The 72,089-nt window shown below is 43.2% G+C and overlaps 1 protein-coding gene across 2 annotated transcripts; it reads left to right on the forward strand.

Annotated features, from left to right (window-relative positions):
* Nucleotides 1-14,074: 14,074 nt before the first annotated feature.
* SH3BGRL2 (SH3 domain binding glutamate rich protein like 2) lies at nt 14,075-48,203 on the forward strand. Of its 2 annotated transcripts, none has more exons than XM_066609741.1 (4): nt 14,075-14,235; nt 28,365-28,550; nt 45,709-45,789; nt 47,830-48,203. In XM_066609741.1, the coding sequence occupies exons 1-4, from the start codon at nt 14,191-14,193 to the stop codon at nt 47,842-47,844; spliced, it is 327 nt and encodes a 108-aa protein (XP_066465838.1). In that variant the 5' UTR covers nt 14,075-14,190; the 3' UTR covers nt 47,845-48,203. The 2 variants fall into 2 exon arrangements, with proteins under 2 accessions (XP_066465838.1, XP_066465829.1); XM_066609732.1 differs by lacking the exon at nt 14,075-14,235 and adding an exon at nt 16,346-16,408.
* Nucleotides 48,204-72,089: the final 23,886 nt, after the last annotated feature.

Below are 72,089 nucleotides of genomic sequence, written 5' to 3' on the forward strand. Positions count from 1 at the left end.
CATGATATCCATGTGCCATGGTGGTAAAATTGTTGGTTCATCTGTTTAACCTCTGATTGCTGTGAAGTCAGCATGCCATCTGTGTGACATTCATGTGCCCTCAGTGTGATGTCCAAGGAGCCAGTCGCTACATCCAATCACCCCCAACATTAATAGTCAGAAATGCCAGGGTAAGCTGACAAGGGGAGGGTGCAGGTCAATGAGTGGCCAATGCTGGGAGAAGGGAAGCCAGCCACTAGAAACCCAGCAACTGACACCACCCCCACCCATAGGAAGATGCCCCGAGAACACTGCACGTGCGCACACACAACACAAGGATGCCACAGCACCCCTACCTTCTACAGGAGTCACTGTGGCATTAGCAGCAAAGAGACAAAAGCAAAGGACTGCCAGAAATCCCTGCACTCAGGATACAAGACCCCTTATCACAAACATGCAGATCCAAGGAGTTTATTTTGTGAGCAAAGCAAAGGTAGAAAGACAGTTCCTTTCAGTCATGTGAAACAAACACACAAGTCTCTCAATGGCAAGGGTTTGAGTCCCTGTGGGGCATTCACCAACTGGAAGGTGTCTTTATGCCAGGGGAGGTGGAATGAGTCACACTAGGAGCTTCAACTGCCTTCAGGTAAAGCAGGGTACAGGTAGCTCACTGCCTGAAAACATAGGCTGGGAGCCAGGCAAGACATTTTTGAGTCCCTTACTGGTTAGAGTAGGCTTTGCTGGTTAACCCTGCTGGTTAACCCAAGCCAAGAGATTTGCTCTAACCAGCAAGGCACTCACCTTTTGCATGACTGGTCAGAAACACCAATGGCAGGATCAATAGAAAAGGAAGAGGCAGGACTTGAACCCACATCAGCTACTCCACAAAGCTGCTCTCTCACCACCCAGCCACAGCAGGAGACAGGCAAAGAACACCTCATCTGGCGTTTAACAACTTGCATCACTGCAATCAGGCACACCTGGCTGGACGCTATAGCACACGGATCTATCAGAGGGAACACAGCAGAGGCCAATCTGCCAGTGGCTTGCATACGACACAGGGCACCTACTACAGTGGGCCATTCAGCCAGCCACACTCAGACACAGCCCATGTCCTTTGCTTCCTTGCTGCCATCTGCCAAGGCTATCAGTATGCAGCCATCCATGTACTATGGCATCAGAGGGCTCACAATCACTGAGGAGCACTCCTCCCTTGGAGTCAAGACATCAAGGAGTGAGGATGCTGCTGACTCTAGGAGCAGAGAGGCCCCTCCCCTGCAGAGTCCCACCCAGAAGCCAGCTTCGGTAACAAATAACTAAGGGCGCAATCCTACCCTGAGTTGGAACAGGCAAGCCAAAAGGCTTGCACTGTACCCACTGCGGAATAGGGCCCAAAGTGGCTCAGCCTGCGGTAAGGGGAAACTTTTCTTCTTCTCTCTGGGTAAGGTACCCTGGCCCCAATGGGTCTCCTTGGACTTGCACCACTTCCTGAGGTGGCACAAGTCAGAGGAGAGCAGAGTGGCTTGAAGCCACTCCATACTCCCCAGGAACGGGGGTTGGGATCCGGCATAACCGCTAGGTCCCAGCCCCACCTCCTGCTCCCCACCCGCCCGCCCCCGGGGCCGCCCATCACCCTCCCTCCCCCCATCTTGGAATGCCTCCCTCCTGCCTCCTCCCCGCCCACCCCAGAGCCCTGCCTTGGCCCAGTTGGGCTGACGCAAGGTTCGGTGCCTCCATTGGCGTGGAGGCTTGTGTCAGCCTGAACAGGCCAGTGCGCCTCTGCGTGCCAGCCTTGCCAACTCCCAAGGAGGCACAAACTTGCCTTATGGCACATTTGTGATTCTCCTGGGCCAGCACAAGAGAGTTGCGCCAGCCCAAGTGCGCCTCTGGATTGTGCCCTAAGACGAATAGAAGGGATTTCTGTCTCAGCAGTTCGCAAACATTTTGAGTTTTCAGGAGAGAAATTTGTCATGGAGCACTATCATCGCCCTTACGCCAAAGGCACATATCGGCATTTTGGGCTGTTTTTGTCACATTTATTTATTTTCTTTCCAAATTCATTGAGCACTTGGAGATGCTTCGCAGAGCACCAAGTGCTCCACAGAGTAACGTTTGGGAACAGCTGCTCTACCTACCAACAAAGCAACAACAGGAATTCTGGAAAGACAAGAGTTAACATAATATCTTGCCATACATGTTTAGAAGGACAAAATGTTGTTTATGCAAAGTGCTCCCTTTTATGTGCTGAAATTCTAAAACTTCCCTTTGAAAGATGGGAGAGATATAGCCCTGTGCTGACCATCTGCAACATACAGCGCAATTCTAACTTTCGATGGAACAGGCAGGCTGGTGGGCCTGCACTGTATCCAGTGCAAGTTTGGGACAAACTGTGGCTCAGCCAGGAGCAAGGGGAAACTTTTCCCCTTATCCCAGGGAGAGCCACAACAGCCCCAATGGGTCTACTCAAATCTTTGCCACCTGATGAGGAGCAGTCAGGAGCCACTCCACACTGCCTGGTAATGGGGGCTAGGATCCGGCATAACTGTTGGGTCCTCTGCACTGGCCAAGCTTGGTTGGCGCGACCATCTGCCACTGCACTGCGGAGACTGGATCTGGTCTCTGCGGGTTGGCGCACCTCCGTGCGCTGGTGCAGCTTACTCACAGGGCGGCACAAACATGCTTTAAATGCAAACATGCACTTAGGATTGTGCACAGACTTCCTGACAAGGGCTTTAGTACTAGGGTTGGTGTCCTGTGATAAGATACAGAGTACATTTGGCAGCCAATGCTCCAACATAGGAATGTGGGTGGGGCAGAGGTGCGGCAGGAGGTGCAATTTTCTGCGGTTTCCTCCCTTTCCTAGTGTTCGTTATGGGGTTATCCTACCTATGTCAGCTCTATCATTGGCATAATGTTTTTCCAGTGTTGAGGGGTTGTCCATTGCCTGAAAGGGGGTTAGGATGTGGTGTATGTCAACTTCTCATCCTTCTCATGCCCTCCTACTTCAAAACCAATCTCCTCCCTGACTTGGCCTCTCCACCAGTGAGTTGGTATGGTGTTTTCCCATATTGTACCAGTTGTCCATGGAGCATCTGTTGGCAGGTAGATTTCTACACCAGCAGAATTACCATTTTGTTAGCAATATGCAGAGATGTGACAACATATCATGAGGACAGGATTGGGCCTTAAGTCTTCTAATGTGATAATTGATTCCGAAGTGGAAAATACTGTGGATTCTTTCAGGGGAAGAACATAATGTTACCACTCAGATCTCTCTTTGAAGAATAAAAAGAAGGTGGGGAGGCTCTTATTTTATACAGAGAGGACCCAACGTTCCAGTTAAAGATTATATGATTCCCCTGACCCTTCCTTTGAACAAAATGGTTACTAATATACAGAAAACCAAACAGAGTTGTTCAAGTTTCTGGTCTAAGATTAATCTTGTTACATAACTGGCTTACATTTCTAATCCAGTATATCAGACTCTAAATACAACCTTTCAAGCCAATTGCTTTCTACCCAGAGAATAACTTGAAGCTTTTCAGGGGTAAACACACATGCAATGAGGAAAAAATAATGATTACTCATAAGCAATTACCTTAAAACTGGTATTCCTCCCCCTTCCCATCAACCTGCAGAAATAAAAGTTGACAGGTTGAAGAAAGAACAAAGCACCAGTAGAATAAATTATAGGTATAATTTTTTTGGGTGGGATAGTGTGACACAACTGTGTAGAGCATATGCTTTGCACATGAGTCTGAAATTCAGGACCAAACTGTATGCGTTGGTCGTAGACTGATGTCTTTAAATGTGCAGAATGACATCTAAATCAGGTAGTGGTGGGGACACTTTATGGTCCTTAGCACTGCTTTCCACCCTGCAGCTCATCCCCCAGCAACGTTTCTCCCAACAGGTTCACTTGCAATAACAGAGTCTAGCTGTGGCAAAAGTGACCTTGAGGGACAGATTAGGTAGTATAGAAAGAACGGACTGGGAACCAAAAAGTTCATCCACCTTTGAGCTTTAAATTGCAGCTCATTCCCTGCTGTACATGCAATTGAGTTAGACTTGCACTGAAAGACATGCCCTAGGATATCCACACATTTCTGAGTGGGGTGGCCTTTGATTACTGTTAAGGTAGCAGGGCTACAAAAGGCAATTCCATCTGATGACTTGGAGAGTCATAGACCACAGGGGTGGACACTATGGAACTCAATGGCTCAGTCATCTCTTCCTCATAGTTTTATCCTGCCTCTTTGGCTGGCATAACATTCTGTTTTTCAAACTTTAGGTTTTCATTTTAATGTTAGTTCTAATCCTTCTGCATTTCAGTTACTATTTATTGCTAATTATCATGAGAAATCATAATAATCCACTGACAGGAAGAAAAATATCAAAAAGCCATAATATCGGAACTGTGGCTGCTAGAAGAGGCATCACTGCCAATAAACAACCAACCCCCCCCCCCCAACACACACACAAAATCTTAACATACTCTTTCAGTCCAATCATAAGAACATAAGAACAGCCCCACTGGATCAGGCCATAGGCCATCTAGTCCAGCTTCCTGTATCTCACAGCGGCCCACCAAATGCCCCAGGGAGCACACCAGATAACAAGAGACCTGCATCCTGGTGCCCTCCCTTGCATTGGCATTCTGACTTAGCCCATTTCTAAAATCAGGAGGTTGCACATACACATCATGGTTTGTAACTCATAATGGATTTTACCTCCAGAAACTTGTCCAATCCCCTTTTAAAGGCATCCAGGCCAGTCGCCGTCACCACATCCTGTGGCAAAGAGTTCCACAGAGCAACCACACGCTGAGTAAAGAAATATTTTCTTTTGTCTGTTCTAACTCTCCCAACACTCAATTTTAGTGGATGTCCCTGGTTCTGGTGTTATGTGAGAGTGTAAAGAACATCTCCCTATCCACTCTGTCCATCCCCTGCATAATTCTGTATGTCTCAATCATGTCCCCCCTCAGGCGTCTCTTTTCTAGGTTGAAGAGACCCAAATGCTATAGCCTTTCCTGATAAGGAAGGTGCCCCAGCCCAGTAATCATCTTAGTCGCTCTCTTTTGCACCTTTTCCATTTCTACTATATCCTTTTTGAGATGTGGCGACCAGAACTGGACACAATACTCCAGCTGTGGGCTTACCATTGATTTGTACAACGGCATTATAATATTAGCCGTTTTGTTCTCAATACCTTTTCTAATGATCCCAAGCATAGAATTGGCCTTCTTTACTGCCTCCGCACATTGGGTCGACACTTTCATCGACCTGTCCACCACCACCCCAAGATCTCTCTCCTGATCTGTCACAGACAGTTCAGAACCCATTAGCCTATATGTGAAGTTTTGATTTTTTGCCCCAATGTGCATGACTTTACACTTACTTACATTGAAAACCATCTGCCATTTTGCTGCCCATTCTGCCAGTTTGGAGAGACCCTTCTGGAGCTCCTCACAATCATTTCTGGTCTTCACCACTCAGAAAAGTTTGGTGTTGTCTGCAAACTTTGCCACCTCACTGCTCACCCCTGTCTCCAGGTCATTTATGAAGAGGTTGAAAAGCACCGGTCCCAGGACAGATCCTTGGGGCACACCGCTTTTCATCTCTCTCCATTATGAAAATTGCCCATTGACACTCACTCTCTGTTTCCTGGTCTTCAACCAGGTCTCAATCCAGGAAAGGACCTGCCTTCTAATTCCCTGACTGTGGAGTTTTTTTTCAGTAGCCTTTGGTGAGGGACCGTGTCAAACGTCTTCTGAAAGTCTAGATATATAAGGTCCACGGGTTCTCCCCCATCCACATGCCTGTTGACCTTTTCAAAGAATTCTAAAAGGTTTGTGAGGCAAGATTTACCCTTACAGAAGCCATGCTGATTCTCCCTCAGCAAGTCCTGTTCGTCTATGTGTTTTGAGATTCTATCTTTGATGAGGTATTCCACCATCTTAACCGGTATAGATGTTAGGCTGACCGGCCTATAGTTTCCCGGGTACCCCCTCTTTCCCTTTTTAAACATTGGTATGACATTTGCTATCCTCCAATCCTCTGGCACCGTGGCCGTTTTTAGGAACAGGTTGCATATTTTAGTCAAGAGATCTGCAACTTCATTCTTTAATTCCTTAATAACTCTTGGGTGGATGCCATCAGGGCCTGGTGACTTATTGATCTTTAATTTATCAATGCGGTCTGAAACATCTTTTCTTTCAACCTCTGTCTGACTTAATTCTTTGGTCAGGAGGGGCCGTTCGGCAGCGGTATCTGCCCAAGGTTTTCTGCTGTGAAGACAGATGCAAAGAACTCATTTAATTTCTCTGCCATCTCTGAGCTGGCATCCTTCAGTCTCGGAAGACTATGGTGTCATGCTCTGAATGGTGGTTCTGGAACAGAGTGTCCTCTCCAGTGCGCGAAGCCTGGGTAAAGTAGGTATGGAGGATAGGCTGTTACCCATGCAGCAAATCCCCCCTCTCCACGTCGCTGAAATGGTCCAATGGAAAGGCAGAGGCCAATACGGTTGGTTCCAGCGGTGTCGCAGGAGTTGCCAGAACATGACTGTGTTCAGCCATGAACTGCCTCAGGGACTCCGGCTCCGGATTTTGCCTCGAGGTTGACTCCTGAAGCCTCTTCCATAACTGGATGTAGCCACAAGGCAGTGGAGGTTTGGGATCAGAGTTTTCCTTCTCTCAGATGAGCTGCCTTCCCAGGCTGACGAGCCCCATCTACCCGGTGGCTGTTTAGTCGCCTCTTACGACAAGTACAGCCAAACTGAGGGCCTATTCTTATCCCCAGCCCCCAGGGGATGGCCCCCAGGGGATGGCCCCCTGCCATCTCTAAGTCTCCTTTTATCGCCCCTTTCCCTCCCTCACCATCCAGAGGGCCAACCACTTCTCTGGTGGGTTTCCTGCTTCTAACATATTTGAAGAAGCTTTTATTATTCCCCTTAATGCTGCTGGCCATGCATTCCTCATAGTCTCGCTTGGCCTCCCGTATCACCTTCTTACATTTCTTTTGCCACAGTTTATGTTCCTTTTTATTCTCTTCATTAGGGCAAGACTTCCATTTACAGAAGGAAGCTTCCTTGCCCGTTACAGCCTCTCTAACGTGGCTGGTTAGCCATGTGGGCATCCTCCTGGACTTAGTGGAGCCCTTCTTCCTTTGTGGTAAACACTTCCACTAGGCCTCTATTACTGTTGTTTTAAGCAGCCTCCATGCACTCTGAAGAGATTGGACTCTTTTTACCTTCCCTTTCAACATCCTTCTAACCAGCCTCCTCATTTGAGGGAAGTCTGCTCATCGGAAGTCAAGGGTTTTTGTGAGAGATTTGCCCGGTGTTCTTCCCCCGACGTGCATGTCGAAACGGATCACAGCATGATCAGTGTTCGCCAACAGCTCCGTAACATTGACGTCTCTAACCAGGTCCTGAGTACCGCACAATATTAAATCCAGAGTTACCTGTCCTCTGGTGGGCTCCATGACTAGCTGCTCTAAGGCACAGTCATTTAACATGTCAAGGAATCCAGTCTCCTTTTCGTGACCAGAACACAAATTGACCCAGTCTATATGAGGATAATTGAAGTCCCCCATGACCTCCCTGATCTGTTTCCGCATTTCAAGGTCCCCTTCTGATTTCTGGTCTGGAGGACGATAGTACACCCCCAGTATTACATCACTCCTCAGGCCTGGTAATTTAACCCACAGAGATTCTATGGTGGAGTCGGACCCGCCTTCAATCTCTACTTTGCTGGATTCTATCCTTTCCTTAACGTAAACGGCCACGCCACCTCCAACACGCCCCTCCTTGTCCCTCCTGTAGAGTTTATAGCCCGGGATTGTGGTATCCCACTGATCTTCCGCATTCCACCAGGTTTCCGTTATGCCCACTATGTCAATGTTTTCCCTAGTCACCAGGTATTCCAGTTCTCCCACCTTTGCTCGTAGACTTCGGGCATTTGCATAAAAGCATTTGTACATGGAATGCCCCAGGATGGGCTGCTTATTCACTCCTTTGTCCCCGCATCCTCTCACTGTGCCAAATCATCTATCACATCCCATCATGCTACCATTCCCAATTTCTTCTCTTATTCTGCCTTTACCTTGTTCTCTAACCTCCCCATCCTCATCCCATAGGGATGGGTCCTCACATCCTCACATCCCATAGGGATGAGGAGTTCCGAACCGGATGCCCCTCGGCTCCTGTCGGCACTCCCCCAGGGATCAGTTTAAAAGCTGCTCTGCCACCTTTTTAATGTTATGTGCCAGCAGCCTGGTTCCATTCTGGTTCAAGTGAAGCCCGTCCCTCTTGTACAGGCCCTGCTTGTCCCAAAATGTTCCCCAGTGCCTAACGAATCTAAACCCCTCCGCCCTACACCACCGTCTCATCCACGCATTGAGACCCCTGATCTCTGCCTGCCTAGCTGGCCCTGCCCGTGGAACAGGTAGCACTTCAGAGAACGCTACCTTTGAGGTCCTGGCTTTCAGCTTCCTACCTAATAGCCTAAATTTGGCCTCCAGGATCTCCCGGCTACACTTGCCCATGGTGCCGACATGCACCACAACCGCTACCTCCTCCCCAGCACTGTCTATCAGCCTGTCTAGACGAGGTGATGTCCGCAACCTTTGCACCAGGCAGGCAAGTCACCATGCGGTCCTCACATCCATCGCAAACCCCCCTCTTTATATTTCTAATAATCAAATCCCCCACTACAAGAAGCCCTGACCCCCCTCCCACTGAGGAGTATCCTGAGTGCGTTCAGATACGGGCCTGTCCCCTGGAGAAGCGGTCCCCCCTAGGGGATTGTTTCCCTCCTCTCCAGGATGACGTCCTCCAGCCCCGAGACTTCCCACCCGGGCAGCTGAGGAGCTGCACGCCTGAGGTTGGGACGAAGCCTGATCGTCCCCGGAAGTCTCCCCATGGTCCTTCCGGGCACTTCCTAGGTTCTTACCCTCCTAATTCAGTTCTCTTAGGCTAGACCATTTTTTAACCTCAAGCTGCTTTTTATTTGAGTTTAAACTGCATTGGTTTAAGAGTTTTTTGGGCTGGCAGAACTTATTATTATTATTATTATTGACAGTATATTTTTATTGCCCTCACCTAGCTCCTGTGCCCCAACTTGATGGACCTTAAACTCCCTCCCTCTGGTTAGATTAGGTGCTAACTTAGGTAAAGCTTAGGTAAAGCTAAGCTAAAGGTAAAGCTAAATTTCAGTGTTGATCTAAGGTTGATTTAAGGTTAGAAGACAAAGAGAAAGAGTACACTTACCTTCTCCTTCTCGTGTCTTCCTCTTCACAACTCAGAGTCTTCCTTCTCCTTCTCCCAAAACTCAGAGGTCCACTTGCCTTCTCCCTGTCTTCGCACTGAGGCTAAACTCGCGGTGAGGCACTTGGTTTCCCAGAGGCCACGTGTGCTTCTGCAGAATCCTATGCTTCCCCTCCATAGGGGAATCTCCTCCCCTCCATAGGAGGAATCCTATGCTTCCCCTCCACCTTGTGCTACATCGTGGGGTTGGCAGTCCCAGAGGTCTCCTCTGAGTAGGGGAACTTTTGTTCTCTTTCGGGGGGGGGGGGGTGAGTGGGTGGCTGTGTGGGTTAAGCCTTCAAGGTGCAGACGGGTCTACTTGGACCTGCATTAGCAAAACTGCCAGCATAGGTTCACACATACCTGTGTTGAGGGATCCGATCCCGGAAGGAGATTTGGATAAGGAAAACTGTGCTGTCACAGACCCAGTCCACCCTCCTCCCCACCCATAGAGGCCACCCAATATACAACTTGTTCTAACTGGAACTCATACCCTGGTCTTTTCTCCTTTGTAATTTTCTGTTACTGAATCTTCAGCAATGTCATTCAAGTAGCGATTTCTGCTGGGAGATGCTCATTCCATCACTGCATGTACAGAAACTTTTCGCTTTATAATAACTTTCCCTTAGGTTTCTCTACTACAAAATCTGACATTTCATTGACACTTAAGGTAATTGCTTCAGAAGAAGCAGCATAAAATAAACATCTTTGCAGCACACAACTTTGGGTGAGTGCATGGTTTATAGACGTCATTAACCATGCAACAATGTTATATATGTGTATGCACACACACAGTCTACATATAGGGCATATACATGTTTACTCAGAACTAAGTCCTGATAAATTTATAAGGGTCTTACAGCCCAGTCCTATCCCCACTTTCCTGGGAGTAAGCCCCGTTGACTCTAATGGGGCTTACTTCTGAGTAGACATGCATAGGATTGGGCTGTGACTCCTATACCCACTGTAGGTATAGTGTGCCCTCCCCTTGCAAAATCCCTTTGCAAGTTTTAAAAATGTTCATTTTATTCTACCAAGTACAGAGATGTAAGAAAGGTTTCTCTTAAGTGACTGAGAGCCCAGCTCAGCGCACCCGGCACGTTTGTGAGCTCTAATGCCATGTGAGCATCCATGGTAGCCCAGCGCTGGGCTAGTGCCGGGTGGGCGCCCAGCCTCCACCACTAGGTGGTCACACGGATTGCTGAGCAGCAGAGAGGAATGCAGGGGTGGGGGGGAGGCAGGGAGGAAGAGTTCTAGGGAGGGGGAAGTGGGCGGAGGGGAGGCAGGAAGCAGGGAGAGGGCAGGTGGAGGCATGCCAAGGGGAGGGAGGGAGGGAGGCGGGACCGGTGAAGCAACGCTCCATCGGATCCAGAGCCTTCAAGTCAGGCTCGGTGCCTGACACAAAGGCTCTTAACTCACTGCCAACCTTTTGGTTGGTGGTGAATTGAGTAGCCCCATTGCGGGGCTACTCCCTTTACCTGGGGGAAGGGGACAAAAGTCCCCTTCTCCTGAGGTGCCGCCCGCGGCTGCCATGGGTGTGCAGAATGTGGCGGCAGTCTTTTTCTGTGCCCCGCAGCTGCGAGCCACTGGAGCTCATGATGATAACATAAAATTTTTTAGAAAAGGGCATTTATCAAATTGTATATCAACCAAGATGACATAGGTTTAGGTTTGCTTTATAATAAAGGTTTGTAGTCATAAAGTTTCACCTGAAGCCCACTTCACTCCAGAGAAATTGCAGGCTTGTGCTTTCCTATTCCAACCAGTGACTTCATTGTGGTTCTGTCAGGTACTTTGAATGCATAGTCATCTTCTTGAGTTATTATTTACAAACCACAGGGAAACTCTGAAAAACACATGAAGGAAGGAAGAGAGATGGCTTTAAAAATTGATAAAAGGAGCAAAACATTTAAAATGTAAAATCGGAAATGCTGAAATCTTACACTCACCCAACATGGCTGGCAGAACATTCTTTAACTTCCTCTGAAGTAAATGAATTCAAACCCATTACATGAATGCACAATTAGAAATGTCAGGGATTCGTTTTGGACTGGGTGCAGAAATTGGGCAGGAGAGGCCTTGCACAACTTGATAAAAACTCACGTAATGGTAATTATACAGCGGAATTTAAAATGCAGGGAATTGTATACCTCTTAGCATGCTATTAAGTTGACATTTTCCTTGCTGTTTTACAATCCATCTGAATTGGCTTTGCATGCCCAGTGTTGTGTCACGTGACCTGTTGTGCAAGGTGCTGTGTCTACCTGTCTCCTGCTGCAGCAGCTCCCTGCCATACCTTACCTTGCTGTGGAGGGCCCCCGAATAATCAGGAGCAGGTTTTTGGGACATGTAGGGGGTGAAGAGGAGGAAAGGGGCAGGAAAGTCTTGTTGCATGACTGTATTTTTGCTTCCTCTCCTTTGGACCCAAGTTTTATTTCTGGCAAGCTTTGCTAGCAAGACTATAAATAAAGTAAGACTGTTTTTTAACAGAACAGAGTTAACAGGGAGCTGTACTTCATCTTGGTCATGCAGAAACCAACTTTTGTAACTGAGTGCAAAAGGAGAGAGAAAGAAAGATATAATAGCTTGTGAAGATGTACAATTTCACTTCTTAAAAATTCTGTCATATAATTATTTCATTGTCTTCTTCCTAGGCTGCCTGCACCACTTTTGTGTATTGGAAAGATTTAACTGATTCATTGGGTGAATGTGTCCAGTTTATCCTCTGCAGAGCTTTCACTGGAGAATTTATGGCTGGAGAGCTATGTTTATTACAGCCCAACTCTAATTAACTCCCTCTGTGCCTAGGCACTTAGGCCAACAGGGCACGCAGTGCATCCTGCAGTGGGGGGGGGGGGCAGTTACCAAAGCCTCCTCAAGGTCAGGGAACTTTTGTTCCTTTACCTCAGGATACACCTTCACACCCCAATGAACCTCATTGGATCTACGCCAGCTATTTTGCTGACCAAAGAGAGTAAAGGAAAGGGAAGGGAACAGGGAACAGGGATAGCATCCCAGGGCAAATTGCTGCCACTGAGATCCATCCCTGCCCTCCCCCTCCCTGCTCAGAAACTCCTCTGTTCTTCCCTGCCTTGGCCTGCCCCATTCCTCTGACCTCTCCCCACCCACATGTCAGGTTGCTTGCAGTCCCATGGGTAGCTGCTAGCAGCAGGAGGCCACCAACACCAGTGCTGTTTGCAGCTGCGGCTCCAAAATGGCCACCCTATGACCATTTACAACAGAGAAATGTCTGTTGTGCTGTCATGACTGCTAGTTAGGATTGGCCTGTTGATCATACTCTGTAGCTTACTGGTTCTCCTTGCAGCCTGTGTGTTGTCCACTGTGTTGTTGTGCTGTCCATGTCTGTTGTTGCTGCTACATCTCAGAAGGGTAGTACACATACAGGTAGTACACATACATATAAGTAGCCCAGTATTCAGACATCTCCTTTATTAATCTTCTCACAGGGGGTGAGATGGTAGAAGGGAGATCCACCTGGTTCTGTAGATAAAGTAGGAAACAGAATATGGTTCAGGATATGAGAATGAATGAGCTTTGGGTGTCTGGCATGTGAACAATTTCTGGCAATCAAGAAAGTTAATTTTGACATTTCATGAAGTCTCTGGCACTCTCCACCCTCCTCCACTCCCCTTTTCTGAGGAGGGAAAGCCCAGCTAGTTTCCACCTCAAATGCCAGGACTAGGATGCCCACCAGAAGTTGGCAAGTGAATGACTTTTGCCCACTTCTGATGTTAATCAGCTGTCTAATAAAGAGTTCTGTGTGACTTTAGGACTTACATACACTGTATACACATATAGTCCCTCTTCACCCCAGCATGGTGTCTTTTCCAGTGGCTGTTGTTGGTGTCTCTTCTGTGTGTGTGAGTGTGTGTGTGTTTTAATTGTGAGCCCTTTGGGGATAGGGAACCATTTCTGGATTTATTTTACAGTGTAAACCGCTTTTTGAGCTACTCCTGTTTTACAGCGGTATATAAATATTTTAACAACCATGACAAAGATTATGTGTTTGCCATATAGCAACATGACCAAATGCTGGAAGTTCCCCATTTTTCTCCCCATATCACATGATTTGGGTGGGCTCCAGGCCAGGGTGACCAGGGTGTCACAACCGCCCAAGAGGACAAGGCACCCCAAAGTGTAGGACATCCAAGAAAAAATGTAGGACATGACAAAATAAAATCTAAAGACACTGGTATATTGATTTCATGTAGTTAATTGGCAGCCCAATCCTAGGCGTGTCTACTCAGAAGTAAGTCCCATTAGCGTCAATGGGGCTTACTCTCAGGAAAGTGTGGATAGGATTGGGCTGTTAAACATGCTATTACTTATTAAACTTAAAACTCTGTGGCTGCAATCCTAACCTCACTTTCCTGGGAGTAAGTCCCATTGAACACAATAGGACTTACTTCTGAGTAGACCTGGTTAGGATTGTGCCCTGTTGCGTATAATGCACTCATTGCAAGAAGGCTCTGCGCTGCCTGCTCACAGGGAGGACACTGAAGTTCTTTTCCAGGGGGCTTTTCCAGGGGGCTATAAAGGAGGGCCTGTCCTGGAAAAAGAGGACATCTATCAACCTGCTACGGCTGAGACGTGCAAAGAAGCCTTCTGGGGGCTGCTCACGTGCAGCACTGAACCAGCCTCAGGCTCCAAAAGGAGCGCGCTGCACCTTCCTTCCCCGGCGCAGCCTGAAAGACTACAGTTCCCAGGCAGCCTCGCGCACACCTTAACCCAGCCCCCTCCCCGTGGTTTACCTTCTGAATCCTGCCGCTCGCCTGAGGCAGAGGCTGCTTATCTTTGTGGGGTGGCGGCCGTTCAACCGCCTCCTGCCTCAGCTGCCCTGGGACGGCGGTGCCGAGCCAGGCGGCGAAGGAGCGGGCAGGAAGGATGGTCATCCGAGTGTTCGTCGCATCCTCCTCGGGCTCCGTGGCGGTGAGTGGCGAGGGAGCGGACCGACCGTGGAGGGGCAGCGGCTGGGGAGAGGGCGCCCGCCTGCGCCAGCCTCACCTGAGAGCTGGACCAGCGCGGGCGGGCGCGCGCTCCCCTTGCTCGGTGGGGGCGGAGGGCTGAGGGCAGCTGGCCGTGGCAAGAGCCCAGCCTGCGCTTCCAGGACCGCGGCAGCTGCGGCAGCGCCAGTCCAGTCCCGGAGAAGCTCCCTCCCTCCTCCGCGGCACGCACAGCAGCCCGCAGGGGCTCCGGGCTGCTCAGCCTCGGGTTATCCTCTCCGTGCACCAGCTGGGCGGAGGGCTGCCTGCGAGGCGCGTTGTCATTGCGGGTCTGGCTCTTCAGTCCGGGAGGATCCCGCTAGCCCCATTCTCCTGTGCTTGGCTTGTGTTCTGCAGCTGTTTCAATAGGAGGGCGGGAAAGATGACCTGGAAGTAAGTGCCCAAGCCGACGCATGTCTGCTCAGAAGGAAGTCCCATTAGAGTCAGTGGGGCTTACTCCCAGGGAAGTTTGGAGAGGATGGCAGCCTCAGAGCCCAGTCCCATGCATGTCTACTCAGAAGGAAGTCCCATTCAATGGGTAAGAAAGGGGATAGGATTGCAGCCTGTCAGCCCCATCCTATGCATGTCTACTCAGAAGTAAGTCCCATTAGAGCCAATGGGGCTTACTCCCAGGAACTTGGGGATAGGATTGCAGCCTAAGAGCCCAATCCTATGCATGTCTACTCAGAAGTAAATCCCATTGGAGTCAATTGGGCTTACTCCCAAGTAAGAGTGGATAGGATTGAGCCCTACGTCTTGTTGAACACAATGGAGCTTACTTCTAAGTAGATGTGCATTGCACTGTCTGACATTTGTGAGTATTCTTATCAAATGAGCCTACATCAACCTGTAGTAGCAATGAATTATTATTTTTAAAGGTATTTTTATACTGCTTTTCAATGAAAAGTTCACAAAATGGTTTACAGAGAAAAAACACATTGCTCCCTGTCCCAAAAGGGCTCACCATCAAAAAAGATGCAAAAGAACACCAGCAGACAGCCACTAGAGAAGACACTGCTGGGGTGAGGAGGGCCAGTTACTCTCCCCTGGCTAAATCAAAGAGGAAAAAAATCCCTCTTACCCAGTTAGCAGGGTCTCACACACACAATAACACACTTTATTTTATTTTAGTCAAATACTCCTATTCCTAAATGGCATGGGCTGTTAAAGGAGTTTAAATCGTTCTGCAACAATAAAATAGCTACTCTGTTAGGAAGCAATATTTTTAATAATAGGACTAAAATATGGGCTGAAAATCAGACCGAAACACATAGATATTGGATTAAAAACTTGCTTATGGGTTGCTTGTATTCTAGTAGAATGCCATAAAATGAGGAATAAAAATAAAATAAGAACCAAGACTTGGTCTGATTCTTTATACTTATGCTATTGGTGGTTTCAATTTATAATAGTGAAATTGATGAATATAGTGTTTATGTTGTTATCTACTGAGTAACAAATTCTGAGATGATTTAATCTTCCTTCAGAGTGATTGAATAGTTACATTGCATAATACAAACACCTCAGTAAAAGTGAGTCATAAGATTACTTAAAATCGAATAAACAATAAACAAATAATCAATCGAATACACAATAAACAATAATCGAATAAATAATAAACAAATAATCAACATAAGATTACTTAAAATCGAATAAACAAAAGCTGCCACTCCTGGCTGGAAGGAAAGACTGCTCTTAATATTAATTTTGTATTGCCAGAATCAAAATGGTCCCAAACTTCTGCTTTTAACTTTCAGCCTCACCTGTCAAAATGTGTCTCCACTAGCTATAGCTGGAATCCTGTGCACACCCTCTGATCTTGAAGCCTGTCCCATTCAATTCACTGACTGAACGTGGTTAGGATGGCACTGCATGGCTTTATCCAAGGAATGTATCCATTAGAGTTCACAGCCCTTGTTTTATATTATAGATTCTGACAATAGGAACTGCATTGAATCTTTGCAAAAAAATTGAATTGAGTTTTGGTAATGAATGTACTGTAAATAGGTTTAATAACTCTGAATATTTCAGTGTTTTCGCTGACTCATGTCATTTGAACTAAGATGGGGATTCTTGCAGAAACTGTAGCTTGGTATGAACATGATATCAAAGGTTCTAAGGTAAGCAAAGTGGGATGCAGAGAGCTAGAAGTTATGTCAATCTTGTAAAAATGAAAAATAAAATTTGAACTGCAATGCTTTGTACATGTTCCTGGGAGCAAACTCCACTGAATGTAACAGGACTTACTTCTGAGTAGCTTGTTTAGGATTATGTTATAAATGTGTTTTCTATAGCAGGGCATGGATGCTTTGTGTTGATAGTTCAAGAAGCTTTCTTTTGGTATGGCTAATTTTGCATCTGATCTGATATCCATTTGAAATGGCCATTAACATTTGTAAGAAAGCTGTTAGGGGATAAATGTTAATCTAAATGTTCTGCTAATGGAAGAGAGATCAGAGAGCTCTCTATAATGCATATTGCTTATGCTTCAGCAATGCTGTTACTGACCTTTGTATTTTGTGCAACATGTCCTTATCTATGGACCTTGTGATCCCATTGGAAGATTTGCTGGAAAGTGTTTAGCTGTGTCAATATTTGTGTTCAGTTTGCACAATGAAAGCTGCACCTATTAATACAATTTGGCTTGGAGTGTATGAGGGGTGCTCAGAAGCTGCCTGCAAACTGCTAGTAACAACTCATGAACCATTGTGGGAGCTTGCTAAGTAAATATAGAATCTTTTCAGAATTCACACAGTTGCTGAGCATGCATAACAGATGCCTTCCCTCCCTTTTCCACTGTTGGTTTGTTCTTGGCGCTTGGTGTAGTAATGCAATCCAAATGTAGTGTAGTAATGCAATCCAAAATGTTTCATCTGCATCACATATTTACAAATAAGTACAAGACTGCAGAGTCTCTGTGTCAGAGCGAATAGGCATGATCCTGTGCCCACTTTCTGGGACTTTAGTCCTGCTAAAATCAGAAGCTTGTTTTCTTGTTAGTCGCCTTTTCCTGAGTGCCCAGTTGTATATATAGAGCTCATGAGTGTATGAGTTATCCAACTGGATGGGATAGATCTCTGTACTATTCCCATTAGGGATCTCCATGTGTGCTGTGGCTTTTCTGTATGCATAACAAATGGAATCAACTGATTTTACTTCACCTGTAGAAATGTCAATTTCAAAAACGCACCCAACAAACTGCATAATAACCTATATCAAATGAGACAAAGCAATACAACGATCCACAGATTTTTGCAGTCTGAGCTGGATTGCTATTTTACTTCTCATATCCATCTAGTGTTTGGTGTTTCTGAGGAGACTTCAGAGTTTTGGTATTTTATGTTGTGTACAAAGGAAAGGGCAATCTGCAGATTGTTTCCACTGTAATGTTTATTTTGGTAGAGCTTGTGTAAGTCTGTGGAAGAGGCTGCACAGTAGGTTGTACTCAAAGCACCTTTGGGGATCAGCTTTAATTTCTGCACAGCAAATGAATCTTCAATACCAATGATATCTTGAAGCTGTAGGTAGGCCGTTGGGTATTTTGTCTTTGCTTGCAACTAGAAAGGAGCAGAAGGTTTCAATCAGAGATTTGCACAACCAAACGGTATAAATATGTCTGCATAGGGAGGCAATATAGGCAAAATTAACTGCACCTACTTCCATTGAAACAGATAGTAATTAAGCATCAGGAGAACCTTCAGTCTCATTTACTTCAGTGAGACTCATGTGAAGTTTTCCGTTGTGGTTAGCATGTCTGATTATTTGGTTTCCTTCTAATTCGTCCTCACATGTACTTTTGCAGAAATGCACAAAATGTGTGTGCATGTAGAAACTGCTGTGTTCTATACTCGTGCATTGGGATCTGCACTGGCTCTAGTACCTTGGCCATATATGTGCATTGCAGCAAATGTAAGTTAGGAACGTATTCCAACATGTGTATCCATTTGCAACCAAAGACCTCTGTGCTACATGAATCCCATCCGCCTCTGTCATGCACATACATACATTCTCCATGGCTGAAGTGAGAGCGTGGCCAGGTGAATGAGCGGGCACACCTCTGTCACCCCCCCCCTTTACTTACAGGCACCTTGACAGGCAACCTCCCTTCTCTTTGCCACTTCTCTTTGAAATGAACAGGACCAGGGGATGCTGGGAATCTTGCACCGCCACCCCCCTGCAAATTGGCTATTTGCCACCCTGGAAAGCTGGCTCATCACACTCACTGTAAATAAGGGGAAGGAGGTGGGTTGTTGATAGCTTTTTCTTGCTTTTTAGGTCTTTGTAATATGGGAAGATGTGATTTGGAGCTGCTGTAGCTCTTTTTTTTAAACCTTCTTCCTCTAACAGCACTGAAAGGAGGAGGAGGCTGCTGTGACCCTCTCCAAACTTGCTCTCACCAATGTGGAAGAAGATTGGAGCCCCCAGTGTAACAGTATGACCAAGAGCACACAGCAGATGGGCTGGGAGCTCATCTGTTCACCACCCCTCCAAGGGTGCCACTCCACACAATTGTTCTCAAGCCTTGATAGGATGATTAGAGAGCAATTCTACCCTTGTTATCCACTTTTCACTTATCTATTGCATATACAGAAATGTGGTGTATCTTGGAGGTAAGAAAAATATAGGTTAACCTGCCTATTCTGCACAGTTGCTGCATGTATTTTGAGCATAAGCAAACCAAACCATTTCTGTGCTGTGCTGGTTACTTATAGAAGTAAAACTCTGATCTTCAGTCATTCTGTAACAAAGTAAACAAGGTTGAAATGAATGGACCCTACTTGCAAATAATGTGGTCATTGTTAGGGTGCTAATCTGATACATACTTCAGATATATTTTAGGCCATGTTTCCCAAAGTGTGGGTCACGACCCACTGGTGGGTCACAAGCCCATATATCATGAGCTGGGCCCCTCCACCCACCCCTGGGTATGTTTGGGTCCAAATTGAAGCCATTCCGAAAGCAGAGGGTGCCAGCCCACTGATGGTGTTGACTAGAATGACTCATTGGGAGCCTTCAGAGGCCTCTTTGGGTCACACCAGTGACCAAATCTATTGACCTCGGTGGGCTTCAGAGTAGCCTGCAGAAACATCCCAACAGCTACTTCTAATTTTTGGAAATAACTTTTTGTTTGACCAGAAGTAGCTTTTGGATGCTTCTGCAAGTCGTTCTGAGGCCTGCAGAGGTCATTAGAGTGGGTTGCTAGCCCAGTGCAACCTGGAAAAGGCACATGGTAAGTAATTTTGTCCAGCAGTGTAGTGACCCACCTCAGAGGATGAGGTGGGTCACAATGCCAGAAAGATTGGGAATCACTGCTTTAGATGTATATAAAAATATGAATCTCTCCCCCATCATATTTAATGCAGTCTGTATGTTTTATTCATATAACTTGCTTAGTTAGGAGTACTTAAATTTAAACAGATTCACTTCGCACTGAAACAAATCAGACTACAGATTATGGTTCTGACATTTAATGGGTCTGGCACTCTGATCCCTAGGGTATTTATTTGGAAGTCAGTTGTATTGGTTTCTGCAAAACCTACTTACATGTAAGACTACTGAAGATCACAGTCTTGCCGAGTGTTCCTTTCCTCAAGTTATGCCTGCTGGGCAGAACAGGCATAACTCCTAAACTTCTTTCTGCAGACAGAACACTGATGTGCCTGCAGAAAAGATTACCCTGCTTTGGTGGACTTTCACCAGCCCAACCAAGGAAACTGAGCAGAGTTATGACGTGCATGGCAAGGGTGAAATGGAAGATAGAATCCTACGTTGGCTCACTTTCAGGCCTTCCCCCCAGCAATAGCATAGATCTGCAAAAGGAGAAGTATGGCCAGTTTACAGAAGTCAGTGTAAGAAAGTCTGCCACAGGGCAGATAATACTGTTGGGGCAGAAGAACCTTCCGCAGTGTGTAATGGGAAAGCAGAGATGGGGGAATGTTGAAATAATGATCTTGAACAGAAGCCAGTGCACTTGCATCTCTGCCTTCATCTGTACATGTTGGAGGGTATGGAAATAAATGTGCTGTAGGGACTCTGTAATGGGATATTTTTAAATATTGGTTTTAGTTCTCAGATCCATTACTGCTACTGTTTACTGAAGGCTTCGTGACTCAGCATGGTGGTGTGGCAAAGATTCATTTTTGTATTTGGCTTGTTTTGTTTTTTCTGGCCAGCCAGCACTGTTTTGCCTTTCTTTAGTAGGAAGATTTCTCAAGTGTTTCTTTTTTTAAGCTTATGTCACAATTGCTATTTTATTATACCTGCTAAAAATAAAAACCATTGGCCCAGTGTTTATACCTACCAAGATGGCAATCCACTTTACATGAAGGAGTGGCACCATGCATGTAACATAATGTGTGAGTTGAGCCTCTGCATGGAGTGCCTATGGAAGAAAAATCCCACCAAAAGGTGGTGGTGGGGGGGTGGGACAGGACAGGCCAACCTATGTCTTTAGACATCTGTGTGAAGTATTTTACACATTACAATTTGTGTATGGTAGGAAAGGTGTGCCTGGTTTTCACCACATAGAGCAGGGCTTTCCAAACTCCGACTCGGGTCATGTCTGCCCAGACAGTCTGTTGCTGTCTCCCAGAGTCCCAGAAGGGATCCAGCATCCCAGAAGGCTGTGCAACAGGCTGTTCAGGCAGACGTGACTGCCAGAGTGTCCTGGTGCCCAGATCTACTGGGCATGAACGTGATTTGGAGGCAGAACAGTAAGCTGCGATTCAAACAGGGACTGCTTTTTTCAAGTGCACTGATCGTGAGTTTGGCAACTGATGGCATAGAGGATTACTGGCCAAGTATGTGTATGAATAGTGTTAAGAAGGTTTTTATTCACACAACTACTTGAGCCCATGCATTTTAATTTATCAGCGAATATTGACCTATCACTGGTTCACTCACAGAGGACAGGGCATGTAGCTTGGTCATCATCCACAAGGTTTCAGGTTTGGTCTCTGTCTCCAGGTAGAACTGAGAAAAACTCTGTCTGAATCCTTGGAGTACTGCTGCCAGGTAGCATAGACAGTATTGACATAGATGGACCAATCACATTTTTATCTTCAGAACCGTTCCCTACTGTTGCCTGCTGTATGATGCCCAGATAGGTTTAATCATTTGGCTGCAATTATCCTGTGTTTGTATGGATCTGCATATTCTGCTAAACTGAATTGGAAACCCTTCCAGGAACAAGAATTATGCAAGTGATCTCTTTGTGAGGCTGGTGTTACTGAAAATAAATAGGTTTTGGTAAATTATAAAAAGTAGGCAGTACTTACAGTGTTTTCTATCAGAAAATCAATGAAATTAACCGCATTAAAGGAGACTGTTGCCAGTGACAACATCAATGAGTTTTTATGCTTTGATTTTGGCTAATAGCATCTTATCTCTGATAACTGTTGCTCTTTTGTTATACCAAATGCTGACTCTTCAACATGAGCTATAGTGTATAGAAATGAGCAGTTCTCCAGTATAATGTGCATATTGCCAGTCATATGGTGAGGGCTGCCACTGCTGGCAGCACTCATTTGGAAGATTTGGCAGTGGGAGGAGCAGGATCCAGGCACCCTTTGCCGCCTGTTCTTAGTTGTCAGAAATTAATGTCAAATGGCAGGGAGGAGGTGGCAAGAGGCTAATCTGCACAGTGGCTTGACGGCAACCCACTGCTGCAGAAGGGTCTCTGTAAAGACCTCAGTTGTTCAAGTGATATTAGCTCTCTGACACTGGCATTATATCCTAGAGTGAAAGGTAATATGAGAGATGAATGTGATTATGGTGTTGAGCACTATTTAAATACATAATGATGGAAAACAATTTGAATGGCTTCTGGCTGCACAACATAATATATGTGGAAAAGACATGTTTCTTTCTCCACATTCCTCAGTAAATGTTGACCTTTTGTTCCACTTTCCAACAAAATGTCTGTATTCTAAAGCTGCAATCACATACGCCAGCAGTTCCCAAACTTTTTTGACTAGCGGCTCCCTTGACTTACTGGGTCACTGACCATGGCTCCCCATTAGGGCTACAATCATATTCATTGTATAGGTGGCCGGATTTTTGTGAGGAATCATCAGAGCTATAGCTCACAGTTTTGGAACCACTGCCATATGCACTAAGTGCGGCTTGCTTCTGAGTAGACATTGCTAAGATTGTGCTGTCTTTTGAGAAGTCTTAGCTAATTGGTTTTTTTAGTTACGAAGGGGAGAACACAAATAGTTTTTGGAATGTGCCAGTTTAAATTGTGAATTTGCAGGATCCCTGTCTGGCTACTCAACATCATCTATAAACAGTTTAATGTGGACATTTGCTTTCAGCCAGCTCTTCTTAACAATCTACTGATTGTGCTTTCAGGGGAAACTTTGAATGCATTCGCTTTGGTACGCAGAAATTCTTACCTTATGTGTTTCAGCTGGTTGACAAATGAATTGTCTGTTGAAAGAGCTGCATACGCTGTGCTTGTGGAGAAAGTTGATAACAGCACATTTCAGTGGTTATTGCATTTTTGTTTGTTCTATAGTGCTCCTGGTTCTACTGCTACTGATAAAATAGACGATGAACAATTAAAAAAAGAGTGCGTATTTGGCAAGCGTAAGCCTTTGCTCTCACCCTCCTTTCATATAAAAACTCTGATACGATGCACTTTAGTTTTTTTTTGGGGGGGGGGTCACTGAAAGAACTGGAACAAAACATGTGCATCAGTCAGACTGCTGTCTGTGACATCTTGGCCTCTCAAAAAGGGACAGGCTTTTTGGCCTGTCCCAGAGTTGAACTGACCCACCTATCTATTTGTTTCCTGCCAACAGCACATAGTGAACCCTTTTGTGAGATCTTTGCCCTGTCCAGTCCATCCTCTTCACTGACCTCTCTTCTTTAAGACCTCTGTATCTCCACCACCCAGCCATTCTGTGACTGCATGCAAGCATAACAGAACGCGGTGATCAGCCTGATCTCTCTTGTACGTGTTCTGTTTTTCTCAGCTCACTGCATCCCTTTTCTTCAGCTGTTTCATTGCGGAGTTTTTTCTGTCTCTCCTTAAGGCTGTTCATGCATTATGGATTAAGAGAGTGTAAGAGTTTCAAATCCTGTGTGAGTGAGTGAGAGAGAGACTGACATGTTTGTATACACATTAGTATCATTTCCTTAGCTTGTGTATAATTGCAGTTTCCCTTCCATGTCTACATATAGTGGAGTGCACATGTGTAGCCACATTTAACTGTGGTGGTGGGTACACATTATTTACTTGCAATCTGTAAAACAGCCTTTAGCTCCACTATATACCTTACCATCTTCCCAGTCTTTAGCCCCCTTCTACTTGCTCAGTATCTCTGTCTCCCTTTCTAATATTTAGCTCATGTTCTCCCTGGGTCATAAGAACTGCTATTAGTCACAGTTCTGCAGTATTTTAGTGTTTGCACACAGTGAAAAATGTATGTGGTTGCTTCAGATATTGTGGTATGCTATAAGGATTTTTCATCTTGTACCTCTCAGCTGTCATTGCCCTTGTTACCCGCTGTACCTGCTGCCAACTTTCCATCACTGAGCCTTTCCTTTAGCATTTACAACAATGTAGAAACGGCCCATGACATCAGAGCTTCTAGCAATGAGAAAGAGTTTGTATGTGACAGACAGTGGCCAGTTTTTTTACCCATTTATGTACCATTTTCTCAATAGTCTCTGCTAGTAATTTGGCAGCCTAGAGTGAACAGTTATAGTTGAATGCATATGAACATTAAAATTGTTGACTTTTTGTTGACTGAAATATGAAACAAAGTGTGCCAAAGGTACATTGATCATGAATTGTTTGATGATCTTCTAGAAGCAGTGCCTTCAGACATGATGTCTTGCATTTTATTTCCGAGAACTAAGAAGCAAAAAATATTTCTAATTTGTATCATCAATCTCAGCATCGCTGACTACTGGTACCATAGCCCAACTGTTTACCTTTCCGGTCTCGTGGCCCAATTGTAACCGCTGTCTTTTCCCCCTAAAATTCATGCTAGGTCAGACCCTGTATACATTACAGCAGTGGTTCTTAAATTTTTAGCACCAGGACCCACTTTTTAGATTGAGAATCTGTCAGGACCCACTGGAAGTTATGTCATGACCAGAAGTGACATCATCAAGCAGGGAAACTTTTTAAACAACCCTAGGCACGCACTCCTACCCATACTTACCCAGGAGTAAGTCCCATTTATTCATTATTAAAAGCATAATACACAGTGGCCTGTTAAATTTCCCCAAATGTAGTCAGATACCACGGTAGCATTTAATATATTAAAAATAAAATATTGAAATGAATGGGAACCCACCTGAAATCTGCTCGTGAACCACCTTGTGGGTCTCAACCCACAGTTTGAGAAACACTGCATTACAGTATCCTGTAATATTGAGCAGTGGCCAGTCGGATGCCTCTGGGAAGCTTTCTGGTAGAGCTAGAACCTTTTCTCTAGCAGTGGTGCTCCCGTCTATTGTATCTGATGACGGAAATGCCCACTTAGCGAAAATCGCTGCCATTGACAGAGTTATCCTCAGTAGAATACTGTTAGTGGTTCTATTATTTCCCTTTCCTACCACAGCGTTTCTCAATGTTTGTCCTCCGCTGTGCCACTTCACATGGTCCACCTATTTGAAGAACCACTGGAAGTAACTGGCAACGACATCTTTGCCAGTTACTTCTGGGAGGCCAGATGCAACACAACAAACACTAGTAAGAGGCTCAGGGTTGATAGGAGGGCTTTTTCAAGCACAGAAAAACATGTTTTGGAGCCTCCTACTGCGGTTTGTTGTGTCGCATTCCTTGTCTCACTGCCAGGCAGCAAGTGTCCAGTGGTCTCATGAGTACCACCAGACAATACCTCAAGTACCACTGGTTGAGAAACACTGGTCTGCCACATTGGTATAATGCAGAGGCTTCCTTATTAGAGTTCCAGTAGCAGCAAGCCATATTTAAACAACATACAATGAAAAAACTGACTTATTACTCAATACCTACACCTGTTATAACCAGGTGTGAAGAAAGTGTTGTGTACACACAGATATAAATAGAGATTTGGGATCTAGTTCTTGCAGAACTTATATAGTATTAGTGCTTAGGATTTTACATTGGCAGCCTTATTTTAAAATTAGTTAGGTTAAACACAAGCAGATATGCCTTATTAACTGCCTGTATTCTAGTCTTTTATTTTTAAAAGCTGCTTTTTGTGGTTCCTTCAGTTAGTTGTTTAGCTGTTGACTTTGTTCTGCCTGAGTCCTGGTTAATGCAACCAACAGCTTTCCTTGAAAGGTGTCTGTGCCTTTAATAGCTTCCATGAGCAGCTTCTCCTAGAGCAGCCATTTTCAACCACTGTGCTGTGGCACACTGGTGTGCCGTGAATGGTTCCCAGTTGTGCCGCGGGAATTTGGGAGAGGGTCATTTATCAATAGGACCACTGGGGGATGTGAGCCCCCAATGACACAGCACAGCGTACCTTGTCAATTGTCAAAAAGCTGATGGTGTGCCTTGACCATTTTAGTGCCTTGCCAGTGCGCCGCAAGATGAAAAAGGTTGAAAATCACTGTCCTAGAGTGCTGGAGAAGGCCTCTATCCAATCAGGATCTCTCTTTCCCTGTCATATGCAAGAGCCTTCCACAGGTCATTTGGATTCATATCTCCACCTAGCTATGTAGGTTTGAACAAGTTATAACTATCGCTCAATTCAACCAATCTTGCAGGGCTGTTGTTCACCCTCCTGTCAAAATCAATAGAATTTAAGCATGCTTCCTTTTGGCTGAATTATGCCTCATATTTTTTTCCTGTAAATGTAGCATTCATTGTTAATTGCAAGATCTACATTCACCTCCCAATAACTGCATGCTGTAAGCTCATAAGTATTTCAAAGGTAAATGTATCTTTGTGTTCAAGTTCTTTAATGCATAGCTCTTTTGTTGAGCACTGGAACAAACTAGACAAGATAGATTCATGTATGAGAATCCCTTGGGGGAAGCGATGATTACAATAGTGATTACAATATTCTTGCTTTAGAGAGTGTCTCCTTGGCTCATGGGCAACAGCCTGGCCAAGACCTCCACCCTCTTGGGAAGTAGAAAGCATGAAGAAGTACAAAGCAGGGCTGAGAACATCTAGTGTGGTGACAACTGGAAGGTGCAGAATGCTCCAGTGAGGCTTGAGGTGCTTCTCTATATTGCACCAAAAGACCTGTTTGTCCACTGGCTGTACTGTGAACCTATGGAATAGATTAACATGGGGATCTCCAAACTACAGCCTGGAGGCCACATCTGGCCCCCCACAAGATTTTATCCGACCCGCATCAACTTAAAATATTTTTCATTGCAATTTTTTTGCTGTTTGACATTTTTACTCATTGTACATCATTTCTCAGTTGAAGCATGGCATTGTTTCTTTGTAATTGTCACATTTCTCTTGTTATGAATCGCATCATGATGATTACAAAAAAAGATCCAAATAAAACTTATTCATTCATTTAAATTTCATTTCTAAAAATGATTTTGGCCCACGAAAGTGTGTAAAACATACAATGTGGCTCTTGTACTGAAAAGTTTGGAGACTCCTGTATTGAGACAATAGGTTACATAAACACCCTTCAAGCACTATTCAGATTACTCACAAAGTACAGGGGAGGACTAGATGATCTTTCAAATCCTTCTCCACCTCCAATGTTCTACAATGCTAGAATATGAAACTACTGATATACTTCACTTTCAAATTTTTTTGTTAATTAAAGGATGTGCGTTCTACCTTTTTTCCATTATAAGCATATGGGATGGTGAACAACAGGACAAAACAAAATAAAAACACAAGCCAGGAAGCCAAACGAAGACAGTACTACCAGTAGGATAAAGTCTGCATTGGGCAAGAGCGTTTTAAAAACAACGAACACAAACTTAGAGAGCAGGCTGAAGCAATACAGATTCATGCAGTTTTCCCAGCACGTCATTTACTGGCCGGAGACACACGCCTGGATTATTGGAGCAATGCTTTGTTAAGGGGCTATGCTGAGGGCCTGAGAAAATCAGTGGCCAGTGGCCAAATCAGTGACTCAGTGGCTATTTGCCATAACAACTGCTTTGTTATCAGCATCTCAGGAGAGATGCTGATGTCTGTAAGCAGATGTTCAATTAGTTGGAATGTGCCACATATTTCAGTATTTGGGGCATGGGGAGGGTGGAAAATGTATTGAGCAATATGCTAGCTGATTTCCAAACACTTTTTGTCAGCCATTAGAGGTTAGTTTTGTGAACAAATTAAGTGTATTTCTTGTACAATTAGCTGTCTGTGGTTCATATAGGTATCATCTTTAAAACGGGTGCTGTTGATGAGCTTGCCGTTTTGGAGCAGTGCCCTCCAATCAATCTGTTCAGTTCCTGAAAAACAGCTCAGTGCGTTTGCCTCTTAAAAATGGGCTGATGAAACCTGTAGGCAAGACTTTTTGAACATTTGCTACATGCCCTATAATTAAATCTTATGCTTGTCTTTGTGAATTGCAAATTGGGGGAGTGCTTTTGGTATAAGGCAGCTGCAATCAATGCGATATCCATGTGAAAGTACACAGTGAGGGCTGCTAAGACACAAGATGGAGATTCTGGGTTGGTTTATTGACAGCAAGACATCCCTAAACGCCAATCTGCTGCTGGTAGACGTTGCTTGTTTAATCATACCTCTGCAGTTTGATGAACTGCCTAAATATTACCAGAAATGTATTGTATGCTAGACAGAATGACTGACGAGAACACATGAAAGGCATTTATTCATTTAAAGGAAAAAAAATGTTTCTAGTATCTAGAATTAATTATGCAGGCTTATTTCTGTATTGTTTGCAATCGAACAGGTGTTTAAATAATTATGAAAGACTTGAAAGAAAGAAGTTCCTCTTATCAACTCCACACAAGTTGGCTGACAGATGAAATTCAGAATATTTTATTTAATAAACCGATTTCCAACATAACATGTTTTTTAGTCAAAATGACGTATCTGAACAAGCTCTGTGTTTCCAGGCTGAAACATGTAATTGTCTTCGCAGCTCCTAGTTGCATCCTAATTTTGTTTTCTTTCCACAGATAAAGAAGAGGCAGCAAGACATTGTACGATTTCTGGAAGCCAACAAGATTGAGTTTGAAGAGGTGGACATTACAATGTCGGAGGAGCAAAGGCGATGGATGTATAAGAATATTCCTCAAGACAAATGGCCTGAGCAGGGCAACCCACTGCCCCCCCAGATTTTTAGTGATGATGAGTACTGTGGAGTAAGTAACTCTCAGATACTTGACTTTGTGGCAGTGTTGGCCTTGACCATGAAATATCAATCCTCATCTATGAAAGTTTTATCAGTTATTTTTCTTCACCATACAGTAGTGCAATCCTATTGGAGCTGACTCTAAAATCATTCCCACTGTGCTTAATGGGACTGACTTCTTTCTAAGAGCCCAGTCCTTTGCATGTCCATTCAGAAGTAAGTCATCGTCAGTGGGGCTTACTCCCAGGTAAGTGTGGATAGGATTGCACCCTAAGTGTGTTTAGGGTTGCAGCCTGAGAGAGTGGTCATTGTGGTTTTTTTTGTGTTTCCAACTGCTTGGTAGAGGAGTATGCTAGCCTATAATGTAACATATGGACTGGATGGGTAACTCATTTCTCAACTTTGGGGAAGAGATGCAGCACAATGGGTAGAGCACATACTTTGTGTGCAGAAAGTCTGAGATACAGCCCTTGGGTAGGAGACTGGGAAAGGACTTGACACCTGGAAAACCCAGCCCTGAGGAGTTGAAAATTCCACCTCAAGTGGTGTTGGAGGGAGTTGCCCTTTGCTCTGTCCTTGCCTGTCACCTGCCCTGAGTCTGGCCTCCTTATCCATATTCATTGTCACCACTTCCTTTTGTGGCTGGTAGAGAGAGGAATGGGAATTCCTCCCCTAAAGGAAGTGTCATTGCTTTCCCTTTTCTCAGTGCTGGTGGTGGAGGCAGCAGCAGCAGCAGCACTGGATTTGGAGGAAGGGAGGCAAGCCCTCCTCATGTGCCTTGCATGCTTAGAGTTTACAAGTATTAGGTCACTAGGCAGGTGGGTAAGCAAACTCCCCCAGTGCATGCCAGGGTGATGAGCAACAGAATTTGGGGTGGGAGTTGAAGGGTGGTTCAGCCCAGACTGCCCCCGAACAAGAACCACTGCCAGTCAGCATAAATGACAATAGTGAACCACTGCTGAGCTAAACAAAACAAGAGTCAGAGGATTGATCCATCCGTTCATCTATTGCTATTTTCTAATGCCATTAACTCCGTCATTTATCTTTTGTTAATCTTTGTCCTGCTGACTCACATTTCATTTATTTGGTTAATTTCACATTCTGGCAATCATCATTGCCTCTCATGTTAAATGCTTGCTTATTGTTTTCTAGGATCAAGTTGCTGACTGTGTTGATTCTGGTAGACAGTGGCAAAATGAGAGCCTTAATGGAATGATCACATTCATAACCATACACTGTAATATTACTAGGATTATATGGATCCAAAAAGTCAAGATTACTTTCCAACCCACTATTTAACTGTACTTAACTGTAACTCCCTGGGACAGGGAGCCATTAGTTATTTGATTTTTCTCTGTAAACTGCTTTGTGAACTTTTAGTTGAAAAGCGGTATATAAATACTGTTAATAATTAATAATAATAATACTAAGCAAGGATTTCCATTTTAATTCTAAGGCATGTGTTTTGAAGGAGTTTCATTCACAGGTGTGGACTTGAAGCAGTTTCATTTGTCAGCACATCTTTTAATGCCTGTTTGTATACTCCTATCCACATTGTGTGTGTTTGAAAATGATCTCTGTTCTACTTACTAGCTCCTCAAAGGTCTTGATCCCTCATGAGTACTTCTAGGAGTTACGTATGTTTTCAAAGTACATACTTTGTACAACAAAGCTACCTAATCTTGTCGCTAATCCCCACAATGAAGATGTCGATGGGATTGTAAGGTCAATGAGAGCATTCAAATAATCGCAAAGAAGTCCAATTTGCTCATTATGGACAGAATGCCATTTTATCTTTTTGTGTTTGAGGGGTGGAGAAAAGGGCAAAGTTGTCAGCAAAAGCCCAGTAACATGCAAAAAATCCCTGTGTGTGTCAAGAGCATTTATATACCTCTTGTCAACAACAGCAAAAAAAAAATTGTAGTGGTGATATTTTTTTATTCATCAAATGAGTTAGTTATATCAAGTTCTTTGAGAAGAACTTGTTGCATTTGGTTGAGTAACCTGAAGGGGTTCTGAATGAGAAAATTAGAGACTTGGTGGTTGAGAAACTTAACTTGCTTGTCTTCTATGTGGAGGATTTTTTTAAAATGAAAAAGCATTTGATCTTTGCTTCATACAGTTAAATTTTTTCCCCAAGAGTACTTTTAGACATCAGTCCCATCCCGTCCCGTCCCGTCCCCCCCCCGCTGGTGATGCCTGGGAAACCAAAGCAAGAAGCAGCTGGGGCGTGTTTCTGTTGGAACTACTCTGTCTAGCCTTGGGCAGAAGGGGCTGACCCTTCCCCTGTCATTCAACTGTCATTACAGGCCAAGCTGACTATTGACTTCTGTGTGTCAGTCACCTACTTCCGTGATCCTTGGAATGGGCCAACATAACTGATGGCTGCTTTAATCCCTTTTATGGTTGTTTGACTGAACTGCCTTTGCAATTATCTTTAATGAGTATCTGAGCTTTGAAAACTGATAGCTGAAAATGGGAGTCTTAGTCCTGCAACTATTGAATCACGGGTGATCTACCTCTGATTTGCAAGTATATTTTTTCTGCCTTTTGAAAGGTAGCCAAGTCGTGTTTCTGATTAAAGGGCTGTTTCATGTGCAATGAAATCCATGCTTGTTAAATCCTTTGATATAATTATGAGTGATTTCTCAACCCTGGATTCTCCTTTTTATGTGTTTTTGAGTGACTTGGATGCAGGGGGAGCTGTTTAGAGCTTGAACAGAGAATCCAGAAGTGGCTTTACTAAAATATTTCATGATTTCTACTTTATAAAATAGTAAGATTCCTACTTGCGGGGTCACGTGGGAGAGTCCAAGCCACAGGACGTTGGAATTTGGAGCTCCGGTAACTGTACTTTGTTTTAATTTTCCCTGCTAATTTGGAGAGTTTTTTTGTCTTATTTTTGCTTGCTCGTCAACTAAGGAACTTCTTCCCAGCATGATTTTGCTCTTATAGACTTCAAGTGCTCAAGTTTGATATGCCTTGTCCCTGAGTTTGTTTATCTTCAGTCAGTCTGTCGTTATCTGACCCGCCATTTCCTTGTGCAGAGCTCAATTGTTTTGTCTCCGTCTAGTCCTGACCTTGAGCCTTCATTACCTTCTCTGAAACAAACTAAATTAGAGAAGTTTATGCTATCCTGCAACTCTAATTCCAAAGAACTCTCTCTGAGTCAACTCCCCCTGCAAGAGTTTTTCCAGCCTGTGTCTCCCCTTTTGAAAGAACAACTTTTGCTGGAAACTCAGCAGTCATCTCAGTCGGAGGGGAGTGCACAAATGATTGATGGAGATCCTTGTGAATTATCTATGAAGCTTAAGGAATATTCTCAGTTGACGGCCCAGATGGTATCTTCTATATTTTCTCAGATCTCCCATATATTGAACCTTTTAAAGGAGCAACACCAAATGATTTCTAAGCTATCAAATTTTTTTGTTAAAAATTTTTCTCAATCTGCATTGGAGATGAGACATTATACTTTAGCCTCAACATCTCACTCTAAGTTTGCCTCTGCAACTTCGATGGAACATTCAAGCCAACTGGTTTATCAAGCTTCTGCAGCTGTGCTATCTTTTGATCAACTGGCACCTAGGAGACACCCAGCCTGGTCTACAATCCAGTTGGCCAGAAGACATCTAGCCTCCTTCCTGAATGTTCCTGTTTCTAAAGTGGATTTACGGAATTCAGTCCATCTACCTTCTGTTCGTCGCCCTCTTCGTCTCCTCCTGGAATTTCGTTCCTCATATATTCCGAGACTCCTATTTGCCACCACCAGATCTTTCCAGAAAGTAGGTATATCTGTCCATCGTTATTTTTGTGATACCTCCGTAACCAAACTGGTTCCATCTAAAATTTCTCTTCAAGGAGGAAATATGGACGTTCCCGCGTCAGCACAGTCTCCCTGTTCGGCAAAGAATGGTTCCTCTACTATACCTCTTTTGGATTGCTCTTTGTCTGCTTCCAAATTATTTCCCCTTCCTTGCCCTCTAGAGGCTGCTAAACCAGAAATTGCATTTTCCAAAAAAAATCTGTTGTCTAATTCTTCTGTAGGACCGGATGATCCTTGTTGTAGTCAGCCTTCTCCAATGCCTATTAAGTCGAATTTAGAAATCTCTACTGATGCTCTGATTCCAAATGATGTTCTATCTCTTCCAGTTGTTCCCTCTAACCCGAATCCGATGCCCCTTTCACATACATCCCTTTTTCCTACTTGTATTATTAAGAAAAGTTCTTTATCTGACTCTTTTCGTTTAATTGATGCTTCCTCTCAATATCCCCCGCCTTTAAATTTTGATTTTATTGGTTCTAGTACGTTAAAAAACAACGTGATTAACAAATTTACATCTGGCCCTCCTTTAGATACTCAGTCCACCCCTCCTAACTCAGTTATAACTCAGCTAGAGGTTTCACACGATCCTCAAGCTTCCGCTAAAAGTCATTCTGCTTTCCCCTCTCCCTGTTGACTAACTGATTGTTGTTCTCCTTCCTTGCATAACGTTATGACTATTACTATAATTTCATTGAACATTTCGGGGTGGTCCAGAAAAGCTTCAGATAAAGATTTCATCAATTATCTGAAAACTTTTGATGTAATTTTATTTCAGGAGACATGGTCTTTGTCTTCCCTGACCATTCCTGGTTATACTCCCTACCATTTACTGGCTTTCAAAAATAATATTTTGGGACGTCCACGTGTTGGACTTTGTTGTCTTGTAAAGTTATCATCACCTTTTTCCTTTTCTCATATACCAATTCAATCCTTGTATTGTCAAATTTTTCTTTTACAGATAAATTCTCTTAAGATTTTGCTGTTTAATGTGTATATCCCTCCTGCTGCTATTACTCCCTCCAATCTATGGGAATCTCTTGAAAAATTTATAGAAGAAAATTTAAAAGCTTTTCCTTCTGCTTTGCTGATAATAATAGAGGACCTTAATATTAGAATTGGCCCCAGTAATTCTGCGCTAGTCCAACATATGAACTGGGTTATGGATGACCAAATCCCTCCTTGGCTCCATCTTCCAAGTGTTTCCAAAGATTTATCCTTTAATAGTTATGCTGCTTCCTTTGTCGATTTATGTGCCTCTGCTAATGTAGTTATATTAAATGGCTCTAGAGGTAATGATTCTCCAGGAGAATTTACTCATTTTTCAGTGAGAGGCCCGAGTGTTATTGATTATGCCCTTGTTTCCCCTGATCTCTTACCTTTCCTCTCTGATTTCTCAGTGGGCCATCGTTCTGAGGGAGATCATCTTCCACTTTTATTAACATTTTCTTTTCCCCATGATGTGCCCCACTCTTCTTCACTTCCTTCTAACCCCAGTCGATCTTATAAATGGTCCTTTACTTCACAGCAAGCTTTTTCCCAGTGGACTAATCACCCGGAGACTATTGTTCTTATCCGTAACCTTCTTTCTTTTTCTTCTCCATCCTCAGCTATAAGAGATTACGATTCTTTAATTGATTCTCTAGTTAATTTTCTTAGCTCCTCTAGTTCCTCACAACCATCCAGGGTTCCTTTTAACCATAATTCTTGGTTCGATGCTGATTGTTGGCAATTAAAGAAACAAATACGCTCTCTTTTTTTTCATTCGTTCTCATCCAATTCCATCTTTTTTAAGAGACTATTTTTATTTACGCAAAACATGCTACGATTTATTTGACGAGAAAAGACATCAGTATGCTCTGCATAAGTGGGATAAATTACATTCTGCAATTATTTCCCATAATCAGAAGGCCTTTTGGACTTTAGTTTCCAGGTCAACCTGTTCAATCTCAAATTTGCTTCCATCTATCTCTGCAGTTACCTGGGTTGACTTTTTTTCAAAAAAATTTTCATCCTTGTCCCCAATTCAACCTCACAGCAATACTTCACAGGATTTTTTGGAATGGCCTCCAGTTTCCCCTAATGAAATATATGAGTTAATTCTTTCTTTAAAACCCGGTAAAGCTCCTGGGCCCAATAACATTTTGAATGAGACTTTGTCTAATAATCCCAATTGGTGGGCAGAACCACTTGCATCTTTTTTTACCTTGGTTAATTCCACAGGTCGTTTTCCTGATGCCTGGTTGACATCTACTCTCATTCCAGTCTATAAAAAAGTGGACCCTTCATCACCTTCAGATTATCGCCCAATAAGTTTATTATCAAACATTGGAAAATTGTATTCAAAGTATCTTTTAACAAAACTCTCTTCCTGGGCAATTTCTAAAAACCTCCCCGGAAAAGAACAGATTGGTTTTCGGGCAGGAGCTTCTACCCTTGACCGTATTTTTACGTTGACTTATTTAGCAGAGAAGTATTTTATTTATAATAAAGCTAACCTTTTTGCTGCATTTGTTGATCTCCAAGGTGCTTTTGATTCTGTGAATAGAGACCTTTTATGGTCCAAACTATTTAAATGGGGAATAGACTTGCGCTTATTATTCCTGCTACGTCAATTACACTCTCAGAATTTTTGTCAGGTTCGGATTCCAAATTCTAATATTCTCACTGATAGATTTCCTATTCACAATGGTGTCCGCCAGGGTTGTATCCTTGCTCCCTTATTATTCAATTTATTTCTATCTGATTTACCTTCTTTTCTTTCTTCTTCTACTCATTCTACTCCGGTTCTAAACAGGGTCCCTGTCTTTACTCTCTTATATGCAGATGATGCAGTACTATTATCTCTAACTAAATCTGGACTTCGCTGCATCTTGGCTAAATTTCAGGAGTATTGTACACTAAATGACCTAACAATCAATTCAAACAAAACTCAAATTATGGTGTTTTCCCGCTCTTGGTCCCCTATAACATGGACGATAGGTTCAAATATATATAAGCAAGTCCAGTCTTATAAATATTTGGGTCTTATATTTCATTATAAACTTTCTTGGACTCTTCATAAGAAAGCTATCACTTCATCTCTTTCTCCCCAACTTAAAGCAATTTTAAAATTTTCTTATAATGAAGGTAACCAGTATGTTCTTGCTGCTATCCAGATCTTTCAGTCCAAAATTCTTTCTCATTTGTTTTATGTTGCCCCAATTTGATTAAAGTAATTAATAAGGATATTGATCAGATCGCAGCATCTTTTTTTCGTAGAATTCTAGGGATTCCAAATTTAATTCGTGTTTCCACAATTATCCTAGAATTAGGTATCCATCTTCCAACAACTACTGCCTGGTTACTTACTTTTAAATATTGGCTTAAACTGTTTTTAAATTCTCATTCCGGTTCCTTATTATATGATTTGTTAAGAGATTCTTATTTTTCTTCTTGGTTTCGGCTGGTAGAAAATAAACTTGCTTCTCTCGACCTCTCATTAGAATCCCTGGCAGATATGAGTCTTCCAAGAGCATATTCATTCATAAAAGACAAGCTCTTAGCATTTGAATTTAATTACCTAAGTAATAGTCTCAATTCTGTTTGTTCCCCTCTTTCCCTTGGTTTGGCCCCATCCTTTAATCATGCATCTAATTATTTTTATACATTAACCAATCCGTTACATAGACGAGCCTTTATGTTAGCTCGCCTCAACATTTTCCCGTTGGCAGTTCATTCTGGCCGTTTTTTTAACATTCCTCGGGAGAAAAGGCTCTGTCTCTTTTGTCATGAGACTCCTGATTTTTTGTTTCATATACTCTTTCTTTGCCCAGCACACTTTGATATTCGGAATCATTACCTTGGTTCTTGGATCCCTTCTGACCTTATCCCCTCTGATATTATTCTCTCCAAGTTTGAGTGATGTTTGTGATTCCTTAACTGCAGCTGTTGCTGGTTATTTATCCGAGATCCTTAAAGTAACGCTGTTAGAATTTAAATAATTCTAGAATCTTGTTTAAATTGTTGAGTGTTATGCAAATTGTCTGTCAATTGTAAAGTACAATTGTTAATCATTTGATATGCCAATAAAGGTTTCAGAAAGAAAGATTCCTACTTGCTGTATATGAAGTACACCAGCAGAAACTGAAGGGAACTGGTAACAAAAGTGTGAGGATGGAGTTGTGCTGCTATCTGTAAGAGATTCTAAATTTCACTCTGTAATAGTCGGATTACTACACTGATGTATGTATGTAAAGGTTCACTGTCCTGTGCTTCTGTGACCTTTTTTTTGGTTTGTTTTGAAAGCATCACATCTTGCTGTGATACAGACTGAGAACAAGGGCGATGGCTTTACCTTAAAGAATATGACTATTCAACATGTTGGCAAGAATATTAGCTTAAATACACTGACTCCCCAAATTACAGTCAGCTGTGTTTGCACTTTCACGCAGGTGCAATATGTCCCTAAGTGATGCTTTCATGCATCACAGTCTGCTTCTGACCCAGGTAACACAAAGGACCAGATAGCAACAGTGCTGAGTTTTGCCAACACCTGACTATTGGCCAGAGCCATCCACCTGAGCCAAGGAGCTGGAGACAACACAGACCAGATGGCCTGGCTGTGCCAGCAACAGGTTAGGATTGGGCCCCTAGATGGCTAAATTGAACCAAGCATGCCTTGTTCCAGCACTTTTGGGGTTACCTTGTTCGTTATTTGGGCCCCCTCTTCCAGGCTGGAAGGTGAATGATGGAAAATTGAAGACGAGTCAGATATCCTAAGTAAGACTTGCTGGGCAGGGAAACAGTTTAGGAAGTTGTATCAGGATGCACTGGAATGGGAGATTTTTTGTGAGATCGATTTAATCATATGTTGGGAGTCCATGCAATTATTATGTATGAGAGGAGGGAATGGGGTTTCTTCATCCTTTTTGCATTTGCCTGAAAATATTATACTTGGCTGCTTCCGTCTCCTCATCTTGGTGGGGTCCAAATTACATGGCTAAACATGGAAGGGTGAAAAGGGGCATGATTTTGAACAGGGAAAGGATCAGGCAACATTCCCAGCTGCTGCTGCTGTTCTCCAAAATAGCAGCTCATTCAGGCTGTTGATCACTTTAGAAGAGGAAAAAAGTGTTGGAGTGGATTCTAATTATTTGTGTAAAACAACCCATTGGAGCGTCCTCCAAATGACATGCTTTTGTGTGAAACATAAAGTTACTTGGATAGAAAAAGAATATATAAAGTAGAGCCTATGGGTGCAAGACCAGCTTATGTACAAAATGGTTTTTTTTGGTAGGTAGCAATAGCATGGGCATGTTAGGCCTTGTTTTTTTGGAATGTTGTACCTGAGGAGTTAAAAATAGAATTGTGTGGCTTGTAAAACAGATCATGAACTTTATAAACAACATCTAAAATGAGATATATAAAAGTGAGCAGTAGCAAATGTTACATCATAGGGCTAATTGAATAAATTTTGCCCATATGTCTAAACTGCCAAGAATTGAGCCATTCATGCCTCCTAAGGCAGAGAGTTCTACAGCCTAAGTGCCACCACAGAAAAGCGCTTTCCCTTGTTCCTTCCTCATGAACTTTATTGAGAGGCCAGAGCTGAAGCAAGACCACTGATGAGTGAAACATATAGAGAGTTATATATAGCCAAAGCCAATCTTTCAGTTAATAATAATAATAACAATAACAACAACAACAACAACAGGTATTTATATACCGCCTTTCTTTGTCTTTATTCAAGACTTTATTCAAGGCGGTTTACATAGGCAGGCTTTATTTAAATCCCTTATTAAATAGGGATTTTTACAATTTGAAAGAAGGTTCTTTCTTTCAAGAACCACTACATTCAAGGTGTTTCATTCCGATCTGGCTTCACATTCTGGCCTCCATCCTCCCACGCTCAGAGCAGATGGAAATAGCTTGGCTTCAGCTTGTCAGCTGCTCCAAGGTCGCACGGTGCCGGTGGCCTCGAACTGGCGACCTTGTGGATGTTCAGGCAGACGGAGGCTCTACCCTCTAGACCAGACCTCCTGCCCAGTATCCTGTAATACTAGCATCTTTTGCTATTTCATTCATGTACGGTACTGGATAGTACAAATAACCAAGCCAGAACTGTGTCGCTGCTTCATTATGTTGGCAGGTTTCACTTCCTCTGTAAATCATATGACACTACTGCAGAGAATGCCTTGGAGCAGCTGAGAAGAAGGTTAACATTTTCCCAAGCTAGTTTGCACATTTCTTTGTGTAATTAGTACCATAACTTGCATGTCAGCTCCAGAAATCCTGCAGGTGGCAAACTTCATTTGGGGGAATATTGCACATAATCTGATTATTAGCCTCAAATTTGAGAAGCTTATTTCAGCCATGAAGAATAAATATGATGGGTTGAGGTACTTCTTGATTTCAAAACCAACCCCCCCCCCCTAAAAGGGCTCTGTCACCATGAGCTTTTTTTTTCCTTCTCAGGAATTGAAATCTTGGATTCCAACAGTGTTGAAGGGACCTACATAATTCCCCTAGGGCAGTGATTTTCAACCTTTTTCATCTCACGGCATACTAGCAAGGCACTAAAATGGTCAAGGCACACCATCAGCTTTTGGACAATTGACAAGGCACACTGTGCTGTCAGTGGGGGCTCACATCCCCCAAAGGTCCTATTAATAAAATACCCTCTCCCAAATTCCCGTGGCACACCTGTGCCACGGCACAGTGGTTGAAAATGGCTGCCCTATGGGAATATTATAATACTTAAATTGTTTTGACATTGCTTTAGACCTCTCCTTTACAAGTTCTCATTTTATCTTCAATCATATTATTGGTTGGGAGTTGGGAGTACACATTTCACAAGAAAGTGTGTACAGGTTGAGTCTCGGTATTTGCAAGGATTCTGTTCCCAGAACTCATGTGGATGGCAAAAATTGCATTAAAGCAAATCCATTTAAAAAACAATGTCCCTTTGCTAGGTGATTTCAAAATAGCCTTGCTTACCTTTGTGATGTAAGACAGAGGCATTAGACTGACAATCCATCAATCAGTCTCTCTCCAGGCACTTAGAAAGGCCTCACTACAAGCTAGTGACCCCTCCCTTCACCCAGAGCACAGCACTGGGAAAGATTGCAAAGTGATTATCTTTCACATGCTCAGGGGAAGGGAGGGATCACTTGCCTTGGAGGGAAGCTGTTGTAAGTGCCTGGAGAGAGAATGATTGATGGATTGTCAGCAGGCTGTCCTCTCTTGCATTAACAAAGCTATTATTAAATGTCTTTTTTCCTTTAATTTAAAGGACCCTTCTCATTGCATTGAGATATAATCGTGGGTGAAAAATCCATGGATAATTAAGTTATACGTGTAGTCCCAACTTCAGGCCATAGTAATGAGTTCATAGTTGAGACGAGTAAAACATGCAGTTGCCACATTCATAACTCTTGTGTCTTTGCCACTAGCTGTACTTTGAACTAGCTGGATGAGGTAAATGTGCCTTGTCTGCTACCAGTCTTGCAGCTGTTTATGTGCCTGTGTGTGTGTGTGTGTGTGTCCCCTCCGTTGTGTGGTGTCCAACCAGAGAGGACTTGTTCATTAAGCTTGTGCTCAGTATTGTCAACATTTTAACACTAGCTCAGATCATGAGCGGGTTCATAGTCATTTCTGACTTTATTTTATATGTGGAACTCTTGATTGTGTGCATACAGATTTTGTGGAGAAATGACTGTGGGCCCAATCCAATGGCTTGCATGCTGGCCCAGTGTTTGCACACATTGTCTCAAACATGCCATAAGGCATGCCTGTGACAGCCTGCACCAGGCGGGAACTGGCTAGCACAGCGTGAGCCCACACTGAGTCAGCGCTGGACGCAGGTCAGTCAAACACTACGTGGCACTCTGATCAAGCGCTGGGTGGTGAAGCGGTAAGTTGAGGTGGGGGAAGGCGGGGGAAAGGGGCAGAGATGGCAGCAGGCCCTGCTATATCCTGCCACCATATCCTGTTCTGGCCCAGGAGACCCGAGGGGTTTCTTTGATTCCGCGCCCGCTTAGTAGTGGGTGCAGATCCAAGGAGACCCATTGGGGCTGCCTCATCACTACACTGGGTAAGGGAACATAAGCTTCCTTACTCTGAGTAGCCCCAGTGCTGCTTCCCAGCCCCTTGGGATGCAGCAGTAACCATTTCAGCACTGCTGCAGCCCTGGGCACTAGGAAGCTCAGGATTGGGCTGTGTATGTGCTCTGCTTTTCTGCAGTTGCAGCAGTGCCAGAAAATTCCAACAAAAATCACTAGATTGTGTACACATGAGCTGTTAATGTACATGGAGTACATTAATATACATGGAGTAAACTGCTTACTACCCATTGTACTGGTGCAATCATGGGCATTTGCATGTGCATGTGTGGGGAAAAAAGCCAGTATATGAATTGGCCTTAGTAATTGGTGTATGCTTGAAAATCTTCCAAACAGTACTCTGTAAGGATTTTCTACGTTCGTGTGTGTTGAAACATTCACAAACCTGGTTCAGTATGCCTAAACAGTTAGTTTGGGTGGACTTTGCATAACCTTTTCCAAAAATGTAAATGCTTTGGGAATAGATAGTACCTATTAGTTGAACTATGTTTATTTTTGACTGCTTTTCTCCTCCCAGATAACAATTTGTTATACTAATGGTTTATTGCTGTTGCCCTTCTTGTATGAACATGAATATATCAGCAGGATATCCTCTAAAAGCAGGTTTAGTTGAATGGGCTCCTGAAAGAAGGAATTCATATCCCAAGTTGTTTGCACGTGGACAGTGAGTGGCAGGTCCTTTGACTCTAAGCTTCTAATAACAAAGCCCATATTCAGCACATAAGGTTGTTGGTGGAACACAAAAGCAATAAATAAATTGCAAACAGTAACTAAGTGTTACTTTAGTCCTTCAGTCTAAAGCATTTGTCAAAATATGTGCTCTTGAAAGCAGTACTAAGAACTTTCCTTCATAATCCCTCAGAATGGATTTGCTCTTCAGTCAGGAAGCCAGACTCATGGTCAAAGCAATTCTGGCCCAGATCAGACACAATGCTATCCATGGTTTAGTGTTACAGAATCATAGAATTAGAAGTACAAGGTCATCTGGCTATCTTCCTTGAGCAGATGAACCTAGGGCTTACAGCATCATAGGCCCCTGTGCTCTTGAGGGGAAAAGGGTGGAAAAACCTTTGTTTTAAAAGGAAGTGCAGTTCTGCAGTACATAGGAACTTCAGAACCTCAGGTTGATAAACCAACCATGGTCTGGTAAATTAATCTAACTAGGTCCTGGTTTTAATAATCTGATTTGTTCCAGCCAACCACAGTTCCTCACGTTAGTACAGAATGGGAACTGAGGTTTGAGCAGCAGCTGTGAAGAAGGCCAGTTTCATGTACAGGGTCATTAAAAAGGGAATTGAGAATAAAGCGGCCAATATTATTATGCTATTGTACAAGTTCTGGTCGCACATCTCAAAAAGGATATAGTGAAACTAAAAAAGTGCAGAAGAGAGTGACCAAAATGATTAGGGGCCGGGGCACCTTCCTTACAAAGAAAGGCTACAGCATTTGGAATTCTTTGGTCTGGAAAGAAGGCATCTGAGGGGGGACATGATTTGAGACATAATAATAATATATACTGCCTTTCTTGGTCATCAGTTTTCTCCTCAGACTTTAATCCAAGGTGGTTTATTTAGGCAGGCTTTTCTAAACCCTTGGTAGGGATTTTACAATAGACTAGTTCTAAGCTGTCATAGAACTCCTCATTCTAGCTGGATTCCTTCCTGGTCTGGCCTCTCTCTGCCTGTTTTTCCTCCCATGCTCAACTTGACAGCAACTCCTCTCTGCCACAGAGGATCAGTTAGTCAGTATATCAATGTGTTGTCAGTTTTTGGATATTTCTGGTTGTTTTGAACTGGCAGCCTCAGATCTTCAGACATCAAGGTGGCAGCTCTACTACTGAGCCAGACCTCATGCAAAATTATGCATGGCATGGACAGAGGGAAATTCTTTTCCCTCTCACACAATAGTGGAACCAGGGGACAGCTATTAAAATTGACTAATGGGAGAGTTAGAACTGACAAAAGAAAATATTTACCTAGTGAGAAATTAATCTGTGGGATTCCTTGCCACTGGATGTTGTGATAGCACCTGACCTTGATGCCTTTAAAAGGGAATTGGACAGGTTTATGGAACAAAAGTTCCATCACAGGGTGGAAGCCATGATGACTATATTACAGCCTCCAGGTTTTAGAGGCAGCCTATCTCTGAATGCCAGATGCAAGGGAGTGGCAACAGGATATAGGTATCTTGTTGTCTTCAGTGCTCTCTGAGGCATCTGGTGGGCCACTGTGAGATATAGGAATCTGAACTAGATGGGCCTTTGGCCTGATCCAGCAGGGCTCTTCTAATGTTCTTATGACAGACCATCATTGCCATTAAAGAGGTTTATTCTGGAAATTTGTTTTTGTTCGCCTAAATAGTGATACATATATGGGGAAAATTATTGTAGAGGAAAAATTGTGTTCTTCTAAAGTATCCTTCATGGGCCATTTAAAGGGTTTTTTGGTCATATTTTTGTCTTGCTTTCAGTATGACTTTGTGCAACAACCTATCCTTTAGCAAAGTTCCTATACATTGAAGAGCTGGTTGACATCAAATTCAGTAAGTTTAGCTTGCTTCAAAATGAGAATTAAGTAATAAGAAAAGTGTTACCTGGTAAATTTCTACTTAGTATTCTGTTGTTAAAAGCACTGGATCCCTCTTGGGTATGAGAAGTTGCATCCCATTATTTTCTACCTCAAAGCACTCAAAATGCACTGGGCACTGGACAGGAACACCAGGTGGCTCTGGATTGTATAAGTTTAAATGTGCATATTGCAGTTTGAGTGATGTGAAACAGAAACAAATCTAACATGATGTCCTCCAAAGCCCTCTTGAATGATACTTGGATCAGCCGCCTATGTGCTCATTAAGCAAACTCTACAGAACGTTGCCGGAATTTTGGGAGATGCTTTGGAGAGAGCCTATCTAAACAGGAACCAGTACAGCTGGGCAGGCAGATGACTGTGCAGATGGGGTTGAGTCACTACCAAGAGAGAACTTCCAGTTTATGGAGCCTGTCTGGAGATGAAGCAAATTGAGGCTGCAACCCTATAACACTTTCCTGGGAGTAAGCTTCACTGAATTCAAGGAGACTTACTTCTTGGTAAAGAAGACCACTCCACAAACAGTCATCCCTTGTCTTAGGCACGGCTGACTTTCACACACTTGGCAAAAAGAAGAAAAAGTTACAGGGAAACCCCAGCTTAAATAGTGACGGTGATTCAACTTACTAAATACATGTCTGAGATGAGCAAATGAAGCTGCTGTTTCCTTATATATGAGATTGAAATGTAAGCCATGATCTCACATTGCCTGTTCTTCAGAACATTCTTTTTATGCCCCTTCTTGGGTTGGGAGCCTGGGACAGCTGTGTCTGTCCCAGTTTCAAGTGAATAAACTATGCCTTGCCCCCTTAAGTATAGCCTTGACTCCTCTTCTTCCTTTCCTTGAGACCATGAGAATCCTTTTTGGAAGCTTGTGTTGGGAGCTGTACTAGGGAGCTCCTAAAACATCTTGAAAATGAGTTAATTTTGCAGCCCAAATTCAAGATTTTTGGTTCAGCATAGGGTCTATAGTGTGTTACTCATATTTAATGTTGCTCAGGCATTTATCAGAGAATTCTGCAAGACTTGTTCCATCAGCTGTTCCTGAATCTGTAGCTATGTGGAGTATGACAGTGGCTGTGGTAAACTAGCTTTTGATTTTTTCAAATTTATTTCAGAACCAAGAATATATGGCTCTTGGGTATACATCTTGTTGCCTTTACAAATCAGAATGTTTTATTAAACGCATAGAAATATTAACCAGAAACTGCCACAAGGCATTTAGGGAAATCTGCACCCTTATTTATTTTTATTTAAAGGATTTATATCCTGCTTTTTTCCAACACTCAGGGGCACTCAAGGCAGCTTGCAAGATAAAAACACAATACAAAGTAGAAGATTAAAACAATATTAAAATGTTTGAACATAACTACAACAATAAGGCTGATCAGACCCCAGTGGATCACATTCAACTATTAAGATTACATTTATTAAAAGTCAAGCTTGTAAAAGTCAAGCTTTTCATGTCAAACTTGTAAATGTATGAAGCCAAGTGCAGAAAAACCTGTGGAACCTGCTTCTATGGGAGTAGGTCTGAACTAGGTGTAGACTACATGTTGTCTTATATTGTGCTTTTTGGTGATGTGCCAAAGCAATTTGCTTCTAACTTATTGCTGAGAATGCAGATGATCCTGAATAAGTCATTATAACAGTTGGAACAGGCAGTAATAGATTATGTGGGCTAATTGGTCTGATTAAATGTAAAATGGCTCCTTCTACTCTGTTTGATAAGCTTTGGCATCTGTTGTCAAACAGATCATCTGTTGGGAGGGGCCTGCATCTATTTTACTGTTTTTGTTTTCTGTGTGTGTGACACATTTCCTTTGTTATGAAGAAAGAAGGGCATAGACTGAGTTTTGAAATTAACCTTGTACTATTTATTTTATATTAAAATATTTAAGAACATAAGAACAGCCCCACTGGATCAGGCCATAGGCCCATCTAGTCCAGCTTCCTGTATCTCACAGCGGCCCACCAAATGCCCCAGGGAGCACACCAGATAACAAGAGACCTCATCCTGGTGCCCTCCCTTGCATCTGGCATTCTGACATAACCCATTTCTAAAATCAGGAGGTTGCGCATACACATTATGGCTTGTAACCCATAATGGATTTTTCCTCCAGAAACTTGTCCAATCCCCTTTTAAAGGCGTCTAGGCTAGACGCCAGCACCACATCCTGTGGCATGGAGTTCCACAGACCGACCACACGCTGAGTAAAGAAATATTTTCTTTTGTCTGTCCTAACCTGCCCAACACTCAATTTTAGTGGATGTCCCCTGATTCTGGTATTACGTGAGAGTGTAAAGAGCATCTCCCTATCCACTCTGTCCATCCCCTGCATAGTTTTATATGTCTCAATCATGTCCCCCCTCAGGCATCTCTTTTCTAGGCTGAAGAGGCCCAAACGCCGTAGCCTTTCCTCATAAGGAAAGTGCCCCAGCCCCGTAATCATCTTAGTTGCTCTCTTTTGCACCTTTTCCATTTCCATTTGTATCCTGCCTTCGCATAACTGGGACACCCATAATTAATAATGCTATGGTTTATAGCTTATATATCACTAGTATGGTTATACTGTAATCCCTGTCTGTATAAACTATCACTGGGGGAGGAAAGCTTTGGAAATGCTCCTTACACATTTTTTTCTGCTTCTTTATTTTTAGGATTATGACTCGTTTTTCGATTCTAAGGAAAGCAACACTGTCTTTACATTTCTTGGATTGAAACCTAGTTTGGCATCAAAGGTGAATATTTCATGATATGAAGCTTAATGGGATTCAGCTTGTCAGCATTGATCTGCACATTCTTTCCTAATAGTGTTTGAGTAAAAAAAACAAAGGAACGAAAGAGTATGGAAGATTGTCAAGCCAAATTGTATGTGATGCAAGATATCGGTGTTCAATTTTCTGACCTCTTTTCTGTCTTTTTAAAAGCAACCATGGGGGAACTTAGATAGTGGTCCTTATGCTTGGGTGCAAAGATTAACCCTCTCCTATTGAGTAACTGACTTAAATTCCATTCCCATCACTACCTGGAAGCTGCTGTTGGCCTCAGAGGAGATGGGTGGAATAGACATATCTCTTGTCCCTCCTTGACTAATATTAGTTGTGTCTAAGTAGAAGGAGGTTTGGCTTTGACCATGGGGGAGTATTAAAGTCTGCACATGCACATGCACACACATACACAACACTGCTTTTATTGGAGGGAAAAGATGATTGCACATCTCCTGCTTCATGTTTTGTTTGGTCCTTGGAGAATCTGAATTGATATTTAACCAGAAATAAAAGCATGATGACTTTTCATCATTTGTAAATCCCTCTAATTACAATACACTTTGTTAAACCAGAGTAATGCACCTGCCAGTAGCTAAACTGTTTAGGATTTAACTCTAACAAAACCAAAGAAAGTGGTTGAAAATAGTTGCAACTTTATTGGATTAATTGGGAATCTCAATAAACTAGTCAATTATTTGTAGCTGATCCATTTGACTGGCATCTCCTCAAGGTGTAGGTAAAACTTGGAGCACAGTCATGAGGACTCTCCTGCTGGAGGACCAAATGTGTCTCTTGTTCACATGCCCCTCTTTCCCCCTATGCTTCCTTGAGCCATGGAAGATTCACACAGCCTGGAGGAATTCTAGCTCTGGTTTGATTTTAGATTTTGTTGAATAGCTTCCATATGATAAAAAGCAACTGCTTTGGATATTTTTAAATAGGAAAGCAGTATGTAAATATTTTAAATAAATAAAATGATGACCTGGACAATTTGCTTTTCATTGAAAATATGAATTCACCCCAACCCTGCCATCTGTTGGGGCAACTCCTATCATATGGGTCATCAAAGTTACTGTATTATTGTGCTTTTTAAGCTTCTTCAACTTCACCCACATGTTGGTTGTTTAGATGATACATCAGTTTATTTTCCTTCAGTCCTGCCTTCAAGGAAGGATTTGCCTTTATTTAAAAAGAGATGGTGAGAGTTCACTCTTGGTAGAATTGAATTTTGTCTGATATTGGCACCAGGGCGCTTTTTCACATCAGTTTTGCCTTTTATTTTGTGGTCTTTCAGTACTTACACTCTTAAGTGCAAGTGTTCAAATGAAGAGGTTCCTAAGGAGCTGGATGCAAATTGAGAGACCTGCCCTAACCTCCAGTGTCCTGCTCAATGGCTTCCACAAAGGAATTGGAGCCCACTAGCCCTGCTACTCTGTCTTAATTGTAACACACTTTTCCGATGGGATCTCCATGTCTGGGTCAGACCTTGGCAACTGGGTAGCTCCTCCTCTCAGGTAGGCAAGTCAGATTGAAAGTCTTCCTAAGGGGAGGGACTGCCTAGATTTTTCCAGACTGACCTAGCCAACTACCTGGCTGACCCCCTCTTTTGCTGCAAGAGCCTCATCACTCCCATTCTCTCCCCCACTGCCTCAGTCTTGGAGCCCATCTGGTGTGCAGGCAGAGGGTACCCGTTTTTTCCTCCTTTCCCATCTGGGGGGGGGGGTGTCATCAAATGTGAATTTATAAGAGGCATATAGCAAGGAATGAACATAAATTAATGTTTATTATTCAATTAGAAATGTCTTTGTCTATATAGTAGTTATATCTCTGAACTATTTTATTGGTTGTGAAGTGTACTATTGTTTGGACATCCATCTTTAAATTTGTCAGGCTAGGTCAAATATGAAGTGAGCTGAGCCAGGCCTAAGCTCATCAAAGAAAGCACAGGCTGTAAATGTAAAAGTAATTGTATATTTTTGTTCATTCCCCCCCTTTTTTTAAAAAAAATAGGAGGCTGAGCCTTAGCGAAGTTCCTTGAGGATTCAAGAAGCACTTTGTCTTGGTGAATGAAATCCTTGATGTTCAGTACACAACAACTTCCCTAGTGGATCACTGTGATGCAAGACAAAAGGCACCATCAACACCTTGCTTGTCACTGAAGAAGGGAATTAAGATAGTGTATACAAAATGGGCTTAATGGTGGGGCTGATTTTCCTTCTCTGCACTCCTCCCTGAAGCTGATGCCGAGGACTGTGTTCTCACTGGTACTGACACTCCACTTGAATGATGGCAAATTCTCACAATGGGTAATGAATCTGATTATGCACCATGTCTTGTCAGACATGCAGGTATTCATTGCATCTCAGGGTGAGAGTTGTGGCAGACATGACCTATTGTTTTCACTGTGTCTAAGAACCTAAAAATAAGCAGTGTTGAGGTACAAACATTTAAGCCTATTCCTGCCCCCAATGGCAACATTTCTGTTTTTAAGATATGAGCTAATTGTGCGGTTAGCACTAAATTGTGTGCTTATGGCTGTCGGTGTAACCTGGTATATCCCTCCACCTGAAATAATGAAATCCAAATCTCACCTCTCTTCTAGCTGATATGGAGCAGCAGGTTATGAAGGCAAGACACTCCCTACGGAGGAAGGCAAGAGCATTCCTATATATAATCCTAACAAGCACTGGTGACATAAACTTGCAACCGGCCAGAGAAAGAGTTTGCTGACAAGTGCATTCTCAAATGACATGTGCAACCAAATCTACCTTAGTTCTAGAAAGGATTCCAGTTGTATCTATTTTGAGATATATTATGTGCGTTTGCCAAAATTTATATTTATGAATTATATATATATATTCTTCTAGCTTATAAACTATTACCTATGAGAATAATTTTAGAAGAGGTTATATGGTGTACCATGCTCCCTGAGCAGATCCTGTAGAGGTATGTAAACCAAAACGTTTTAAGTGGATGGATAATTCTGTCGCCTTAAAAATGGAAGCTATGAGGAGCCTTCTACAAGATTATACCTTAAGTTGTTTGAAGGGAAGCAGTCTTGTTCAATGGAACTTGCCCATCCATTTCTGCCCCAGAAGGCCTCTCCAGAGGGTTGAAGGACCCTTAGAGTGGTTCACCCCCCCCCCCCAATTGCTCAGAAACTGATCGGAGGCATGTTACCTGAACGGGCTGAGAAGTTCCATTGCATGAACTTGCTTTGCTTGTGCAACTTAGGATACAACCCATTATTTTCTAAATTTGTCCCTTAAAATGGCTGTGCTAGATTAGGTTAGTGTGTAGCATCTTAGGAGTAGCATATTCCAGACCAGTGGCAGATCTATGATGCTTCTCAGTAAAAAGTATGAGACTGAAAACTAATTGAGTTTTGAGACAGTTTATCCATTGGGTAAATTAAATGCATTCATAATTTGGAATCCCAACATTGTGTTAAAATAACACCCATTCACCACTGTGATTCCAGCACAAATATTGCAGCTGCCTTGTTAAAGCAATTCCATCATGTTGTTCTTTTTCTTGTGTTAGGCTAAAAAAGTTTTGACCGAAATTTGTGGCAGCTCCTGTTGGGCACATTTTCACTGTTGCCCTTGGCCTCTTGACAAATTGTCTGTGTGTGAGAAAGACCACTCTGTACACTCATGTCTAGTTGACACTTCTCATATCCCAGCATACTACTGTCATAAGGGAAAACGAAAATGTTAGAGGCACAAACATGTGGATTCAGATTCTGCAGTTAACTCTGACTTTCTGCACTTGTAGTTGGAAGATTTACCTGAGAACATCAGCAGGATTTCACCCTATGGATTAGTTTGTTTCTCCACACCTAGTTTTCAGCACCTCCCAGAACATCTGAATTTGCATAATTTTTTAAACACACATCTGTCATTGCAGTATCTCTTGGAGTGGGGAAAGTATTATTAACTTGGAATTTGGATAATATGAGCCACATTTTATGGTGCTCCCTAAAGGAAAACACAAGACAGAGGCTCCAGTTTAAATAAAGTTATTTAGGTTTAAACCCCATCAATGGTACAAATTAGTTGTTACTATTATCAGTCCCATTTAATTTCATTGGGATTTGAGCGTGATTAAAACCTATCTGTGCCCATGAGTGCACGCACCAACATATAGGGGTGCCTGTAGGGCATGCAGGCAGGGATTGGTTAACTTCCTTTGGATTATGGCCGAAGATGTGATGCTGCAAGTTGCTGTGGGTGGAGATGCTCTAAAGGTGCACACAGAGCTCTCCCATCTACTAGGGCTTTGTAAAAAATGTTGGCGATCAGCCCATCTCTGTGTACCTCAGAGCATGTGTGGGAAAATAAAATAGTTGAAATTTTGGTGGTTAAACTGTAGACTGGAGAGAGAAGCCATTTTGGATCAGCCATTACAATATAGATTGAGAGAACTACGTGCTGCTCTGATGGTAGAATACAGGTATATATGAAGTGCATCCATGATCCCTTTTTAGTTGTTCAAAGCTCAGGGAAGTTTTAGAAGCAGCTTGATATGAGATGGTGGCTGGGGGTCCGGATCTGCTCTCTCACAAAAAAAGTTTAACTATCAAGTATGCTATCCATTCCACTGTGCATGCAAACCCTTGAGCAGGCTTACAGTAGCTCTTAGAATCTCAGCCAATTTTATTTGTAGGTAACATTTTATAGGCGCATCATTTGTAATGCCTTAAGGGTTTTTTTAAGATGAGCAGAGCATATTTCTAGAATATAAGGTTAGATAAAAGGTTCCCTATTTTCATGCATGTATCAGCTCCACAAACCCTAGTTAATGCTGTTCGAGTTTTAATTCAGGGTTTGGCCTTCATTTTTATATTAAACATGTTTATGGTGCTTGAATTCTTTGAATGTTATGTCATTATATTACAGCTGTAATTTTGTTTTTTGACTGCAGTCATGTGAAAGGCGCCATTTGTTTGTTCTTCTTAAAAGGCCCCTGGCTTTAATGAGCTGCTTGTATCAGAAAGGCAGGTAGTGTGTGACAAGTGTGCTTGTATAGCTTCCTGGGCACTTGGGCAGGAGTTCTTATGTATTATGGTTAAATTTTGGTTCTTTTCATGAACCACTAGAGATCTCTGTACTGGAAAAAAGCAGCAGCACCTTGGTTAACACACAGCTGGCTCCTAGGGTTGCATATCCTGCCTTACGACAAGGAACGTGGTAAAAAAATGTTTGAAATGCATACACAAAATATGCCTTGCCTTGAGTAGAGCTAGCTTAGAGGACAATTCTGAGTTTCTTCCAAAAGCAGATGTTGGGGGACGGGAGTATTTATGTTGATTTCTATCCTGTCTTCTTGAAAGGCACACAAAAGATTAAATACCTGATAATACTGAGGGAGTGGATAACCTTTTTTTCTTGCTTATGGATTTTCTCAATAAATGGTTTCTCCAGACCATTTTTCCCATAGCCAGACTAAAACTGGAGCTTAAGCCTATCTGTGAGGGAAGTGACACGAATTGAGGTGGCATTTGCTGGAAAGACTCAGCACATGGGGAACTGGGGCTTAAGCATGTCTCTACCTACCAGTTTTTCCTTATAAGTACTTCCTCTGTACCTATATTCATATTATCTTGGCTTTGTGGGTTTGGAAACATGACTTTGCCAAGGTAATGTGATGTTCTGCTCTCAGTTGTTGATAGCCCTGGTTCCCTAGTCCTAAACCCTTTCTGAAGTAAGGCTTGCCGGCACAGATTTGCTTTTAGAATATCATTTGGGTGTGCATGTGTATATTTGTTTTAAATACTAGTCAGAAAGTCTGGATGGATTTTTCTCTGACTATTCTGGGAGCAGAATCAAGCATCCTACCTGGAGGTCCTTCCTCAAGAAGTCATTTGGGCAACCTATTTAGCATAATCTCTTTGCAATAATTATGAGAGCACCCCAGGGACTGGAAACATGATATGGAAACCAGATTCCTCTCAGAAATGCATCCTTAATTGAGAATTTATTATCATTAATATATACTGCTTTTCAACAAAGAAGTTCATACAGTATTTTACATTGCTAAGTAAATACGTGCTAAGTACATTAACATAAGAACAGCCCCACTGGATCAGGCCATGGGCCCATCTAGTCCAGCTTCCTGTAACTCACAGTGGCCCACCAAATGCCCCAAGGAGCACACCAGATAACAAGAGAGCTGCATCCTGGTGCCCTCTCTTACATCTGGCATTCTGACATAGCCCATTTCTAAAATCAGGAGGTTGCACATACACATCATGGCTTGTAACCCATAATGGATTTTTCTTTCAGAAACTTGTCCAACCCCCTTTTAAAGGCATCCAGGCCAGATGCCGTCCTGTGGCAAGGAGCTCCACAGATCAACCACTCGCTGAGTAAAGAAATATTTTTTTTTGTCTGTCCTAACTCTCCCAACACTCAATTTTAGTGGATGTCCCCTGGTTCTGGTGTTATGTGAGAGTGTAAAGAGCATCTCTCTATCCACTTTATCCTTCCCATGCATAATTTTGTATGTCTCAATCATGTCCCCCCTCAGGCGTCTTCTGGTTCCCTGATCCAGATGTTCGCAAATGTTAGCAAACAGCCATTGGCAAAGATGCCATGCTCTCCTCTAGCTAAACTACTTTTCAGAACACTTTGAAAGGTGCCTCTTAGGTTTCATATGCATTCTAAACAAACAGAGCATGTTTCCATAGACCAGCTTTCAGGGTATCATGTGCGCCTGATCCCTAAAAGTACATGATGATCAGGTTTAGCTGATCTGATCTCCAGCCATCAGATGTGAAGGAAATTTAAAAACTGAGTTTAGGCACCATCCGCATGAAGCCAAAGAGTGACACCAGTTCAGGAGCGCTTCCAGATCCTCAATGACATTGCACAACTATGTGATTATAATGAGCACATGCTTGGAAAGGCACATCACACAGATGCACTTTTTCAGGGAGCTGTGAATGGCTGTGGCTCCTGTTAAATGTACATGCCTCTGTGTAATGTGCAAAACAAATCCCTTGCATGTGGTATACATGGAATAAATCTGTCTCCATGAACATGTTCTAGTGCAGCTAGTACAGTGGTTCTCAAACTTTTTAGTACGGGACCCACTTTTTAAAACAAGCTCTCCTAACTCACATAGCTTTACTAGACAAAAAAAGATCTAGGAAATACTTTTATTTATCAAGAATACATCATTTAATTAATAATAATCAGGGTACTATGCCCCCAAGGCTGCTGGAGACCTTACTTATAGCATGGAGTTGGAGTTGAGCACTTGAACTCTAGGAATGAAGTTCAAGGACTGTTCCCCAAAACATTTTTACAATCAATTCAGGATATTCAGAAGGCTGAACTGGAGAGCAGGATGTGCACGTGAGGACTTCCAGGCCAAAGCTGAAACTGAGTTCACATGATCTGTGGCACACCAATTACTAGCGAAAATTGGAAAATGTGATGCTTGAATTTGGGGGTATGAAAATTACTTCATATCACAGATTAGCATTCCAGTCACAAGAGTAGTCTCTCCATCAGGATTACCTACTGCTGCAATTTCTTCTGCAAACTGGGGAAGGGTGTTTGCAAAGTTTTTTATATATATTTTGCAACCCACCAAAAATTAGCCAGCAACTCAAAAATCAGCTCACAAAACTTTTTGCAACCCACCAAAAACCATCTTGCATTTGGGAAACACTGCGCTAGTACTTTGTGATTGGCTTTGATCTGTTTATAAGTCACTGCTTCATCTGATAAAAGGCTTTTTCCCCACACACATTGGGAAGCTGTGTGTTTGAAAGGGTAGGTTTCATTCTTTAAAGATGTTAATCCATGCTTCAGCAGCACTGGAGCAAGTAGAGCTATCTGCTTGAAAGTTTTACAAGGACTGTTGCCATATATGAGAATACAGCAAAGCGAGAATGGATTTGAAAAGGAAAAAAAAAAATCCAAATTTTGGACCAAAACAGCCAAGTTTTGCTGGAAGGGCTGTGATTAATTTAGGTTTGCATAAGACCTTCACCAGACGATCCCTTTCAGTTTCCATGAGGCACAACATTGAAGGTTGGGAGCTTTGGGTGTAGTGGGGACTGTCAGGCTTGTGGGAGAGGGACATCTGTGCCAGTGGCTCAAACACTCAGAAGGGGACAGTGGGAGGTAGAAAGAGAAATGGGAAGTTGATGGAGGTTGGGAAATACTGATAAAAGGTAAAGGATGGGAGAGGCTGATGACATATCCCCTATTACTCTGCCGTGAGCTGAAGGAAGGTTAACGGAAGCAAAGAACAAAGGTTCAGTGCCAGCATCTTTCCCTTGAGGCCATGAGGAGCCACTGTGGAAATTGGAAATGAAGCAGTGGTTTCTAGTTACTCCCTACCGCTGCTCTCTCAATTCTTTGTGTAACACTCATGATTGCAGCACCCATTGTAATTGTAAATCTATAGAAATTTGGGTGTGTATACACAGTTGCCCAAACGTGCAGTGATTTAAGTATGTACTGTAGAAACCTCCTGTTGCGTAATTTTTGTACTTGTGCATCAAAACTGATAACAGCAGGGCTTTTCTGCTTTAATGGCATTACTCTACAATAACTCCAAGTTTAAAAATTGTAGTTCCACTCTCTCAACTGAAAGCTGAAATGCACTGTGTGACTGGGCTGTATTCCTGACTCCTATTTTAGCTCTGGAGATTATTGAATATCTCAAGTTCAGTCCACTTCCACATGAACCTGCCCAGAAGTTAAGGCTATCTCCTGAGGCCCTTGGTGCCCTGAGAAGGTGAGGGGCATCTGTGCAGACCCTAGGTTAGGGCTTTGCCAGACAGTTCATAGCAACCTGCTGCTATTGTATTTTCCCAAAGTGCAGAAAAGATTGCATTATGAGGACACGTATCAGAACCCATGCACAATAAATATGCAAGTTTCCCTATGATATTTCCTCCCATCCACAAACTAGGGCATCACTGTTTGTAGATCACAGCTATAATGAGCCCCTGGAGAGAGGGACCTCTCATGCAAATGGATGGTACTACAGAAATTCTAAAGAATAACCTGCTAGCCATAGTAAAATGTGAAGTGCTGAATTAATTTACCTAGCAAAAAGGTCTGCCTTCATTTCCTTCTCATTTAGGGATTTGACAATTTCTTCTGCAATCTGTAAAAACCCTATTCAAAAAAGTCTACAAGAATCCCAACACTAGACAAGCATGCTAGGATGTCAAAAACAGCCAAGGACCCTGGTACAGCTAATATGGTCTAAAAACGAGTCTGAGATCTTCAAGCCATTTCTGCTCAACGTTGAATATATGCAACAGGAACTAAATATGTAAGCTTGTGGGCCTGGCAAAAATGGGTTTAAGCAAACTGTCTTTTTTCCAGCCCCTCCATTTCTTTCTCTTCAGTTCATTCCGTTTTCTTGGTTCAGGGAACATTCTTCCTCATTCTTTTTCAAGAACATGATGGATAATTAATAGGGTTGCTTCCCAGTCTGTCTGTCTCCTAGGAAGCTGTGAAGATGACCAAATACTTTTCTTCCATTGTTAAAACTGACATTGCCTGCTGTCCTTGCAAAGTGCAAATGACCAATAAATGAAAGTTGATGTCCAATATTTAGGTTTGCACTTATGGTAGCATCCCATACCATGTTCTGCCTAAGGTACAGGTACCAGAAGATTCATACTGCATTGTCTGTGAAGGATGCTCCCGTGCACATATTCCCCTCTCCAGCACAGCTTCCATGTATTTTAAATAGGAAATTTACATATGTATTCAGCCCAGCCAATGGTGTATGTGTGTATCTGTATTGGGCTATCTGTGCTTAAAATGAAAAGCCACTATTAGGATGGCTGTACAGTCCCAACCAGTTGGATTGTCACCAACTCTGTGGACACACACATGTTCATCATGAAGTGACTGAAACATTAAGTGATGCTTTGGAGCATGCCACCGTGGAGCAACCACAGCAAGCCTTGACATCACTTTGGACCTTCCAAAGCAGGCACTTTGCACAGTCACCAAGTGCTGAGTAATCAAGTATTTACTCACAAACCAGTGTTGAACACATGTATCCCATCATTCCTAATCTAGTATAGTGTTTGAAATGTGTTCTGTGGTTGTCATAGTTGATGTCACTTCCCTCAAAGGTCATATTTGTGCCAAACCTTGAGGTGACGAATGCCTACAAAAGTACTTAGCAGTGGAACACACCGCTGGCACTGGCGCCTAGACTTCCTTGAAAAGGCAGGACTGGAGAGAATCAGCCCTGTGCATTATGTCATTGCTTGTGCAGGTGCTACAGGCTGGGTTTACCCCATTATGCATTTGCTCCTGCACAGTTAGGTTGGACAGGCCAGTTCAGGAGTATCTCAAGGTATGTGTGGCTCACAATGATCAAATTTACTGAGTGCATTTGAACAAACAATTTTTTATTTTGAAGGGCACTTGTTGCACTTGCGACATTTAGCACTAGACTGAAAGGCCTATTAGTAGTTGCTTGTCAGGGAGAAGTTCAGCAGGTACAGCATCTCCTGTATTGAAATGATAGGAGAAGCTGCACTTTTTACATATCCTTCAGCTATTAAAGCATGGTCCTATACATGTCTACTCAAAAGTAAGCCCACTGTGTACAATGGGACAAGAGTGTCTAGGACTGCAGCCTTAGCGCTGGCCACCTAGTTAGGGTTCATGTTTTATATCAACAACAAGTCAACAAAACCTTTATTAGGCAGAAACATTTGATAGGTGAAGACTCTGTACAGAAATCGTAGAGAGAGTATAAACCTAAGCAGTACCCAAATATATGTATATGTGTGCACCTACGTGTACACACAGAAATGAATGTACATTACATTTTACATACAAACATGAATCATTTAAAACAGGGGTGTCCAAAGTTTTTGGCAGGAGGGCCACATCACCTATCTGACATTGTGTTGGGGGCCAGGGAAAAAAAAGAATTAATTTACATTTAAAATTTGAATAAATTTACATAAGTTTACATAAATGAATATATTAAAGATGAACTTATATGAATGAATGAAGGTCTTGCAATAGCTCAAGGCCTATAAAAGGCCTTGCACAAAGCAAGGCTGGCCTTTCCTTTGCTGCTGCCACTGCATCACAGATGTGAAAGAGCAAGCAGTGGAGGGAGCTCTCATCCCACAGCTCACACAAGCGGTCAAACAGTCGCCCGCATGCTGAGAGACGTTGCGTTGGGCCAGTGCGGGCTTCAACAAATCTCCAGAGGGCCAGAGGCTCATTGGAGACTGGGGATTCCCTGAGGGCCGCATTGAGAAGCCCAGAGGGCCGCAAGTGGCCCCCGGGCCGGGGTTTGGGCACCCCTGATTTAAAAGACAGAAAACAATCAGTTACTCTGCAGATCTTGCCAAGATGTAACCTACTCAGTGATAGGTTATATCAGGCTCTTTTAAGTCACAATATGGCAGTCCTTCCAAGAATCTATTCCTCATGCCATCTGCCTAGTCCACTGCTTCTGTTGTGTGTTCAGATATGGCACTCAGTGTGATGTGACTGTCGCTTCACAATTATCTAAGCTTTCACTGAGTAATGTAATGGATTAAATGGAAGTCCCATTTAAAATGTGCTTCAGGTGTACTGTTGTGTTTTTTTAAAACAACTAAATGTTTTCTATTTAAGGTTTAAATTGGCATATTAAACATCCAGATAAAGAGAAGCATGTCTCCTGTTTGTCATGTTCTTTTGTATGACACTGTCCTACTGGTCAAAACACATTTGTGGCTGTAAAATTTAATGCTGCCAAAATGCTACTGTCTTATGTATTTTCTGATCTTTGTGGTTTGGTATTTTCATAAAGATAACAAGGAAGGAAAAATGACTTGCAGTGTTAAATATATTGCTTAGGAAGCTGGGCTCCTAAAAATATCTACTGAAAGAAAAGTGCTTTAAAAAGTTCTTAGGAGAAGGAAGGAAAAAAACTGCTAGTCATTTGACATTAAATCCAAATAAGAAAGTGTTTTGTGTGTGAAACAGTTTTCACAAAGCAATTTCTAAAATTGACTGTTCTCTCTCACACACACGGGCAGTATTTTTAGTTCTAACTTGGTATCTTTAATTTCTTCTGCAAAGCAAATGTACTAGTTGTGAGGAATGATTCTCTCCTTTGAGCTATTCTCATGGCAAAGTAGTTATTTTTGTCTTGTGCTCCTTCATGCTTCATCCAGTCTTATTTCCCTTCAACAACTTTAAACCTCTCCCAGTATCACTTTTTTTTATGTTGTTATATAAGCTGCCTCCAGAATGGGTTGAAAGATGGGGCATGAGTCCTTTTTAAAAGAAATATGTTTTCTCATTTTATGTTTGGGTTTGAAAGCCATGCATGATCCTCCATGTGCTAGGCAGCACACATATTCTCCGTATGTCTGTATGAAAGGAAACATGGTCAAATATATAAATGGAATATAGTAGAAATAATTGTATTGTATAAGAGGAAAAATCTTTTTTCTTAATTCACATGATTGTTATTTGATAGAAACTCTAAGGCATGGTTAAAGTACTTTCCTACATAAGAGCTACAAAACACCAGCTCATGAATAATGAAAGTCTACTTAAACATTCATGACATGAGTGATACATTGTGGTGACATTACCATGTCATAAATGAACGTGAGACTCACACCTTTGTTCTTCTCAAACCTCCCCCACCCCAACTGATAACATCAAAAACCTCTTTGCATTGCCTGGTATAAGCAATAGTGACCATCTGAACTGTTAACATGGTGGATGGTGTTCAGGATGCATGGTGGATTTGCTATGTGATCAACTACTGCAAGGAACTCTGCTGCAAGAATGTAGTTTTTGTCTGGACTTCTAGGCTTAGCGTAGAGCAGCCATTTTCAACCACTGTGCCATGGCACGTTTGGTGTGCCACAAGTGGTCCACAGGTGTGCCACAGGAATTTGGGGAAAGGTCAGTTATTAGTAGGGCCAATGGGGGATGTGACCCCCCCCCCATTGGCAGCATGGTGTGCTTTGTCAGTTGTCAAAAACCTGATGGTGTGCCTTGACAATTTCAGTGCCTTGTCAGTGTGCCATGAGATGAAAAAGATTGAAAATCACTGGTGTAGAGCTACAGCTGCAGTACATCAGAAACAGAGCCTGCCGTCAATGTGGTCTGCCTCTTTACTGAGACCAAAGCTAATTAGAAGGTGTGTGAGTGAGAGATAATTGTTGAGCTGTGACAGACTCCTTATCAGCACAAAGCTTTTGCCAAGTAAAAAATTCAGTCATTTCAAAGTGGGTTCTCTGAGAGCAAGGACATTGGTGCTCAGGCTGTTGATTTTTTTAAATGCAATGAAAGAACTCACAAAACCACTCTTGTCAGATTGGTGATCTATGTATGGCCCGAGTAATACATTCTGCAGTAACATAGACACCAGACCAAGAGGTAGTGATTAACTACCAATTGACAACAAGGATTTTGTTCCTCTAAAAATGATCGTTTGAACAACGGGCATAGCACTGTCCTCGGTTCAGCAACTGTGAGGTTTAAATGCCCTTCTGAGTCCCTTGCAATCTTGGGTATTAACTGAGAGACTGACACTACAATTCTATGAATGTGTACTCGGCATGTCCCACTGAGTTCAATGGGGCTTTCTCATAAGTAAGCATACATAGGAGTGCAGCCTGAAGGTACAGTGTCATCCATGTAAGTTTTAAATTCACATTGTACAGCAATTCAAACACATGAATATAAGCAGTAATGTCACCCAATTTCCCAATGGTGCCCCCCCGGCCCCTACCGGTCTCGCTATGGCCCCATCCTCTTGCAAGAACAGGGATGAGTGCAGACCAGCCACTTGCCACAGCACTCTCAGGCCAGCTGCCTGCCATGGCACCCCTGCTGTCATCCCTCCTGATGGTATCATCTGGTGTGGTCCATACACACCCCTGCACACGGCTAGTGATGCCACTAAATTTAAGCCTTATGTGAAAAAGCTACCTCTGCAAGCTGTGCTAATAGAAAGGTTAGCAATAAGATATTTGAAGAAAGCTTCCTGTGCAACCATATATGACTTGCTTCTCCAGTCCAGCATTGCAGGATACAGGTCAAGCTACATAGAGATGCTTTCTGAGGAGAATCACTTGAATTTGCACCCAGAGCCATAGTTCAATAGGTCTGCTTTACGTGCTGAAAGTTCCTCCTTCAATTCTTGGCATTTTGAGTTTGGGCAGGAAAAGATCCCTGCCTGAAACCTTGGAGAAATACTGGCAGTGTAGATTGTACCGACCTAGAGAGAAATGTTACCAGACGCAATATCTGTTGCCTGCTGCACTGGCTGAAGGTCATCAGAGATGACCACTGAATAGCATTTGGCTTACACTTTCCTGCTACAAGTTGAACAGATGAAGTTGCTTCATACAGAGTCAGTTCATTGTCCCATTCAGATAACATCTTTGGGTCTAGGCCAATATGTTAACATTTTAAAGCAGGTAATTATAAGGATCGTTAAGTAACTGATATGTTTAAAAGAAATAAAAGCCAATTTAATATAAATAAAAATTTGATTTAAATTTAAAACAGCTGGTTTATTTTCAAATGATTGACTTCTGTTGTTATGAGATAACTGAATTATGCCAAGAGCCATCCTTTCCACCCACCTACCAGGGTGGGTAAAAATCAATCAGCCTAAGTGAAGTATAAATTAGTACTCTTATCTCCTAACCTAGGGGTATCCAAACTTTTTGGCAGGAGGGCCACATCATCTCTTTGACACTGTCAGGGGCCAGGGGATAAAAAGAATTAGTTTATATTTCAAATTTGAATAAATTTATATAAATGAATATATTAGAGATAGAACTTGTATGAATGAATGAATGAATGAAGGTCTTGCAATAACTCAAGGCCTATAAAAGGCCTAGCATGAAGCAAAGCCAGCCTTTCCCCCCTGCTTTTGCTGCATCCCAGACATGAAACAGCAAGCAGTGGAGGGAGCCCTTGTCCCACAACTCACACAAGAGGTAGAACAGTTGCCTTCATGCTGAGAGCAATTGCATTGGGCCAGCACTCTGGAGGGTCAGAGGTTTACTGGAAACTGAGGGCTCCCCGTGGGCCGGATTGGGGGTCCCTGGGGCTCGCAGATGGCCCCCGGGCTGGGGTTTGGGCACCCCTGTCCTAATCCAATAGAATTATTTCTTCATAACTTAAAATTCTGATAAAGGAATGACCTTGAGGCTTCTGCCAAACCACTAAGCAGTAAGTTCCCCTTGAACTCTAAGAAAGTTAACTGAACAGTTCATCATATTTCTGGAGCACATGTAGTTTGTGGGAGAAGATTCTGTTAAATAAATTAGACATTTTCTTAACTCCCAGTAATTTTGGATTAATTTAAAAGCATCACAAAATTGAGTGCCAGGATTTCCACTATGGAATCTCAGACTATAGAAAAGAGGGAAAAATCTAACTTAAAACTAAATAAACAAGTTAGAAAACAAAGTTAATTCTAAATAAGTAAATACTTAATACGAAATAAGGGCCTGATCCTGACCTTTGCACACCAGCTCACCAGTGGTGCGCACTGTCGCATTCACGCAGTAAAAGAAACACCTGCAACCATTAGTTGGAGGCTGGTGAACTGCTGCCAGGCGCTCCATGAGTAGCCCCATTGCAGCTACTTTCCTTACCCAGGGGAAGGGGACAAATTTCCCCTTCTCCTGAGGAGCCACTGGCAGCTGCCCAGCACGCTCAGAGTACCATGGCAGTCATTCTGGTGCCGCAGCAGCCCCTGCACACCAGGCAGGTCAGGATTAGGCTGTTAGTAAGTGAGAAACATACGAGACTTAAATAAAAATGAAATGTATTAATATATGTTTGTAATTTTAGGAGCCTACTAATTACTTCATTCACCAGTCTACTGAGATGAAAAATTAGCCCAGAGCAAGTAGTAGATGGATGCTCAGGGCAAGCAGTGTAATGTCAACAAGTTGTCCATGCAGTGCTCTCTTTATTTGAGTAAACTTTAATAACTACAGGTACAATCCATCCCCATGAGGCTCAAGGAAACACTTTTTTTAACCTGACTGGGCAGGCACAATCAGAACACATTGCAACACCCAGCAGTTACTGTCAAAAGAAGGTGCTTCTCCTGTATCAGTTCTGTTCAGTCTTGCCGAGTATCTGCAAGATGTTTATCTTCAGCATCTGAAGCAAGAACTTTCCCCTGGAGGGAGGAATCAGAAGAAAAGAGGTGTTAATCTGATGTAAATCCTGTCCCCATGAAATGCATGAGGAATAACTTTGGTGCAAGAGGATTTAAAAAGCATTGCAGGAGATGTGTGCTGGAGGTGAGCAAACAATGTGTAGTTTAGAATTTTTTTTAAATTTTGGAAAGTCATAGAATGACTGGAATTTTCTGCAGCGACTTTGGGGTGTTTCCTAAGCATTTCCTTCTTTCTTAAAAAAAAGATGGATAAGGAAGAAGGAAGTTCATAAATGGCTATCATGGTGGAGGGCACCACCAGCAATGATATACTGTTGTGGTTTGTATATTCAGCAGCCCACCTGGAAGTATGTGAGGGTCAGTGGCAGAGCCACTGTGTGGCTGAGCCACAGTTATTGTGTGAAGCAAGTTCACATGGCCACTCCAATTTGCCTGATAGAGGTAGCCTGGGAAGTGTAATTTTATTGATAACATCTATACCTCACCATTCCACTGAGGCACTCAGAGTGACAAACATGGTCATCCTTACAACAGCCCTGTGAAATAGGTTGGCCAGAGAGAGAGAGAGAGAGAGAGAGAGAGCATGCAGAATAGGCCTAAGGCTTCATCCCGGAGCAGCAAGCTTCATGCCTGAGTGGGGGATTGCAATGTGGGCCTCACTGCCTCCAATAGCACCACCACATCAAGCTTGTTCTCCCTCTCAAGAGTAACCGTGATCATGGCTTGTGGCACACATGCAGAAAGACACCATACAAATGTAATGGTTCATAAAGCATTACTTCCATGTGAAGTCAACTACATAGTAAGTCTACTGCTGGTCCTCTGAGCTTCCAGTGATGATCACACAAGACTGCTACATGTCTATGAACCACACAGTGTTATTGGTGAACTATGCCCCTTGAGTTATCAGAGCACTTCAGTTTCCCAGCAACAAAATTGCATTCTGAACACTGGGAAATTCTGGGTTCCTTGTGCCAGATCTCCACCTTTGGGGTGGGGGAACATTTGCATCCTTGTAAACAACTGAAAAAAATTGGTACACTTATTGCAGAATAATATGATTGTCTGGAAAGACCTATGTGTCTCCCAAAGGGAAAGGCACAGAGAACTTGCCTTGATCCACAGACTGCTGCTCCTCATCATCTTTGCTACTGACCTAGTGCTGACAAGAAGAAGGAAAAATCCTTCTCTGTTCAAATATCCTCAACACAGGGAGGCTGGAAAGACTCAAGAAGAAGACTAGGGCAAGCAGGTTCTTTGGGATGTGATCATTTTATGGAATGGGATAGGACTTTACTCCTACCCACACACATACACAAGTGCCTGTTGGTATAGGGAAACACACACTCCCATATAGAGTCATTTGTAAAAATTGTGTGGCTGTTTATTTTTCCTAATACAGACATACCGGACTCACTTTAAGCCAATTGTTCCAAATTGAGCCCTGCACCAATTGTGCCCCCCACTCCAGGGTAATTTATATTAAAATATATTTCAGTCAATTTGGTTCATTAACTCACATGCACTTTTTAAGCACACAGTTTGACTGCTTGATTCCATTTGACTGCTTTCCATAGAGAGAGAAAGTCTATGAATTTTGTGTATATCTCTACAGATTCTACAGACCTGGGGCCCCACCAAAAATGTTTCCAAGTGGGCCCCACACCTCCTAAGGCTAGCCCTGCACACATGCGTAGAATCTAGTAGTGCTTGTTAAGAGGAATCTAACATTAGAATAATTCCAGTCCCATCATAGCTACTCCAGGTATCCAGAGTGTGGAGGCAATGGAGACCATGGATGTAGAACTTCTTCAGACCATTCATTTCCTCTGAATTTCCACCACTTTGTAACTGCAAAGAGGTCATTTGAGGAGGATGGGAGTAGTCCAGACTAACTCTGAAAGCATGATGGTGAAAAGTATATGTCTGTGAATGCCTACGTTAAATTTCTGCCTAACATTGTATATATGGAACAGGAATCAAATGTGTACACCTGTGGATTGGGCAAAAATGGTTTAAATGCACAAACTAGAAAATTGTGTATGTGTTTCTAACCTGCCCCTCAAACTTCCTAAATTTAATCCTGGGTTTAAGGACAGAGTGCCCCACAGCATTACACCAGGCACAAAAGTTCATTTTCCCCCCAATTCTTTCTTTCTCCCCCTCCTCCATGCGTTTGTTTGGGCAGGATGAATTGTGTGATGCTGACATCTAGAGGGCTACTGAGAAGACACGTTAGAGCAGTGTTGAACACCATAATGTTGGATTATGGTAATGTTGGACTCTGTAAATACCACCCCGGCTGGAGACTCTATGAGGCTGCTTTATTGTGTGACAGCACTGTGGTGGGGAGCAGCTGTCAATTCCAACTCTTAGTTATGTGTACTTGCATCACAGATACTTTGCAAGCATGACTTTACTATATACATATATTATACATATTTGTAAAAAATACTAAGATGAGACACATCCTTAGTAATGTAAATTCAGACCATTTTCATAAGTTATATTCTGGCTCACATTTAAACATCAGATGGTATAGATATATCTGGCAGGCATGCCTCTGTATCATAGGATACAAAAATACTTTTTCTATTTGCTCAATGGCTACAATTTCACCAGCTCCATATGCTGGTGAGAGACGGTAACTATGGATTGTCCTATAAATTAATGTGAACAGTAAGCAGCAAGAGAGTTTTGTTGTAGAATACCGTCGTTATCACTATTAACCACAATACAATTTGTTTAACTATCTTAAGTCTTACATTATAACACATTTGTTTTTAAACTCTGACAGTACATTGAAACTTATTACAGTACCAATACTTCTCACTACCAATAACCAAAACTAGTTCTTTATGTCACAGTGAATGCCCACAATTTGATGAATTTCAACAGTTGCATGCATGTGAATGCTTGTTATCCTGCAAGGTAGATGAATTTTCTGAATGCCAGAAAATATGTTTTGTAACTCCACACAGCCAGTAGGGGTGGTCTGAGAGGATTTTGAGGCAGAGAGCATCCCTAATATTAGGAACAATAAGGGTACACTTCCAAAGTTTTGCTACTGAACTACTTGTTTCCTCCTGACTCTGCTGTAGGTGAGAGGGCAGGAGGTTGAAGGCTTCACCCAAGTCCTTCTCCTTTCTTGTCTTAGGGTAGTCTCCCAGAGCCCTCACCAGCTCAACACTCCACAGACCCCTCAACTTCCAGTCTGCTTCCTCTCATCCTCAGTGCAGCACCAGTCTTTTAACCCAGTACAGCTTGTCTAGTCCCTCCCTCATGCAGAGTGAGAATCCAGATCAGGCATCTCTGCCATTCTAGCAATGGAAATGCTTCTATAGGAAATCTGGTGATATACGAGTTCTCCAACAATGGCTGACACTTCTAGCCACTTCCCTGGGAGTATCTTTCGCCCCATCAACTCCCAAATGACATGTTCAAGATTGGATTGCCTTGAGGACTGTGGCACTCTTGGACATGCAAGTGCTTCTTCACTTTTTAAAGATACATCAGTGAATACTAACAATCATATCTAGGGATTTTCAATATTCTGAGCAAAAAGAACACTTAGAAAGGTTGCTTGGGATTATCAACATTTGCACATCCATGTTCCCAACCCGCAAATGTCAGGCATTCGCAGTAACATATATTCCGACGACTAATTCTGGTTGATGTTCCAAATGCCCTTCGCAGGTACCACCAAGGACAAAATATGTACATTTACTGAAAGGAATGATCTTGCAGAACCTGTCACCTGAATGTCAAACAGGGATGTCAAACTGGTACTCAATGGGTACCAGTTACCCAGTGCATGTAACTAGAGCCACCAAAAAGCATTCAGCAGGAGCAAGCAGCCTGATCTGTCATCCCACTACAGCAGTAACTATAATGCCTGGGCTTGCAACTAGTAGAATTTGAGATGCACTCATATGCTCATCCAAAAAACAAAGCCAAACAGGCAAGAGTACAAGAAGAAAATTGAAGCTCATGTTGTAACACCAGCAGCTGCTCCCAGAGTACCTGTAACACCCCCATCAATCACTATGTTTACAGTTGCTGCCCCCATATTAATCAGTCACAAAAGGCACCGATGAATGTGCAACCTTAGCCAGAATGCCAAGATGTCATCACAGAACACATCCCATAAACCCTCCCTTACACAATGCACAAAGATGCTCCTAGCTGCCACAGGCTAGCAGTACATGGGTTGGTGCGTGAGTCATTGGGAAAGCATGCAGTCACCCTGGCCCTTTCCCGTTCTTTCATGGGGCGTGGACATCGCTGCAAACTCCTCAGGTGTCCTCCTCAGGTTTGGGAAGAATATTATCATTAAGACAATTAGGTTCACCAATTAGGTCCATGAGTTGCATGGTTTGCAACTCTTTCTACAGGTGGTGCTTGTTCTGCTGCTATGTGGCTTGGCTCTCACCCAGGAAAGAAGAATGAGGCAGACGTATCTGGATAGCAGTACAGATACTACCTCAGAGTTCACACACAAAGGTAGCTGCATTCCCCAGTGTGTGGTAAGAGCACACCTGCATGCAGGGTGGTGCTGTGGCAATACATTTCCATCAATGCCAAAGGCATATTTACTCTTTCTGTGGGATACATTGTTACTACCCATTGGGTCAAGGATGGTTGTTAAGTCAGTACATTGCTTTCCTTTATGGAACAAGGGGAAATATTCTGTGGCAGTGGGTGCTCTTGAATTGCTTAGGAGTTGATAGACACACAAATAAGGAATTATGGCACGTTTGAGAACAACCAGGTAGCCACCCCACCCCCCCTTTCTGTGACTCAGGCTGTAGTGTTGAGTCCTTCACTTGACAGTCATTCACCTGGCAGCAGTTGTAGCAACAATGATTACAACAGCACAGCCTACAACGCAGGGATGGGGAGCTGAAAGGCACACAGCCCACACACATCTTCCTGTGTGACACATCAAATCCACTCTCTAGAGGGCTTAAGTCCACTGCAGACAGATTGCAGACTTCCTGTTGCATTCAAGTGACTGCAGCTGTGCAGCACACTCACTGTAGGTTAAGGCCCTAGTTTTAACCCTATGCGTCCCAGACCCATCAGAGCAAGACCACTCTATTTTCTATCTTCCATGATTCTAATACACTGTGTATCTCAGGGACCTGATAGGATGACTGTGACATACACAGCACCCTGACACAGACTGTCCTGCAAGGGGTATGTTACTGCCATCCAAAAGGGAAAAGAAAAAAAGGGGCTCCCTCTCCCACCCTTTCTCCCATTTGGTGTGAGTCTAGGGGTCCCTCAACATGGAAACTGGTTGCTATAGAAACAGCTCAAGACCCAACTGCCCTGGGCAATCCAAACTCCTCTACATCTATGCACACAACTTTGTAGTGGTAACTACAAGAGTTCTGTAAGAGAAAGGGGAGCACTAGGTCTCTGGTCTAACTGAATAAAATATCATGTTACTTTATGCAGCTTTGTAGCCAGACCATGCACTGCATGCTATGGTGGGGGAGGATAAGAAGCACTGGGAAAGGTAAGAAAAAGTATATTTTACATAAGAACATAACATAAGAACATAAGAACAGCCCCACTGGATCAGGCCATAGGCCCATCTAGTCCAGCTTCCTGTATCTCACAGCGGCCCACCAAATGCCCCAGGGAGCACACCAGATAACAAGAGACCTCATCCTGGTGCTCTCCCCTACATCTGGCATTCTGACTTAACCCATTCCTAAAATCAGGAGGTTGTGCATACACATCATGGCTTGTACCCCATAATGGATTTTTCCTCCAGAAACTTGTCCAATCCCCTTTTAAAGGCGTCTAGGCTAGACGACAGCACCACATCCTGTGGCAAGGAGTTCCACAGACCGACCACGCGCTGAGTAAAGAAATATTTTCTTTTGTCTGTCCTAACCCACCCAACACTCAATTTTAGTGGATGTCCCCTGGTTCTGGTATTATGTGAGAGTGTAAAGAGCATCTCCCTATCCACTCTGTCCATCCCTTGCATAATTTTGTATGTCTCAATCATGTCCCCCCTCAGGCGTCTCTTTTCTAGGCTGAAGAGGCCCAAACGCCGTAGCCTTTCCTCATAAGGAAGGTGCCCCAGCCCCGTAATCATCTTAGTCGCTCTCTTTTGCACCTTTTCCATTTCCACTATGTCTTTTTTGAGATGCGGCGACCAGAACTGGACACAATACTCCAGGTGTGGCCTTACCATCGATTTGTACAACGGCATTATAATACTAACCGTTTTGTTCTCAATACCCTTCCTAATGATCCCAAGCATAGAATTGGCCTTCTTCACTGCCACCGCACATTGGGTCGACACTTTCATCGACCTGTCCACCACCACCCCAAGATCTCTCTCCTGATCTGTCACAGACAGCTCAGAACCCATCAGCCTATATCTAAAGTTTTGATTTTTTGCCCCAATGTGCATGACTTTACACTTACTGACATTGAAGCGCATCTGCCATTTTGCTGCCCATTCTGCCAGTCTGGAGAGATCCTTCTGGAGCTCCTCACAATCACTTCTGGTCTTTACCACTCGGAAAAGTTTGGTGTCGTCTGCAAACTTAGCCACTTCACTGCTCAACCCTGTCTCCAGGTCATTTATGAAGAGGTTGAAAAGCACCAGTCCCAGGACAGATCCTTGGGGCACACCGCTTTTCACCTCTCTCCATTGTGAAAATTGCCCATTGACACCCACTCTCTGCTTCCTGGCCTCCAACCAGTTCTCAATCCACGAGAGGACCTGTCCTCTAATTCCCTGACTGTGGAGGTTTTCAGTAGCCTTTGGTGAGGGACCGTGTCAAACGCCTTCTGAAAGTCCAGATATATAATGTCCACGGGTTCTCCCGCATCCACATGCCTGTTGACCTTTTCAAAGAATTCTATAAGGTTTGTGAGGCAAGACTTACCCTTACAGAAGCCATGCTGACTCTCCCTCAGCAAGGCCTGTTCGTCTATGTGTTTTGAGATCCTATCTTTGATGAGGCATTCCACCATCTTACCCGGTATGGATGTTAGGCTGACCGGCCTATAGTTTCCCGGGTCCCCCCTCTTTCCCTTTTTAAAAATAGGCGTGACATTTGCTATCCTCCAATCTTCTGGTACCGTGGCTGTTTTGAGGGACAAGTTGCATACCTTAGTCAAGAGATCTGCAACTTCATTCTTCAATTCCTTAATAACCCTTGGGTGTATGCCATCAGGGCCCGGTGACTTATTGATCTTTAATTTATCAATGAGGTCTGAAACATCTTCTCTTTTAACCTCTATCTGACTTAACTCCTCGGTTAGGAGGGGCCGTTCGGGCAGCGGTATCTGCCCGAGGTCTTCTGCCGTGAAGACAGATGCAAAGAACTCATTTAATTTCTCTGCCATCTCTAAGTCTCCTTTTATCTCCCCTTTCCCTCCCTCACCATCCAGAGGGCCAACCGCTTCTCTGGCGGGTTTCCTGCTTCTAACATATTTGAAGAAGCTTTTATTATTCCCCTTAATGTTGCTGGCCATGCGTTCCTCATAGTCTCGCTTGGCCTCCCCTAATACCTCTCTGTAGGCTGCCTGGCTGTCAGTTGGTCTTCTTGGATCTACACCAATTGTTTTGCTGGCCTAAGTTGGAGGAGAGGCAGGAACCATATCAACCTGGAAAAAAGCAGATAGGATCCTGGCACAAACTACTGCTTCTGTGAGATATAAGTATCTTGTGGTCTTGTGTGCTCCCTGAGGCATCTGGTGGGCCGCTGTGAGACACAGGAAGCTGAACCAGATGGGCCCTGGGCCTGATCCAACACGGAGAGGGCAGATCTTAAGATCCACCCCTTCTTACTAGTGAACCACCCCCTGCCCTCTCCTGCTCCCCACCCTGAACCTCCTCTGGACTGCTCATGACCTACTCCTACCAGTGCCTTACATGCTATGATATATGCTGGATCTCTAGCAGTTTGCACTGGTGGCTCTGATGCACACAACAACAGTGCAACATTCATGGCACCACTGAGACACAGTGAGATTCACCATAGTAAACACCCTATAAGATTGGGCTGAAAATGTTTTACTATTGTAATGCGGCCTACCTAGACTCTTTCTTATCTAAAATTAACTTAGCGTCCAATCCTATGCATTACCCAGAAGTACATCTCATTATAGTCAATGGGGCTTATTCCTAGGAAAGTGTGGATAGGATTGTTGCCTAAGTTGTAGTTCCACTATCCACCTACCGAGTGGCAGGGCAGCACTACAGTTAATTGTACAAGAGCTGGAACATAATGTGGACCATCTGAGTCCAAGCATCATTTTTATAGGATTTGAGGGAACAGAGATCATCTTAGTTTTACTGGCTACTTCAACCGTGTAAATTCTAGCAGACAGCTGAATCCTATTAGGAACAATGCCTCTGGAATGAGCATTCTGGAGGCCTACGGCCCTCTACAGCTATTGCAAAATGCTACACGCAATCCAGCATAGCCTGGCCACAGCAACAAGCTGCAGCAGTAGGCAGGTAAGAGTAGTTACAGGTTGACAGAGTTGGGGGTTTAAGCCATTTCTACCCAATGTCAATCAGAAATGCCAAATCTAGAGTTTTCATATCAGTTGAAGTCACCTCAAGAAAACCACCCAGGATGTACACCCCCATCCACACCCACAATTGTTACAAACAGCTTACAACTCGAGTTTGTAACAATTGTGGGTCTGGATGGGGGTGTACATCCTTATCTGCATCAGAAGAGGTATCCAGTTGGTTCAGTGGCCCAGATGGGGCACCAAATGTTGATAGGGCAATAAAATGTACACTTGTATCCCCCCTGCCTGCCTGCACTACGCAGAGGGTGGGTTCTTTCTCTGGGTAGATCACCTTTACTGGTCATGGTACATCCTTTTCGATAGACTAGAGGTAGTTCGCACTGAGAGACATCAGTGTGGGGAGCCATGAAGCTTTGTATGTGTGAATCAGCTGTATGATGTAGAGGGAGAATGCAGTGGAAGGGTGTTTGAGTCATAGAAACATGACCTGAGGTGGCAGAGCAGAATTCTTCCCCTACCTGGACGCCCCAGGCACACAGAACATGTCCCAACCTTGATCCCCATGGGTGGATTCTTCTTCCCCCTTAGGTGTCTGCAACACACCCGCCCTGACCCAGATTCCCTTGGCACCTTCCTCCTCTTCCCTCAGGTCAGCTTTCTTCTTCCCTTCCACCGCCTGGCCTGCTTGGTGGTCTTCTCCCCCCTGATTCTTCCCTTCCCTCTTGTGCTGTCAGCACTGCTACTCTGCCTTTGAAAAGGAGGAGAGAGTGGAATGGGAGGAGAAGTGGTGGTAGCAGCAATGGCAGAGGTGTGATGAGATGGCCAGTGGATGTAACTGAAAGGAACAGGCCACTGCCTGTGTCAGTCTGTTGCCTGAGGCAGCCATTTCACCACTCTTCACTGGAAACCAGCTTTCGAATATAGAGGTGCATATTTGTGGTTACAACACTGGCAGAATCTTACCCTGAATATCCAAATGGTACAGGAAGTTCAGTGCAACATGAGAGAGTGCAAGACCACAAGCAGTTGCATTAAATGGCTGTCTAGGCTTGTGAACATGATCGGCTTTCATAACTTTTCCCAAGCTACCAATTTTGCCTCAGGGAAAAGTCACATGTACACACACAGACTGGCTTAGCCAGTGCTTCTTGTTTTATGGAGTTCCAACTAGAAAGATAAGCAGGCAAATGTTTTATTATTGTTTACTATTACTTCAGCTTAATTATAGCTCCTGTTGTGTCAGATAAGATCAAATGGATCACCTGTAATAAAGTTTGGTTTCAATATAAATGTGCGTGCCAGAGCATGAGAGGTCAAATTGTTTGTTGGAAATCAACTTCCTGCCTGCCACACTGGGGTTCCACTCCCTCTGAAGGAGCAGGTTCGCAGCTTGGGGGTGATCCTGGATCCGCAGCTGCTTCTGGATTCCCAGGTAGCAACCTGGGATTCTCCAGCTGCGACCATACCTGAGTGGTGACCCATGCCCTTGTGACATCCAGATTAGACTACTGCAATGCACTTTACGTGGGGCTGCCTCTGAAGACAATCTGGAAACTGCAATTAGTGCAGAACGTGGC

This window comes from Tiliqua scincoides, chromosome 1, assembly GCF_035046505.1.
Source record: "Tiliqua scincoides isolate rTilSci1 chromosome 1, rTilSci1.hap2, whole genome shotgun sequence".
NCBI lineage: Eukaryota > Metazoa > Chordata > Lepidosauria > Squamata > Scincidae > Tiliqua > Tiliqua scincoides.

Excerpts from the sequence above, each read along its gene's own strand:
- SH3BGRL2 (XM_066609732.1), top strand. The coding sequence starts at position 16,352 with ATGGGGATTCTTGCAGAAACTGTAGCTTGGTATGAACATGATATCAAA. Across the intron at positions 16,409-28,364 it reads ATGATATCAAAGGTTCTAAG|ATAAAGAAGAGGCAGCAAGA; the intron begins GTAAGCAAAGTG and ends TTCTTTCCACAG. Across the intron at positions 28,551-45,708 it reads GTGATGATGAGTACTGTGGA|GATTATGACTCGTTTTTCGA; the intron begins GTAAGTAACTCT and ends CTTTATTTTTAG.